This window comes from Chiloscyllium plagiosum, unplaced genomic scaffold (assembly GCF_037043375.1).
Source record: "Chiloscyllium plagiosum isolate Xiang-an unplaced genomic scaffold, Cpla_swu_hap1 HiC_scaffold_41, whole genome shotgun sequence".
In the NCBI taxonomy this organism is placed as follows: Eukaryota; Metazoa; Chordata; class Chondrichthyes; order Orectolobiformes; family Hemiscylliidae; genus Chiloscyllium; species Chiloscyllium plagiosum.
The window spans coordinates 32705963-32778051 of NW_028270179.1; positions in this window are offsets into that span (position 1 = coordinate 32705963).

Below are 72089 nucleotides of genomic sequence, written 5' to 3' on the forward strand. Positions count from 1 at the left end.
TCATTGTTCTTTCTAAAAGTTGTTGTCAAATTTAAGAACCGTCTTCAAACCTCAGAATCCCTTCAGCAATCTTAGAATACATTTCGCTACCTTTTAATTTAACCAACCACAAGGATCCGAAATTAAACGAACATTTCACCTCCATTTTATTTAAATTTCTAGGACACTAATCGGCAGGTGTTTAAATCTGCTGAGATCTTTTCTTTCCCAAATCTGTTCAAATCTCATGTTGGATTTATCAACACCTTCTCTAGCCACGGACCCAAGCCCCCAAAGTGTTGCAACATGGTGATGAAAGATTCTGTTAATTAAACGAAACACCTCGCCTCGTAATCTGGTAATGTTTGAGTGACACAGAACTCCCAAGTTCCGCCATTTAAAGAAAATGTTATCAATTTATTCTTTAACTCTAAAAGTGAACAGGAAAAAAAGAACTACGCACAACTCTAATCATTCCCTCGAACTGCTTATTATTTGCTTCCATCTCTATAACAATATAGTGTTCCAATAAAACACTGATTAATATTACTCAATGACAAAACCATACAGAGACTGTGGTCTTCCCTGTCCTTCTCCCTTTGGCAAAAATGTCTCCCTCGGTCGTCTCCTGTCTTTTGCTTTTAATATGTTTCACATGGAAAGCTACCTTTGATAGTGAGTGTTTCAAATGGCAGTTGCTCTGTCTGACTTTCAAACTGCCTGCCTTTTTTATTCGCCCACACTGGATCGTCTCACTGTTTCGATGTTGGCAAAACAATAAATGCAAACTCAATTGGGTTTTAGTATCCTGGTGCATAATTTAATCTGATTGGTTAAATCCGTATTAATGTCAAAACAGCAACACACTCAGGTGTCTATTTCACAGTCAAATGTTACACATTTTCAATTTTTCGGCACACTCTGGAACCGTTAGTTAACCGTAAGGCATGTGCTTGCAAGCTCTCAGTACAAAACGCCATTCACTCTCTTACAGGGACGGTCCAGCCTTCAACTTCATATTAATACTCAGTGACATGGCCTCCACAGCCTGCTGTGGCAAGGGATTCCATTGACTCAGTACTGTCTGGCTGAAGACGTTTCTCCTTATCTCCGTTTCCATCAGCTCAAACATCCTCCCTGATATCCCATGCTTCAACTCCTTCGACTCCTGCCCATTCCCAGATTTGAACCAGTTCACCATTTGTGGCATGCATTCAGCATCCAGGGACGTCATCTGTAAATATCCCACCATCACACTATCTACCGCCCTATCCTCTTTGAAATCTGCCCGACTCGTGCCACTTCAGGAGAGCATTTGATCTCTGCTTCTAATATCTATTCCAATGCTTCACTATAATAACAATCTTTCAAACATTCCCACGAGAAATTTTTAACACATTATAATTTAATCAACAATTATTCGATTTTTGTTTATCCTTTTTATACACATGTCTCATGTGTCTTGGGTGAAGCACACTGGAAGCAATGTCCGCCCTTCTGCGCTTTCGCTACCTTTGATCGGCCCAATGAGGAGCACAGTGCAGTTCTGTCGTCCCATTCTACCTTGCGCAGACCACACTGGGAGCAGTGTGCACTCCACAGGTCCCAATTTAAAAGTGGACAGACCACACTGGGAGCACGGGGTAATCCACAGGTCCCTAGCTACATTGGACAGATCGTACTGGGAGCACTGGGTAATCGACGGGTCCTAATCAACTTTGGACAGACCACACTGGGAGCACTGGATAATCCACAGGTCCCAATCTACCTTGGACAGACTACACTGGGAGCAATGGGTTTTCCACATGTCCAAATATACACTGAACAGACCATACAGGGAGCACAGGTGTCATCCTTAGGTCCCAGTCTACCTTGTGCAGACCATACTGGGACCAGTGTGCACTTCTCATGTCCCCGTCTACTTTGGGCAGACTATACTGGGAGCAGTGTGCACTCGTGAGATCCCAGTCTACCTTGGGCAGACTACATTGGGAGCAGTGTGCACTCGTGAGATCCCAGTCTACCTTGGGCTGACTACACTGGGAGCAGTGTGCACTCTACAGGTCCCAGTCTACCTTCGGTAGACCATACTGGGAACAGTGTGCACTCTCAGGTCCAGTCTACATTGGACAGACTACACTGGGAGCAGTGTGCACTCCTCAGCTCCCAATCTATCTTAGACAGACCACACTGGGGCAACTGTGTAATACTGAAGTCCCAATGTGCACTGAGCAAACCACTGGGAGCACTGTGCAATCCTCACATGCCAATCTGTATTGAGCAGACTACACTGGGAGAATTGTGTTATCCTCAGGTCCCAATATACATTGGACCGACTACAATGGGAGCACTGGGTAATCCTCAGGTACAAATCCACATTGGACTGACTACACTGGGAGCACTGGGTAATCAATAGGAACAAATCTATATTGAGAAAACCACATTGGGAGCATTGTGTAATTCTGAGGTCCGAACCGACATTGAGCAGGTCACACTGGGAGCAGTGTGTAATCCTGAAGTCCTGCTCTACCTTGGACCAGTCACATCGGGAGCACTGGCGAGACATCAGGCCATAATCAACATCGGGCAGACCAACCTAGGATGACTGTGCACTCCTCACCTCCTACAATCTATTGAGTGGTTGTATTCCTCAGGAAGATGTTTTCCAACGGCGGATGTGTAACCAAATAATTTGCAATGTTGGTTTTCTGACCATTGCTGCACCAAGTAAGGAGAGCCATAGCACAGGACATGCCAAACATCACCCAACCCTCAAATGACGTGGACCCTCTAAACCTCTGCGTTACTCTGATTTTGATGTTTGTCACTCAGACACTTACAAACCGGATGGATCCGCAGGCCCTTGACCCATTGATTTCAGTATAAGGTGAATAAAGCTTACTGTGTTAAATAGTACCTATCGACAGTCCCTACGTTCCGAATCAGATTGAGGTCTTTCTGCATGAATAGGAGAGGGGCAGCAGCAAAATTCTAAGGGCCCCTTTGAAATGCGGTAGCTCCAATAATCCTCAATGCAGAATCATACTTTACACCTGATGCATTGGCCTCGTCCATCACCATCCCTGGGGATGTTCTGTTTTAGTGCAAACTTCCCACTGAACACCGTCTCCCTCACACCCTCAACTGAGGAAGATCCACGTTTTCTTTGTGTCTACTGATTGCAGGACTCAGTGACTGCACTGTCCCTTTACGAGGTCAGAGATGTCACCAGCCCTCTGCGTGTGTGTGTCCTTTTGGCTGTGTGGACGTGCATGTGTCTGTGTGTCTCTACGTGTGTGTATGTGCATGCACGTGTCTGTGTGTGCGCGCATGTGTGTGCGTGTGTCTCTGCGTGTGTGTGTGTGTGTGTGTGTGCATGTGCTTGTGTTAGAGAGAGAAACATTATGAATGACAGAATATGAAAAACTTCTGTATACCAGTGAAAACAAGTCGGACCGAAGAGCTCAACAGAGAGTGAAAAAAGCCCTGTTTTTACTCCTTTGAACCCTGTTGTCCATGCAACTCATTACTGCCGGTGGAGGAATGAGTGCATAAACGATCCTGAATCTTAGCATATCTCTTTATCTACAGGGACTTACAGCGATGAAGAAGTGGAGAACTTACAACACCCCCATATCCTGTGGTGACATTCAGGTAAATTGAGGTTAAATGTGTGTCTCATCGTGACAAACAATCTTTGCTCAGAAACACCTAAACGCAGGCCTCATGCAAGTCACCAATTACTTTGTAAAAAATTACAAAGTGTTTGTTTAATCATCCCGCCGCACTTCAGATCCACCCAGGGGTTTTATGTGCCTGTCGACTATCTGCCGATACTGCTCTTTGAGCAAGTTCACATTTTTCTTGCTTTTTTTTCAAAAGGCTTGTGAAAGGAAGAGGGTGCAATTTGCCTGGTTGATGGTCTTTGCTAATGGCTCTCAGTTACTTTCCGAAGCAACCGTCATGGAGGATGGTTTTAGGTGTTTTCAAACACTTGTCCAATGAAAGGTGAGTGGCAAGTTCTTCAAGTTCATGGCTGTTTCTGCTTTAACTGAGGTTTTAGCTGCAGTGAAAATAATTTCAATGCTGATTCTCTCTCCGACAGCTCTCCTTTCAGGACTTGTGTTTGAATTTAACTTCTTGCCATTTGGGTATGCTATGGGAATGTTGCTGGAATTTGGAACTTTATCATTAACTGTGATAGATTAGGTTGTGATTTCCGATAGGTTAAAATTTCCTATATTCTGTTCTTTTCACTTTGGTGCTTCATTCGGTATTTTGTCAGAAAAATCTGTTTTGTTTAAAAATGTGTGGTTTCACCAGCTGCATCACTCCCTCTTTAAAGACCGCAATTTCCCTCCGACGTGGTTGATGACACCCTCCAACGCATCTCATCCACTGCCTGCAGCTCCGCCCTCAAACACCAACCATCCAATTGCACCAAGGAAACAACCCTCTGTCCTCCCCGCCCTACCCACCAACCTTTGTATCCATCGCATCATCGTCCACCATTTCTGCCACATACACACGGACCCCAACTCCAGATATGCATTTCCAGCCCCACTCCTACCCACTTTCCATGAAGTCTGTTCCCTGCGCGATTCCCTTGCCAATTCTACGCGCCAACCCACCGACCACTCCTGCCACGTTCACCAGCTACCGTAGGAAATGCAAAACCTGCGCCCACACCTCCCCCTCACCTCGTCCAAGGGCCCAAAGAAGCCTTTAGCATCGATCAAAATTCAACCTGCACGTCAATTATGTATCCATTTCTCCCGATGCAGTCTCCTCTACATTGGGAAGACAGGGCACCTACTCGCCGAAAGTTTCAGAGAACATATCCAGGACACTCGCATCAACAAACCCCAATGCCCGATAAAGGAAAGCAGCTAGATGCTGTTGTTTGAGTGGGTTGGACAAGGTCAGAAAAAGATATTAGTGCAACAGGTCTATTTGAAATCACAAGCTTTCTGAGCGCTGCCCCTTCGTTAGGTGAAGCAACGTCAGCTCGTGAATACGTGAACTCATCGAGTGAAGTACAATTGGCTTTATTCAAATAACAAAACAACACACTCAACAAAGCGATGCTGCAGATTTGACTGCATAGCTGAGTGAAGGAATGAGAAAGGTTCAAGACTGACATTTCAATGTTTTTGGTGTTTTTTTTCAAGTGGCAAAATGATCCAAGTTGCAGATATCACGGCCAGTACGTCATGTTGCTCCATTATACCGTGGCTGAAGATGTGAAAGCATGTCGTTGACGAATCATCCGCTCTACCCCCACAAATAAATACCTGATAGGCCTCAACATAGATCAACAGAGACAGATCTGCAAGAGTTGATATTATTCATTCACAGACGCGGCTGTCACGGGCTGGAACCAATATTCATTGCCTGTCTTTTCCTATCCCTTCAGGAGGTCTGTGCTGAGCTGCCTTCTTGAACAGTTGTAGTCCGTATGGTGTCGGGACAATGCCATTAGTGACGCAGTTCCAAGACACTTCCTCCCGGCAGTGAAGGATCACTGATGGATTTCCAAGTTGGAATTGTGAGTTACTTGGATGGGAACTTATGGATAGAGACATTCACATGTATTCGCCATTGTTATCCTCTGAGATCGAAGTGGTCGTGTTTATCGAAGGTACTATGTGAGGATCATTGGTGAATTTCTTGCTGCGACTGAGCTTCGGTTGTGTTGGGAATGGATGCTTGTGAATGCGTTTCCCAAACATTTGATTGTTTTGTCCTGAATTCTGTCAAGCTTCTTGTGTGCTATTGGAGCTGAACTCATTCAGGCAAATGGGGAATATTCTATCATGCTTCTTTGATGGGCAGTGAATTACTGGCTGTAGGATTTTCAATTTCTGGCCTGCTCTTGTAGCCCCTCTCTTCATATTGCGAGTCCAGTTTTTACATGCAGCTGCTGAGCGCAGAGTTGAGGGTAAAGTCAGATGACGGAGCATGCTGATGATCGTGTTCATACGTTCAAATGGATAGCTTCCTCTGGGTATCGGAGGAGATGTTTGAGAGAGATCATTGAGGAAGTATAGATGACCGTCCCCCTCAAAAGAAGGGATGTTACCATTTGCTATGTGGTGGTGGGGTGCATGGAGAGGTAAGGTTGTGAGTGAGAGGATCCGGTGGCAAGGGATACCATTTTGTGATAATAACGTGGCTATAAAATCCGTGTTTTATCGTGGTTTCTATTCAGAAATAGATTGAACCGGAGACGAAGAGCTCTCCGTGGTATTGTAAATCGTTTTTCAGAACTTTATTTTAATAAATAGCTCGAAAAATAAAAGCAGCCTGCATGGGTGTGGCCGGGTCTCACAGATTAGGATTTCTAGATTTTCTTTAGCTCTTATATTCAGCAGAAGCTACAAGAGGTTTGAAGAAGTGGAAGAGATCTTTCCCCCTTTCCCGTTTACACGCAGAAGCTGGTGTCTCTCTGCCTGATGGAGACATTGCATGTGAGGAAATCTGACTTCCAAATGTGCGTTTTTGCCAAGGGGTGTGGTATGGGATGTTACTATATCGGAACAGTTCATCAGTAATATTTGCTGTATCCAGTACTCTGTTAAATTTTCCATTGGATTAAAGTTATTCTCAACTCTTCATTCAATCGTTGTCTTTTTACTCGAGTGTTTGGATAAAATGTGTTTTGCTTAATGTTGAGTTATTTGACTAATAGAGTCGCATCTGGAACATCGCACCTTCCATTCGCCGCAAAATAAGGAAACCATCCTGTTTAGATTGCCATCTTAAACTACTTGGAGATGGTCTGGTATGGTTTTGTCCATAACAATCCCTTTGCGAGAAGACAAGGTGTTACCCTACATTGGCCGGTGCTAGGTCAGAGAAAAATGCACTACTTCAAATCCATTGCCCACCATCATTCCTCCAATTACTGGACAGACCCGGACGCAGTGAAGCATTCTTTTCTGTAATGGAACCCGTTCTCACCACATCAGATCTAACCTCCTAAGCAACAAAAGCGAAATCTGTTTTCAAATTTGTGATAACTTCTATTTGAAAGTTCTGAAGACGAAATTCCTCTTCTTCCTTAAAATAAAAATCGCCACTATCTGTGTAAGTCAGGAAGATGCTCACAAACTGTGGAAGTTGCAGAAACCTTGCATTGAGAATCATGCAAACCGCAAGTGGAAGGCAGCATTGATCTCACAAGTACAATGTCTTCAATGTGGACACATTTAAAAATCACCCAACACCTGAGCTGCCAGAGGAAGTGGTGGAGGCGAGTACAATTCCATCATTTAAAAGGCATCTGGATGGATACATGAATAGGAAGGGTTTGGAGGAATATGGGCCGGGTGCTCCCAGGCGGGACAAGATTGGGCTGGGATAGCTGGTCGGCATGTACGGGTTCGACAAAAAAGTCTATTTCCGTGCTGTACACCTCTGAATCCATGACTGTCTGATCTGGTTATTGTTCAATAGGCTACATGGAAATGAAGACATCTGGTTCTGCTTGCCTTCATTGAAAGGGGCAAAGAATAATCGGAGAGTTAAGCTATGCTGCAACTTCTTAAAACTTTGGTTAGGCCACACTTGAAATATTGCGTACAGTACTTTTCACAATACTATTGGAATACGTTGGCGATGGCACAGAAACGTTTTACGGGGGTTTTACCAAGCATAGGTAATTTTAGCTATGAAGGACGTTTTTTATGTACTGGATTGTTTCAATGGAATGCAGGAGGTTGAGAGACGACCTGATAGAGGTTTATGAAACTGCGAATAGCATAGATTGTGTGAAATTTATGATGTTTGTTCCCAGGGTAGAGGCGTCATTTACTAGGGGACACAGATTCAGGGCGTAGGAGGGGGAATGGGGAGCTGAAGGGTTAGGTTAGGTAGTGGTGGTAGTTTTAAAAGAGATGTACGAGGCAAGTTTTCACACAAAAGTTGTTGAGTGCCTGGAACATGCTGTCAGACGAGGTGGTGAAAGCAGATTCAATAAAAACATTCAAGAAACAAATGGATGAATACATGAAAAGGAAGGGAATGGGGGAATACGCATCATGTAAGTGATGACAGCTTTAGTATGGAAATGAGAAATGTGTCGGCACAGGCTTTGGGGGGGTCGGTGGTGCCTGTTGCTGTGCTGCATTGTTCTTTGTTGATGGAGAAAGGTGGCTAAAGACACACATGTATAAAAGAGGGCGAGACAGAACGGAGAGAGCGCGATGGAGCGATAGAGAGAAAGGAAACTAGTGAGCAATGTTTGAGAGGGAGGCAGGGAAGAAATAGATATACAGATGACCAGAGGAGTAGATGTATAGAGAGAGTGAGGACATTTGGAGACAAGAAGAACTATCGGGAGAGAGTGCACGAGGGAGAGTGTGAAGGAGAAAGAAGGAGGAAGAAAGAATGAAAGAGAGTGAGGAAATGGGAGGGATGTCGCAACAGGAGAGAGAGCGAGAGACAGAAAGAGAGAGGTTTCGAACGTGTGTGGGGAAATGGGTGGGAGGCCATTACGGGGAGAGAGTTGTGTCTTCAGAGGGGAAAGCAAGAGCAGGGCTGTTGGAATGCTGCCTCTCTTTCTGGCCCGATAGTGGGCAGACACATTGGAAAGTGCCAAATAACCTGTGTGGGATGATTGGACAATCAAGTGGTAGCCTTAGAGTTTTAACACAGCAACAGGTTGATTCATTGCTGCAAACGTGGTTTAAAGTTACAGATTTCTGGATTGAGTAATTAAATTAGTGAATTTTGATTGATTAATTTGGAGACATTCAGCACAACCTTGGGCTACTGTCACAGCATACATCGCGGGCTCTGTTGAGCAGCTGAGGAAGTGCATCAAGAAGCCCAGTTCTGGCACAAAGTAATGTTGACACATTAACTGACATTCTGAGTCATACACCCGGTACCATACAGAATTCGCCTTCATGTTGGCCATGTCAGATTAAAATTGTCCGCAATCACAAACTGTAAGATGTTTTTATTCTTGGAATGACATTTCAGTTTTCCTGTGCGTCCTGAATCTCCTTCTTGCTTTTCTGGTCATTAAACTATTTCTCATGTTAAAAAGAAGATGTGACGCATATTCAGGAGAGATGCAGCGTTTCGATTAGAATATGGTGGAGAATCGCAAGTGTGACCCTGATCAGAGACTAATTAACACCGATTGCTCCATCGTGGAACCACAAGATTTGTGAAATCGATTGAATGGACTTTCGAAATCCAGACTTTGACATCTTCAGTCTGACACTCTCCCACTTAAAACTCTCTCAGAACCATTCCTGGCATTTACCCAGTCAGCATTGAAAGACTTTTCAGCAAAACTGCTTTACCACAGCGTGAGCAAATTCGTTTCTGGAACATACTGCACATGCTCCTCTATTTGGTGTTGGACTGGGGTGGACAAAGTTAAAAATCACATAAACTACATTATAGTCGAACAGGTTTATCTTGAAGGACTATCTTTCGGAGTGCTGCCCGTTCATCAGGTAATTGAGGAGAGTAAGATTGTAAGACACAGAATTTATAGCAAAAGTTTACAGTGTGATGTATCTGAAATTACATATTGAAAAAGACATGGATTATTTGTTAAGTCTCTCACCTTTTAGAATGACCATGTTGGTTTCAGTTCTTTCAGATGTAAATCGCAAAACCTTTTTAAAAAGTTACATTGTCAAGTGCACTTTAACAATTGGTGTCATGTCAGACCAGATAAGGTATTGAATGTTTAAACTCCCTGTGAGGCTGTCTGTGCCACAAGGATCAGACTGACTTGCAGTTTCTTACATGCATTCATGCAGTTTTCGAGTAAAGTAATATGTAATTCTGCAAGCAAAAATTCAACACCACAAACTGATATGTGTATGTGTGCATGTGGGTCTGTATGGGGTGGGGTGGGATCGAGTGGTGTGGTTCTGACTGTCTGTGAGAGAGTGCGTTCATGTGTGTGAGTGTGATTGAAAAGGGTTTTAGTTGGTGAGACGGTGTGTGTGGAAGTGTATTTGTATGAGAGTGTGTGTGTGTCTGTGTGTGTGTCTGTGTTTGGATGTAGGTTTGCTCGCTGAGCTGAAAGGTTCATTTCCAGACGTTTCTTTACCTTACTGGGTAAGCAATGATGAAAATTCCTGGTTTCTATTTATATGTTTGGGTTTCTTTGGGTTGGTGATGTCATTTCCTGTGGTGATGTTATTTCCCGTGTCGAAGTAACTTCCTGTTCCTTTTTTCAGGGGGAGGTAGATGGGGCCTAACTCGATGTGTTTGTTGATAGAGTTCAGGTTGGAATGCCATGCTTCTCGGATTTCTTGTGCGTGTCTTTGTTTGGTTTCTCCTAGGATGGATGTATTGGCCAAGTCTCACTAACATCCTCATATACGTATGAGCAAGGACACCACATCGACTGGGATACCGACACACCAATATACACACAGAGACACACAGGCGCACGCGCACGCACAGGCACACGCACACACACACACACAGACATACACCCATACACACACATGCACCTACAGACACATGCATACACACACAGACACACCCATGCACACATACACACAGATACATGCGCACACACAGGCACACGGACACACACAGACACACAGACCCACGCACACACACACAGACACAGGCACACATACAGACACACATTCACACACACGCTGACACATACACACAGAGAGACACAAAGACAGACACACTCTCAATCACAGAGATATGCACACAGTCCCACACACACACATGCGCACACACAGGCACATGCACAAACACACACAAGCACACACAGACACACGTATGCACACATACACACTGACACACACAGGCAGACAGACTGACACAGAAACACGCACGCTCACTCACGCGCACACAGGCATACACCCAGCCAAAAGAAAACACACAGAGGCACATGCACACGCACTCACACACACGTACCCTCTCTCATACACACACAGAGCCACACACAGAGACACAGACAGACACAATAACGCATACACACACCCGCACACACCCTCTCTCATATACTCACACAATTACTTCCACACACAACGTTTGACAGGCTGAAACCCTTTTGCGTTCTCACTCACTTGCATACACAAACCCTCTAACAGACACTCATAACCACACCACTCCACCCCACCCCACATACACCCACATGCACACATACACATATAAGTTTGTGGGGTGAATTTGTACTTGTCGAATTACATTTTACTTTGCCAAAAAACTGCACGAATCCATTTAAGTTTCTGTAAGTCCTTTTTTTTAGATTAGAATCAATCTGACCATTGTGGCACAGACAGCATCACAGTGAGTTAACACCTTCAATAATTTGTCTGTGATGACATGACTCCAGTTGTTAAAGTGCGCCTGAGAAAGTAACTTCTTAAAAAAAGTTTTGCGATTTACATATGAAAGAACGGAAAGCAACAAGGTTACAAATCAGACAGCACCAGGATATAATCCAACAGGTTTAATTGGAAGCACTGGCGTTCGGAGCGCTGCTCCTTCATCAGGTGATTGTGAAGGAGCTGCGTTCTGAAAGCTAGTGCTTTCAATTAAATTTGTTGTACTATAACCTGGTGTTGACTGATTTGTAACTTTGTGCACCCCTGTCCAACACCAACATTTCCAAATCATGGATGCCAACATGGTCATTCTAAAAGATGAGAGACTTAACAAATAATCCAGATATTCTTCAATGTATTATTTCAGTTACATCACACCTTAACTTCTGCTGTAAACTCTGTCTTACAATCTTATTCTCCACAATCACCTGATGAAGGAGCAGAACTCTGAAAGCTAGTGCTTCCAATTAATCCTGTTGGACTGTAAACTGGTGTTTGTGTGAATCTTATCTTTAACTGTCAGCAAACACAACGAATGACAAAACAGAAACTAAAAGGAAACAAATCCTGGTAACTACATGAACCCCGAGAGTGCGAAAAAGAGAGAAATGCTATTCAGACTACACAGGTCTAAACTCTCACTGCGCACCACATGGGGAAAGAGGGGTATTTCCACAGTTAACGTCTGTTTGCAATTGCCGGAGTATTGTTCGCGCCCTTTATTCCGAATAAATTCCCTAAATGATCTTATTGCAGATGAGAGTAACGTGACATTTCTTAGTAACGTGCTACCTGGAGGATGTTTCTTATCTCGGTCTATCCTCACTGACCGTCTTTGTGAACGCAACTGATGTGCTTCTGATCTGCGTTGTGCAGAACCGCTTTCATGACCTGAACAGTAAAGACATGGAACTCATTTTGCATGAGTGTAAGATCAACACAAGGATGAATGATCTCACTGCAACACAGTCGGATCATTCTCTGCGCTACAGAATACGACAGAAATTCCACAGATTTTGCAGCATGTGTGGAGAGATATTAACGATTTATGTACAGTCACCTTTCTTCAACATACTTCTGATGAGGAAATTGGAACTCAATGAGACCAAAGCGGAAAGTCTGGTGCCCGCGGTTGGGGTGTGTGTGGGAGGAGGGCGGAGAAGTGGCAGATAGTGTTCAATCCAGGCAAATGTGAGGTGATGCATTTTGGGAAGTCTAATTCTGGAGCGAATTTTACAATGAACGGAAGAGCCTTGGAAAAGTTTGATGAGCTGATAGATCTGCGAGTTCAGATTGAAGGTTGCTGTACAGGTGGATAGAGTGGCCAAGAAAGCATATGATATGCTTGTCTTCATCTGATGGCGTATTGACTATAAGAGCTGGCAGGTCATGTTAAAATTGTACACGACGTTGGTTTGGCCGCGTTTAGAATACTGTGTACAGTTCTGGACGCCACATTACCAAAATGATGCCGATGCTTTGGAGAGGGTCCAGAGAAGGTTTACGAGGATGTTGCCTGGCATGGAAGGTGCTAGCTATGAAGAGAGGTTGAGTTGGTTTTGTTTGTTTTCATGAGAAAAAAGGATACTGAGGGAACCTGACAGAGGTCTATAAAATCATGAAGGGTATAGATAGGGTGGATAGAGATAAGCTTTTTCCCAGGGTGAAGGATTCCATAACGAGAGGTCACGCTTTCAAAGTGAGAGTTGAAAAGTTTAAGGGGGGTACACGCGGCAAGTACTTCACACAGAGGGTGGTGGGTGCCTGGAACACGTTGCCAGCAGAGGTGGTAGAGGCATGCACGGTAGATTCATTTAAGATACTTTTGGACAGATGCAGGAGTAGGTGGGGAGGAGAGGGATACTTATGCTTAGGAATTGGGCGACAGATTTAGACAGGAGACTTGGATATGCTCAGGCTTGGAGCGCTGAAGGCCCTGTTCCTGAGGTGTAATTTTTCTTTGTTGTTTGTTCTTTGAATTAAGGACCACTGTTGACAAAATACCGTTGGTCTGTCATATCCTTTGTGCAAACGGACTTCATATTTTGTCTGGTCTACATCTGACTCGAGACCCACAGCAGGGTAATTCCCTCTTAACTACTCTCCGACAATTTGGGTAACAAGTTCTCGACCAGACAGAGAAACTAATTTCCTTTAATGATTTCTTCTGAAAATTGGTTGAATTGTTTCAAGGAAGACATTTGCAGACTTCAATTGCCTACTTGTAATCAATGGTTTTATATATCAGTCCGAACCTCTATTCGTTGTCCTTCGTTTCACATCACGTGAGAGATATTTAGTGGTGCATTATTTCGCAGTCTAAATGGCATTGTATCCTAAAGTTGGGCTAAATGTGCTGTTTCTCTGTATCTCTTCAAGAACTTTGTTTAGTTCAGTTGTACATCCATTATTATCCAGTGACTAAGGAGAGAAGAGAATTGATCATTTTTCACTGTTCCAAATCTTCCTACAAATTTCAGGAAGCATGTTAATATTCAACACAGTGTCAAATCCATCGTTGCAGATAGACTCTACACAAAATCTTTAAAAACAATTCTGGGTCGCTCTCTGCCTGGACAGTGAAGTATTGAAGTAATGCGGTTTTCCTATTGAGAATTGGGGTTGTCGTGGCTCCTCATCAACACATAAATTTTATATTTTAGGCAAGTGTTCATTAAATAAACACGGACCTGATTTCTGATTTTCTTGCAGAAAGTCGTTATGGTATTAGGATGGCTGGTTTCTGTGCGTTTGTTGGTCATACTCAGCCTCCAGGTCATTTTCATTGTCACCAATTATCTGTCTACTATCTTCCTGGCAGATAAAGACAAGATGACCGAGGATCACATTGTAAAACTTTCAAAGCTGCATGTCATTTTTTCAGTTATCAATTCAAGCGCCTCAGAGGAAGAAATCGACATTTGTTTTCTCACAGAATGGAAGAGAACACCACTGAAGAAACGTAATTGTCTTCAAAACACCATTTATTTATCTCTCTACCTATTCAACAGGAACTATTTAGTTACTTGAACACTAAATTACTAAAGATAATTAATATCAATTTTATTTTGTCTGAATTGTTTGTGATGTTTCTTTTGAGTTGTAGTTAACTGACATCAAATGGACATTTTAATACCGAGATGCAAAAAGACTCATTTAGTACATTATGATATCATTTATTTCACAACTTACACAGATTAAACGCAATAAATTATTCAAGAATTCTGAACAGGAGTCACTTTTATAAAATGGTGAGGCTGTTTTTTCTCCTCCCTAATGTGCCAGAAGTATTGACTTTCTCCATTATTTTATATTTTCATAATTTTACTGAAGATGCCGATGCACAAATCACAATTTGCGAGAGATTGCAGTTTGATTGAACACGATACTCCAATTGAAAGAAACATCCAAAACCGAAGAAGTGACGTGGAACATCGATGGGCTGTGTGTGGATTGTTTCCTCTACAGAACTTTCGTGGTGTGAAAAAGAATCCTGTCATATTTCCCTTTGGTACGCTCTCTCGCATAATGTCACCATCTCGTGCAATATTCTGGTCTTGTGCCTGAGAGAATTGTCAAGACATGTGGATATACCATATTGTAGTTTCTGATTAAATGGCATCATATAGACGTTGTCGAGTTCAGTGGCTGCAACGGAATCCTCTGTTTTTCATATGGATTATCAAAATCACAAACATCAGATTATCTTAGGTTTCTGAATGCAGGACGTGCTGTCTTTACTGAACGACGTTGTCTTTACTCAATGAGTAATTGGGAAAACAGAAAACAATTTCCACAGCAAGGTTGCTCCGAAAAGGCCAATATATGTGAATGGAGAAAAGAGTCGGGTTTCATTTTTACCAGAAACAAGGATGTTTTCAGGTGGAGAACGAGGTAAAAGTAAAACATTGTTGGCTAAACGATTTTATGACAGAGTTCATTTTATGGACAGATGTCGAGCATATCTCCGAATTAATACCCAGGGAGATTTTGCCGTAGTTTTCAATTCTGTTCTGAATTTGCTATGAGTCGCTGCATAAATACAAGGGTTTAGAAAGCAACTAAAATACTTCAAGATACCTCCCACTTCACTGGCGAAAAATTCTGGGTTCGTGAACTTGCCTCGATAATCAACGGTGCTTGATATTTTGGTAAGACCTAAGCTCACGGCACCTGTCAGCCAGAGCAAGAGAAAACTAACTGATATTGAGAATAATAAAATGATGGACTTCCTGCGGTTCTCCATTTCTGAGTCACTCTGATTCCCAATCTTGGAGCTCTGGAGTTCAGTGCGGCTTCGATTCGCCAGTACAATACGTTGGACAGTTAATGAATTACATAAAGCAATCAGAGCGAAGGGAATGCAAATGACACAGGCGCTGTAAAACCACACATAACCTAAACCATCCGAAGAGGATAAAAATGCTGCCCGTGACCCGCAGTCCCACTGCACGTTGTTAATAATTTTCTCAGGTTCATAAGTAAACAAAACTGGTGTTTCCTTCAGTACGATCACTACCATGATAGTAATTACCAGAATGACTGCAGTTGTTTTTGTGCAATACTTTGATTGAAATGTCTGGCAGCAGATCACGACAAATCGGTCAAACGTGAAAGAAACAATGCACCAAACAGGCAAATCGGGAGTGACAGCGAACATGGACATAATGACTCTGCAAACAGGAGTATGGGACAGGAATGACAAAGGAAAGTGGTAACTGCAGATGTGATGAAGTGTAATATTGTTGATCATGACCAGTAGATCTGTTGTTGCCATGGCTAGCATGTACACAGTGATACACTTGGAAAGACCATAATTTCTTCGTGAAAGAATCCAAATTGTGCCCAAGTTCGCTGTGAGACAGAAAGGAAAACCACCAGTGAATAATACACCGTTGCCTGATTTCTATAAATTCATTATTATGAAAGGTTGGCAGGAAAGAAATTGGTCACTTGACTCATTATATGAATGTATCGCCTTCTCGTGTGCATCAGGAACATTTGCATATGTCTTCATCAAACCTTTTGTGTTTTGTCCATGCCAATAAACTGACAACTCATACTGATACTGGGTGACTCACTGGCACAGATAGTTGCTCACGGCCAAAAGTTTGTAATCAGCCTTAATACGTTAGTAAATGTATTTTGATGTTTTGATTTAATTTATTTTATAATCACAGCCTCCCAGTCTCAGTTATCACTTTGCCTATTCATTGCAGCTTCCCAAACAAAATGCTTAGAATTAGCAGTTGTTCCAGCTGGCTTTACAATACTTTCACAACCTGTGATTTTTCGATGATATCTCTGGTTTCTGAATCTGCACCACCCTTCGTGCAGAGCAGTCTGTTCCACGGAAGGCTTCACGACTGCATTAAGTTAATTCATTGCAAGAGCTGCCCACACTAAATTGGATGCTAGCTCACAGCTTGTCTCGTCGGATAAGTTTCGAGGGAGAATCAAATCGATGGTCATGGGATTTCATTCACAGAAACATGCTACTGTGAGACGTTTCTGTTAATATAGTCACTGTGAAAAGATATATATTATCTCACACAGCAAACACCACCTACCTCATCTATCGCTGAACTGGTTGATTGCACAATTCTTTCCCGAATGGTATGCAATATTTGCTCTCAGTCATGTATTTTATTGCACAAGACAACAAGTTATGTTAATAAAATGTCCATCAACTACAAGAACGAAATGTTTGCGAACTAATCACACATCTTTAAATATTAGCAAGGCACTTAATACTTTCACTTATGAGAAACAATTAAAAAGAGCGTAGTGATTCTGTTTGTTTACCAGTCTTATGCGTCCAACAGCTGTTTCACAGCCGTTCTTCCAATGCTGACATGTTTGCATCTCTTCTGCATCTTCCTGTATGGCTCACCTCCATTATTCGCATGATACAGTGGCTGTCTGCGAATTGTGCGCGTTCACCTGTATAGTCATCAGTGAGTTATGGACTAGGCCAGACGCCCTCAAAACATTTCAAAAATGTAGCCTCGACCCTGTGGATTTTCTACGAGTGATGTCGCTGGCCCAACCGCTGAAGTTAAAACAAGAAAGAACTTATTTGCAAGATTATCAAACGTTCGATAAATAAAAGAGTACAGAATGCAGAATACCTTTAACAATCTGAAAAGGAAACAGATGATCGCAACTAAATGAAGCTGTTCCAAATACCTGAAACAATCCCCATAAACACGCATTTGCAAAACAAAGGAAAACATGAAAGGCAGGTTTTACATGAGTGAAGTTTGAAGAGAGGGAGGATCAACATCTGCCTGCCCCTATCGGTAAAAAAACAAACAAACGACAGGACAGCTGAGCTTGGAGAACTGTCTGCTCCGCTTTCATTGGGCAAATATATTTTATTCAACTTGAATGCCTCTCGTCTGAGGAAGTATGTTCGTTGTAAACAAATTTGCCCTAAACCCTTTGAACAGAGATAGCTTGGAACATGTGTAACAAGTCCCTCTGAGAAAAAAAATGGACAATATAACCTTGTCGATGGAGGAACATCATCGAAAATGTTTTACTGCAATGGATCCTGATGGACCGGGACACCTGTATGCCAATCAATCCTCTCCCTATCCCACAAACTATTTGACCGACTTGCAATCGTCGGCTTGCACCTGGAATACTTCCTCTGTAAATGACCTGTTTGTTGCGATCTGTCCACATCACATTGGTCGCCTCATTTTCTCTGTTCCCACTTTTGCATTCCAGCCTAAATCCCTCTGCACTGGCTGCAGTCTGTGCTCCCAGATCCAACCCTGACTCTGTTATTAAGAATGCCACTAAGGATTGTGCTGCTGTTGTCTGGCCGACTGAACAAACATTACAGCTACTCAGCGCAAGTTTTTGGATAGTTTCTGTCTTCCCCACGGGGACCGTGACTCAACCGTTGATGATCAGAACATAGTTTCCGTAATGGTCACTAACTTTATTTCATCCTGTGATCTCCTGTCCACTGCCTCCACGCTCATCGTCTCCCAACCCTGCAAAAACGGTGTCGGCCTTCTTCCTAAAATACACAAACAGGTACTTTCCGGCACATCTACAGTTTCTGTCTGTCTGTTCCAAAATCGATTCAATGTTAGTCTCTTCTTCGGTTCATTCTGACGTGCATCTGCAATTTCTCTGACGCTTTACTCCAGTTGCCGGTCTCCAGCCAACTGCTCTTTACAACGGGACATGCAATGTATTTACATGTCAAACCCCAGTCTTGGTCATCCTGCTGTGGGAAGGATGTCATTAGACTGGAAATAGTACAGAAAATAATTACAATCATGTTGCCAGGTCTCAAGTGTCTGAGTTATAGGAAGAGATATCGGGACAATCTCAGACTTTTTTTTAAATTTCTTCAGATCTTAGGAGATTGAGAGGGGATCTTATAGAAATGTATAATATCACAAAAGGCACGGACAGAGCAAATGCACCTGTGCTTTTTCCCAGCGTCGGGGAATCGAGGACTAGAGAGCATCAGTTTAAGTTTGCGTAGCAAACAATAAAATGGAACCTGAACTGCAACTTGGTTGCACAAAGGGAGGTACGCATAGGAATGAGCTACCAGCAGCGGTGGTGCAGGCGGGTACAGTACCAACATTTAAAAGGCATTTGGAAAATTACTTGGATAGGACAGGTTTGGAGGGATTTTGGGTCAAGCGCAGATGAAAGGATTTGGCGTTGATGGACATTTTGTCCAGCAAGGACAAGTTTGCCATGAAGCGTCTGTCTCCATGCTGTTGGAATCTATGACTCTTTGAGAGGCAGTACCGTGACCTAATACCAATTCTTAAACAAGATTTATTCAGAGGAACGTATAAGACTTATGCTACACTCACAGCAATAGTTACAGTCCTAGTGAATCAGAGCAGCGGACAAAGGTGAAACTGTTTGATATGCCGAATCTCGTCCGTCGTTCAGCAATATCAGAACTGAGATCAGAGCTCCACTTCCCTGTCTGCAGCCCGTCATTATTGAGTCTTTAACAGAACAGAACTGGATCCATCTCAACTTTGAATGAACTAAAATTCACAGAGATTCCAACACCCCATGAACAAGCAGTTCCCAAACTCGAACAACTTTCAAGGAGAAATGAATGCTCCTAAACGAATTCTTAATAAAATGACTTCCTGGAGTCATCCAACAGAACTAAATTAGACTGTTTACATCAATGTTCGCAATACTGTTGAACTGAATACTTCAATGACCCCAACAGTGAACTGAATGGTTCATAACCAGGATTTTTGAATCACCACTAAGACATGCAATTAGCCATAGTTAATGTGAACGTGGGTGTGTTCGATAGTCTCCACCTTTTCCTTCAGAAGTCCCCGTAGATACAGAGGGATAGTATCACATCCAGTAACGTATCATGCACTCATCCTGTTCCAACAGTGTTTGTCCATCTCACTGTGTCTCTGAGGGACTCCACGGAGGAAGTGGAGAACATTGCTTTTGCTGCGAATCGACCTTGTGCTTGTCCAGCCTATCGAGACATAGATTTTTATTTCTGGTTCGTGCATCTCTGTGAAATCTAACCGCAGGTGAGGGATGTACTGTTTTGCTATTTAATTTTGATTGATTTGCAGAACTTAATTCAGTCAGATTGCAGCTGAACGCACTCCACTCCGTTCGAAGTGGAAAGATGTTACCTCACTTTGGAGTCTTTACGATGAAGTGCTCAATGTAATTTTCGAAGATATCCATTGTTAAATGGCATCGGCCAAGGAGCTGCCCTAAGTTGTCTCATTCAAATGTTGAACAAGGAAAGTTTTTCAAATCTCACTTTGACTCGCCTTTTCAGATCTTTGCAATCTCCACCAACCTCGCTGCGCCCCCAAATAAAACAATGCCGGATACCCATTTCCCTCTATTTGTGATGAATTACGAGAGATAACAGTGCCCTCATTGTTGGGAGTGTCTTCAGCTGCCTGCGTTAAAATCTTCGGAATACCATCTGTGAACAGAGTGAATTCCCTTTTTTTTAGACAGACCTTATAATAATACTTCATGGACGTATCTTTTAATCACTCGTCAAGCTCTTTCCGTTTCTCCACATTAAGATCACCTTTGTGTTCCCAAACTGCATCATGGAATATAGACGTTCAGAATCTGATTTCAGTTGCGTTATCCTGATGTTCACATTTTTTTGTTGCCAAGAAACGGTAGTTCAAGCCCCTTTGGAGGAATGTGTTTGTGTATGAGGAAATTAACTCATAAGAAGGGGAATCGCTCTTCATTCCAAAACCTGTGCTGACCGGGGACCAGATACGATGGATTCCGCTCAATTCAACCCTCCCAAACAGAGGGGAGAGGGCTCAAGGATGCTGCATGAGAGAAAGACGAATGTTTGTTAACCTTAACCATTCACCTGTGTCCCAAAGCACACACAGCTCCAAATGTTTCCGAGTGGTTTTTCGTCCCTATTGTTGATGACCTGTCAAAGCTATGGCTCCTCAACAACAGCCATCATTCACTTATTCAGCAGGGTCTGGACTCTGAGACAAGTTTCCCCTGCGTGTGCAGTTCATCCGGATTTGAAAGATCATTTCCATTCACATCCATTAGCCCAATGTGGCCGTGCATAATCTTTGTGTGTCCTAGCTAATCTCCCTGAATTTTATGACTTTCAAAATTGAATTCAAACCTTCACTCCGTTTTTTTAATTGCTATTGTATGGATGAATGATATACGAAGAGAGTGTGCCATCACATGCCACTTGCAGAGTCTGGCTGTCAAGTTTCGACAAATGAGGCAACCTTCACTGCAGACACTCAAGTTCCATCAACGAGAGTATATGTCGTGCTTTTGACAACTTTCCGTGTTTCTTTCAGATGATGTGCAACATGTAGGCACTGAACGGCATCAGTGGAAGAGATTACTCCACCATGAACATATTGTTGATTGTGGGATTTTACAGTACATCCAACTCTTCTACTGTTCATACAGTATAACAACTCACCAGTAATTCGTTGTTATCCCAAGAAGCAGGGGGGATATTTCCCTTTCAACCTTCGTTTCCCTGGTCACAGTTTTCGGCTTCTTCTGATCACCCCATTCATTCTTCATCATCTGTTTTACCTCTCTTTCTCTCCGTGCCTGTCGCTAACTCTGTCTCTATCTATAATTACAGCACTTTCATTAAACCTCTCTCCCAGTCTTCTTATACCTCCATCCCCACCTTTCCTCTCTTAATTTTCATTATATCTTTCGTTCTGTATTCTGTGCTCTCCTGCAGTTTTACAAGATGATTCATCAGTTCCTTTGTCCCATGGTTGATTGCCCACTGAGAAGGTGAGAGTGAACTGTTTTTTTTTTTAAATCAATCAATAGATCACAAGTGCAGATACAGAGGGAATTCCAGGGTTTTGACCCAGTGACACTGAATGGATGTTCCAATATTTCAAATTCAGGGCAGTAGGTGGCTTGGAAGGGAACTTCCAGGTGGTAGTGTTCCCATGTATCTCCTGTCGTATCCTTGTACATATTCGTCGGAAGAGGCTTTCGAAGCATATTAACAAAATTTCTGGACGGCACCTTTTTTGAGAATAGTAGACAGAAAGCGGTGGATACATGTGAATGCGGACACAAAGCATCCCATCTGTTTTACCTACATAGCTGGTGCCAAAGATATATAGTTTCTTTCTTGCATACCAATTTTAAGTTTGTCTTGGATCAAGAGGCCCGGTTTCAATGAGACTTGTAGTTGTAGTGGCCATCAGGTAATCAATTGTATCTTGAATGGTGTGGAGGTTCTTGAGTTTTAATGTAGCTGCACCCATCCAGGCAATTGACGAGTATTCTGTCGCATTTCTGACTTGTGCACATTTGATGATGGCTCTTGAAGAACTTATGCTCGACACGTCGATTCTCCTGGTCTTCGGATGCTGCGTGACTGGCTGTGCTTTTCCAGCACCAAACTCTCGACTTTGATCTTCAGTATCTTCAGTTTTCACTTTCTCCCAGGTTTTGGAGGAGGTCAGGTATGTCACACACTGCAGAGCTATCAGCCACTGACGCGCCCTTCGAAGCATTGTACGCATTTGGTGAATCCTGTTCAGTTTCTTGTCAATGGCAAATCCTTTGACGTTAGCTGTCAGGGCATTCAATGATGTCAATGCTATTGACCAATGTGTGTGGGGGGGGGGGGGGGGGGGGGGTGGCTAGTTAGATTCTATCCCAATAGCCATTTCCAGAATATTAATGATTAAGGATTTGAGATGATCATTAGCACCAAGATTCTCTCAAAGATAACCTCGAATTTGTTGATACAGAGATAAGAATGTGATTGAATGCCAAGGAGCCAGAGTTAATTCAATATGAATGGTAATAGCCAACATATTGATAGTTGGGTGAGGTGGCGTTCAGTGATAACAACACCATATTATTTCAAAGGGCGGTGGTGGGTGAGTCTTTTACTGGAGATGGTCATTTCCTTGCGTTTCTGTGACACAGAAGGTCCTTGCCAGTTTTTAGCCAAAGTTTCTCATGTAAAGTCATTGCTGGTTTTCCAACATAGCCTCTGAAGTGAAACTCACCTGTTGCCAGTCACCATCCTGTCTGTCACCCTTCAGTGAAATTGCAAAGGATGAGCAGGTGTTGAATATGAGCCAATAGCTCGCTGCTTGTTTACGGAATCAATGCATAAGCTCTCGAGCATTATGTGTCCAATGTCATGAGTTTATTCCATCGCATGTTGTGAAACGTTATGAGTACTAGTGGGGAGAGAAAGCAGACATGCGAACACATACGCTTTCAAAGACGAATATACACTCAGACACGCAGGTGCACGCACAGCAAAAGCATGAGAGGAAAATTGAGATGCAGAGAGAGGATGGAGGGACGTAACTAGTTAAGTCAACGAAGGCAGTTGATAGAGAAAGAGAGATATTGAGGATTGGACGAGAGGAGAGTGGAGGAATTGCAAAAGGGGGGATGCATATGCAGAAAAAACTGAATAAATGCTAAAAAAAACACATAATACCAGTGTTAATATCCAACATAATAATTGGAAACACTAGCTTTCTGTATAAGAGCATAAGACACAAAATTTACAGCAAATGTTTAAAGCGTGATATTCCTGGAACTACATGTAGATTTACGTACTCATGCGATTCAGCCAACGTTACGTCTCTCACACACGTCAGGGGAGAATCTTCTGAGGCATGGTACATTAGAGGTACCGAGCAGAGGCTATGGCAACAGATGAATGGGCACTGCACAACAATCAACAAACACGAGTGTACCCTCCTGGTCGGAGAACATTTCAGTGGTCCAGGACATTCGACCTGACATGTTCGTGTGACCGTCCTCCAAGACGGACTTTAGGACAGGCAACAGTGCAAAATGGCCGAACAGAGGCTGATAGCCAAGTTCTGTACCAATGGGGATGGTCTCAATCGAGACCTTATGTTCATTTCAGACTAACACTAACACACACACACACAACACACACATATTCCTACAGACACACTCACAATCTTACATTCCCATACAGTGATGCAGAGCGTCTCTCCCACAAAGAAATCACACTCAGACACTCACACTTGCACTCCCATGCTCGCACGCACATTCTGATGGACAATTGCACTTACACTTACACAGATACACACAGTCTCCCAAAGACACTATTAACCTCACGTAGCCCTCCACCCCCACCCCCACACACACATGCACAGATGCATGCTTACACATTGTGTGGTGAATTTGTGCTTGCCGAATTATTTATTTTTTGCTCCTCTTGCGTGGTGCTGTTCAGCATTGTGACACTGCGATAATCGATTCAGGACAAGATAATTCAAAAGACCCAAGAGCTGAGTTGATCAGAACCAAACAGGTTCGCAACAAGACCAGTGAGCCCCTTTTCGTTCGGCTGAGCAACTCGAAATGTTGAATCTGTGATCGGTTTCAGAATTTTTCAATGCCAAGTGAGATGGGGTGCTGACATGCAATTACTCGCCTCACGGTACCTGGATAGTGTTAGCTCACCCCTGGCCAAGCAGTGAGGAAGGGCCAATAGTGTATCCTGCCAAAACTTGCGTTGAGGGGAGAGCAGAAAGGGCATCATTGGTGTGAGAAATTTGAGAGTCTCACTTAGTTAATTAACATCTGATACAGTCTGGATATGCTTCATCTTAATAACTCGGCCCTTCAGAGCCTACATCCGAACTTCGCCACCTCCTTCACCGGAACAAACTGCTGATCATGATCTTCATTCCTGCACAGGGCACCAGAAAGATGTCGAGACGATGAATTGGACAATGCACGTGTTCCGAGCTGCGAGTGATCTGGAAATGCGTGTGATGGAAGAGTGAATGTAGGCCGTTCAGCCCATCGACTCTGTTCTGCCATTCAACTAGACTGAGACAGATCTCATCATTCTCAATATAAATTTCCTGCCATTTTGAAATAATTCATCGATTCCCTACGTATTTGAAAATCTGTATATCTCACCGTTGAACATGCTGAATGATTCAACCTCGACAGCCCTGTGAGAAATAATTCCCTGTATTCACTACCCTATGATTGACGCAATTCCTTCTCAACTCTGTCTCAAATGAGCGATCCTGTATTCTGAGATGAGGACCTCTGGTTTTAAACTATCCCACAAGGGCAATCGACCTCACATTAGTTACACTGGAATGTCCTTCAAGAGTGAATGATTCTTCAATAATCTCAACTCTCATTCCTCTAAACTTCAATAAGTACACCCCTAACCTCCTAGAATTCTCCTCCTAAGACAATCCCTCTACAACTGGCAATGTGTATGCTCTGCCACTGGCTTCAATTCCAGTCTATCTTTCCTCAGATGCTCATGACTTCACAAAATCCCTGTTATGCGGACTGGAATTTGTTTTTCCTTAATGAAACGTCTTAAATTTCATACTCCATTGCCTTTGAAATTAAAGTCATTCACAGCCATGCATGTATCAAAAAAACCTGTTGAAATGTTGCAAATCAATCTGCTCAGTGAATGTTATTGCGCAACATTCGAACAAGTAAACTTGAACCCTCCACTGCACTACGACAGCTCACTATCACTGGGTTTTCATAAGTCAATCGTACATGTGAGAGGCCATGGATCATCTTCTTGGCGAGCAATATTTGAATTAAGAAATATTGCAAGCGTACAATTTTCATACCGACTTGGAAACATGATAGGTATCTTGCTATGTGCAACATTATTCCTTTCCAGGATTACAGAAACAGGAGCACACACGATCAACCTGAACGGCAGCAATAGCACAGTGGCCACTGTCCAAACTGTGCTTCTCTTGGTTGCCCACGAGACGTTTTGCAGTTCTCTGCAGGGAAGATTAACTAAGGTACTTACAGATTTTGACTTCCACAGACGCCAAGGTTCCAAGCAGCAAAAGCAGTGTCGCCCACATCATCACAGTCATTGTGAGTGGAAGATTGACAAGACTGATACACAAATCCTCATTGTATGGGTTCAAATATTGTACTGGTGCTTTTCATCACTGACACATTGATGGTCGGCTCCAGTTTGGTTGGCATTAAAAGGTAGATCATTAACCGAGACAGGCAATGACTGGAATGAACGATTAAAACTATCTTTGGAAAGTTTACATTATGTACCGAATGAAGTTACTGGCCTGAGGAATAAGTGAACTGATGAGGAACGAAATAAATTATTGCGATGAATTCACGAACATGGTTTGTCCATTTTGGTACCGAACCTGCTCAGCCACTTGCAAAACCGTGTGTAATCTGTGGGTAATATCATATGCCTGCCTTGAGCCCGTATCCCGTGCCACCCTTGCTTAATAAAAACCTGTCTTTCTCAGATTAAATTTGCCAATTCGATTATGATCAGCCGGAATTTGAGGACGAGAACTCGAACCCTACACTACTATTTGTGTATAGAAGAGTTTTCTGTTATCTTTCCTGAAGGTCTGGCCAGAATTCTATACTATCATGTGGACATCGCTGACTGGTCCCCAAATTAATTGCCTGTTTGTGTTTGACGTCTCGAAAAGGTGTTGGCGAGTTGCCTTCTTGAAAAGTTACAGTCCATTTGCTTTTGGTTTACCAACAATGCTCGAAAGGAGGGAATTCTGAGACGTTCTCCGAGCACATTTTTGACTTTTGCTTTCATCTGTCGAAGTAGTTTATCTTTATCTTGCCTGTCATTGTCTATTGATGTCCCGAAGGTCTTGATTAGACCAAGCATTAAACTTTCAGATTCCAGAGATGAACTCCCGAATGTGTCTCATCACTCCTTGGAGATTAACGCCTAATATTGAAGATTTGTCCTTGTACCCTGGTAATGAACTCCTTCCAGGGCCTAGGTCTCCTTTCTGCCGACGATAGCAGAATGAATGATTTCTCTCTTTGGGTATTCCCAGAGATTTGGAGTTCTGGTGCTATCCCTCATCTTCTGGAATGGCCTCTGTCAATGGGCACTGGATGCAGACCTAGAACAATAGATTCCCTGCAGTGTGGAAGCAGGCTATTCGGTCAATCATGTCCACATCGACATCCTGAAGATCATCTCACGCAGACCAACCTTCATGCCATATTCCTGCAAGCGTGCATTTCCGATGGGGAAATCAAAATAATATGAATATATTTGGACTGTGGAAGGCGGATCCCCTGGAAGAAACGCATGCAAATACTGGGAGATTGTTCGAAAAGTCAGTCAAAATGTGTGGAATCGAGACAATGTCCCTGGCACTGTGAGGTAGCAAAGCTTTCCAATGATCAACCATGCTACCCAATTGCAGAGATCGATTTCAGAAATATTTAGGAAAATAACAAAACAGCCACATACGCAGAACAAAGGTGGAAATGGAAAGTATTAAATATACTTGATTAATGTGTAGTTTGATGAGAGTTAGTCAACATGGCTTTGTGAGGGTCAGGTCATGCTACACAAGCCTTTTGTAATTATTTGTGGAATTGACAAAACATAATGTTTAGTGTCGTGCAGCGGAAGTTGTCTAAAGCTTTCATATCGTTACTGCAATGAGGTGATCGGAACTGAACACAATATTCCAAGTGCGGTCTACAGAGGACTTTACAGAGCTGCAGCACAGCCTCGCGGCACTCACTATCAGTTGCCTGCGGTTGAATGCCCAACACACTGTAAACCATCGTTACAACTATATCAATTTGAGTGGCAACTTTGAGGGATCTACGGATGTGAATCCCAAGATCACTCCATTCCTCCACACTTTAGCCCTATACTCTGCATTAAAATTCGAAATTCCACAATGTGTCGCACGATATTTTTTTCCTGGCTGAATTCAGTCTGCCACCTCTCAGCCCAAAACTGCATCCTGTCAATGACGCATTTCAACCTACAACAGCCATATACATGCCCACAACTCAACAACATTTGTGCCATCGGCAGTCTTACTAACCCACTTTTCCAGTACCTCAAACAACTAATTTAGAAAAATCATAATGTGCAGTCATCTCATAACAGGCCCGTGCAGAACAGCACTGGCTACCGTGCTTCAGACTTAATAATTTCCATTTACCACCACTTCTGTTTTCCAAGTGGCAGCCAATTCTTGATCCAAACAGACAAATTTCCCTGTATTGCACGTCTCGTTAGTTTTTGACCTAGCCTCCCATATCTAAACCCCTAATATTATCAAAAACAATATTTCCTTAGCTCAGGCATAAGTGACACACACATTATCCGGAGAATGTGAGGCCAGTTGTAGCCACTCCATCCAAGGGAAGGAGAATGCCTCTCAATAGCTCCACTCTCACACTGCCTCCTCACGTCAAGCGATTCAAAGAGCAGAAATGGGAAATGAGGGATATGGACAGGCAGTCGGAGATGTGAGAGACTGTAATGTGAATACACACAGACAAAGAGAAACAAATAGACACTCATATTGAAGTAGACATTGAAAAAATAGAATTCTCCATTGGGAAAAAAAAGCGAATAATTCATGGACATCCTTTCACAAGCTCACGGCAGCTGAAGCATCATTCGAGCCAATAAAGTCCATTTGAAAGGTGAAGGTGAGGGTTGTCAGCTTCTGAGAATGTTTGATATAGATGTTGATTCCGCAGTTAATACTGATCATTTCGCCAGCATTATAATATACAAATACATAATTAACCTGTTTTTTCTCCGCTAATGGTTGCAGGCCTACTGAGTTACTCTGTCATTCCCGGATTTGTTTTTGCATTTCCATCATTCAGTGGTCTTTGTTTCGAGGTATCATGAATCATGCTTGGGACAAAAATTGATAATTTCTCACCGACACATTAAATTTCATGCTTTAGCACCGCTGTCACGGGATCATGTTGCAGCCATACAAAGCGCTGGTTAGACAACACATGGAGCATTGTGTTCGTTTCTGGTCGCCTTGTTATAGGAATAATCTGGAAGCTTTAGAGAGGGTGCAGAGGAGATTTATCAGGATGTTGGGCATACTGAATGGCATGTCGAATGAAGAAATGTCTCAGGAGCTCGGGCCTTTCTCATTGATGTGGAAAAGAATTATAGGGGACCTGTTAGAGGTGTTTCAGATGATGAGGGCTATCGATAGAGTGGAAAGCCAGAAACGTTTTCTGAGGTGGAAATTGCTATCACGAGAAAGCATAATTTAAAGGTGATTGGAGGAAGGTTCAGGTAAGATGTCAGAGAATGGTTGATGCGTGGAATGCACCAGCAACTGTGGTAGTATAGACAGAAACATTGGCGGCATTAATCGATTCTTGGATCGGCGCATAAATAATATAAAATAAAGCATATGCAAACAAATTGATCTTAGAGTAGAATTTAATGTCGGCACAAAGTCGAGGTTCGAAAAGCCTGAACTTTGCTGCACTGTTCCATGCTCCATATAAAGGAAAGTAATGCCGGTTTTATAACTGAACAGTACCCATTACTGTCTTTGTTTTTCTGAATGTTATGTTCCCTCCATCAGTCTCTCTCTCTCTCTCTGTCTCTCTCTCTCTCTCTGTCTCTCTCTCTCTCTGTCTCTCTCTCTCTCTCTTTCTCTCTCTCTCTCTCTCTCTCTCTCTCTCTCTCTCTCTCCCTTCATGAGTTAAAAGCAATCAGACTGGGTGAAGCATGTGTTACCTTTCTGCTGCTCTTGTTTAATGAGTTGTCAACTCGATACACAAAAGATGCAGCAATCACTTTTTTGACGTGTAATTATTATTGACAGAATAACTCTTGAAATTATAAAGAGAATGCTGGTAGACTGACTTCAGCCCGGAGATGTGAGACACTCAGTGGAGAATGTGGAAGGCACCAGTAGTAGCACTCGATGTCCTGATGCTCATATGATCCATTGCTTCAGCTGCACATTTAGAAATTCCCGAAATCGAAGGCTATTATATTTTTTCTCCCATTGTATCATTCGTAGGGATATGAGAAGCATTTCAGTTCCACCCACCTCTAAACTTACTAAGAGTCTGTAAACTCGGTAAATTTTCAGGTTTTCTCATTTGTTTTCTTCTCTCCCTTTGAACAGTACTGTGCTGGCTTTCAGATTAGCGGCGTATGGCTCATAGGGCTGTTGCATGTTCCTCCTGTCGAATGTGGCAGGTGAGAGACACTTTCCATGTCTTTGCCGATCACATCTGTGGGAAGTCAACTAACTCCAGCTCCTCGAAAACCGAGTTAGGGAACTGGAGCTTAAGCAGGATGAACTACGGGACATCTGGGAGACTGAGGGAGAAATTGAGAGGATGTACAGGGAGGTGGTCACTCCTCGGACACAGGATAAGGAAAGCTGGGTTACAGCAAAGGGGAGGAAATGGAACCAACAGATAGAGCAGGGATCTCGTGTGGCTCACAAGGGAAGGGGGAAGAAGAGGAAAACGTGAGTGGTAGGGGACTCAATAGTTAGACTGATTGACAGGTAATTTTGTGGTCAGGAATGGGACTCTTAGAAGGTATGTTGCCTCCCCGGTACCATGGTCTGGAATGTCGCCGATCAGATTCTGCAGGTGGAGGGTGAGCAGCCAGAAATCGTAGTACGTAGTGGCATCAATAATATAGCTAGGAAAGGGATTGAGGATCTGCAGCGTGACTACAGCGAGCTCGGTTGGAATCTGAAGAGCAAGACAAGTAGAGTAATGATCTCGGGTTTGTTACCGGTGCCACAAGATAGTGAGTTGAGGGACAGTTAACGAATACAGCTTAACGCGTGGCTCCGAGGCTGGTGCAGAAGGGAGTGCTTCAGATATCTAGTCCATTGGGACACCATCTGGGGAATGTGGGACCTGTACATGAAGGACGGTTTGCAACCGACCTGGAAGGGCACAAATGTGTGGGAGATTTGTTTGACAAGGGGTTCCGAATCACAGCTAGAGATCTCAGGTGGGGATAGTTGCAGATGGGGCAGTGACACAATGTCGTGAATCTATCAGGAAGTTTTCTCACGCGATGAAACGGAGGGATCAGTTAAAGAGTGTCTGCTTTAACGCAATGAGTGTCAGAAATAATAGAGACAGACTTAGAACGTGAATCCGTACTTGGGGCTATTTTGTCCAGGCCATTACGTAGATGTAGGTTTCTCAGGGGCAGGAATGGTTGTTTGATGTTCCAGGGTTTAGAACGTTTAAAAAGAACAGAGGGTGGAAAAAGAGGTAGGGTTGGAGAATTGCTGATCAGAGAGTGCATCACAGATGCAGAAATGAAGGTTGTTGAGGAAGGTTTGTCTTTTGAGTCAGCATGGGTGGAAGATAGGAACAGCAAGGGATCAACCACCTCGATGGAGTTTTTCTACAAACCCCTGAATAGCAGATGAGAGATTGAATATCTCGTTGGCCGGCAGATTTTGGAAAAAAATGCAGATTTGGCAGGGTGATTGTTATGGGTGATCTCAACTTTCCCAATATCGACTGGGACCTCCTTAGTACAGCTAGCTTCGATGGAGCCTTTTTAGCCAGCTGTGTTTAGGAGGGTTTCCTTACTTAGTATGCAGACAGACCGACGAGAGGAGAGGCCATTTTGGATTTCGTGCTCGGCAATGATCCAGGACAGGTGTCAGATCTCGGGATGTGAGAACTCTTTGGTGACAGTGATAACAGCTGTCACACGTTTACCAAACCTTGGCGAGGGAAAGGAGCAGTCACCGAGAGATCAAATTGAATTGGGTAAAATGGAATTATGACTCGATCATGAAAGGAGTTGGGAAGTACAGACTGTGGGTAATTGTTCCACAGAAAGGGCACAGCAGACACGTGGAGACTTTTTAAGGAGCAGTTGTTGCGAGTGATGCACGAACTTGTTCCTCTGAGATAGATAAAAAGGGGTAAGATTAAGGAACCTTGGATGACGAGAACAGAGGAACTTCTCATCAAAAGGAAGAAGGCAGCTTATGTAAGGTGGAGGGAATAAGGATCTTGCACACCTTTAGAGGATTGTAGGCTTGCTAGAAATGAGCTCAGAAATGGACAGATGAGAGCCAGGAGTGGGCACGAGAAAAGGCTTGGCTAGAAAGATTAGGGAGAACCCAAAGGCATTTTACTCATTCTTGAGGAACAAGAGAATGATCAGGAAGAAGGTAGGGCCGATCAGTGATAGCGTCGGGAACTTGTGTGTGGAGTCTGAGCAGATGGGGGAAGCGCTAAATGTTTTTTATTAACTTCAGTTTAAACTTAGGAAAGGGACCTTGTTGGAAATGTTAACTTTGAAGCGCTGTGATACAAGCTTGAACAGATCAAGATTGATGATGGTGATGTGCTGGAAATCTTCTCAAATATTAAGATTGATAAGTTCCCAGATGTCAGACCAGATTTATCCTGGACTGCTCCACGAAGCGAGAAAAGACGTTGCTAAGCCGCTGGTAAGAAAATAATCTTTGTCTCCTCAATCTCAACGGGAGTCGTATCAGAGGATTGGAGAGAGGGGGTTATTGTTCGTTTATTCAAGAAGGAGAGTAGGGAAATCCCTGTCAATTACATACCAGTCAGTCTTACGTCTGTGGTCAGCAATATTCTGGAAAGAATTCTGAGGGCTAGGATTTATGAACATATGGAAAAGCAGAGCGTGATTAAAGACAGTCAACATGGCATTGTGAGGAGCAGGTCATGCCTCACAACGTATTGAGTTATTTGAGGTGACAAGACTGGTCAATGAAGGTCGAGGCGTGCATGTGGTGTATCTGGATTTCATCAAGGAAATTGATAGGTTCCCCATGGTAGGCTCATTCAAAAATTCAGGATGTATGGGATCCAGAAAGATGTGGCTGTCTGAATTCAGAATTGGTCGGTTGACAGAATGCAGAGAATGGTTGTGGATGTAATGTATTCTGCCTGGAGGTCAGATTTGAGTGGGGTCCCGCAGGGCTCTGTTAAGGCGTTTGTGTTTTTCTAAATGACTTGGATGAGGAGAGTGAGGCGTGGGTTGGTAAATTAACCGATTCCACAAAGGTTAGAGGTGCCGTTGATATTATCGAAGGCTATTGCAGGCTGCAGAGGGATCTGCATATGCAAGTACAGAGATCCCTCAAAGTTGCCACGCAATTGATACGGTTGTTTAGAAATCACATACTGTTTTGCATTTCAATAGCAGGGGGATCGAGTTTAAGAGCCACGTGGATTTGCTACGGGTTTGCAATTCCCTGGCGTGACCACACTTGTAATATCGTGACCAGTTCTGGTCACCCTACTATAGGAAAGATACAGAGGCTTTGGAGAGGATGCAAAGAAGGTTTACCAGGAATCTACCTGGACTGGAGGGCTTGCCTTATGAAGAGAGGTTAACTAACCTCGGATTTTTTCTCTGGACAGAAGGAGGAAAAGAGGTGACCTGATCAATGTATACAAGGTAATGAGAAGCATGGATTGAGTCAATAGCCAGAGAGTTTTCCCCAGGTCACGGTTGACTGGCATGAAGTATGATTGTTCTAAGATATTAGGACTAAGGTATCGAGGGGAAGGTTCTTTGTGCAGAGAGTTGTGAATACATGGAATGTGTTGCCAACTGTGGTGGTGGAAGCAGAGTCATTAGGGACATTTAAGCGACTGCTGGACATGCACATGGATAGCAGTGAATTGATGTGTGCGTAGGTTGTGTAATTCTATTTTATATTAGGATTAATCCTCGGCAAAAAATCGTAGGCCAAACGGCCTGTTCTGTGATGTACTTTTGTAGATCTCGATCCATTCCGACATCACAGAACACTGAATCAGCACTAAGTCAAATTTTAAATATATTTCTTTTGTTTTAATATCATTGACTTTCTCCAAATCAAACCAAAACTTTATTGTTCGATAAGAATGATTTTTGCAATTTATTCGTTCACAATCTTCCACTAATGTTCACTTTTGCCAGTCCTCCGCACACTGATCAATGCCTTTTCTTGACCTCATCCATCCCCTCTTCTGTGTGATCATCTGGGCCACCCCTTTACTTTGAGACCAGGCTTTTCAATCTCGTAACTGTTATCCCATGTACCAGAAATCGGAAGAATGAATCCAAAAGATAGTAAATTTCTTTTGTCCAGAATGTGAACATTTAGCTCTTGACCTCATACTGGTTCTAAGTTGATATTACCGGGAAGTTGGGAATAATTAGTTATATAAAATGTATCCTCCAAGGAATTCAATATAAACGAAGGAAGTGTTTCTGCAACCATAGAAAGCATCATCGAGTCTGGCGTTGGAAAATTGTTGAGCGTTTTGATCGCCTTACTTGAGAAGTTATATATAGTTATACGGGAGGCAATTCAGAGGGAGTTCAGTCAATTTATTCTTTGGTGAATATCTGTCTGATGAAGAAAGTTTCAGCTGGTAAGGCCTTGAATGCGAGCGGAGGTCAAATCGAAGTCTGCAAGCTGTATGTACGACTGAGAAAGTAGACATAGAACGGATAATTCATCAGATTTGGCAATGTAGAAGGATAGGTACACGTTTTAGAATAAAGGGCATACATTCAAAGCAGACATAAGGGAGAATTTATTTTCTCAAAGTGTCGTCGATCTGTGGAACTCACTGATCTAGACTGCAGTGGATGTCGTGGCACTAAGTAAATATAAACAGGAGGTGCTTCAGATTTTTACCCGAAAATGGGTTGAAGAGAGGGGACTTGAATGCTGAGTTGGGGTTGAGATAAGTTCAGCCACGATTGGATTAAATGATCTCAGGCTTGAGGGGTTGACTGTCCTTCTCATTTTCCTAGTTCAGCTTCTCTCACACATCATGTTTAACGCTGGCCTTGATTATTGTAATGAGACACCGGCATTTTCCCTCAACACCTCCATCCAGCGACACCATTCTATTGCTTCCACAATGCATAAATGATTCAAGATCTTACCTGCGTACTGTCTCCAATAGGCTCGCCTGTGCCAAACAATAATCACAGATTTGATGATGTCCTTCTGTATTTGTATTCAAGCAATATTTGAACTTCAAAATCATTTGTATTTGAATTACTTGAAGGCAGGCTACATTCATCTTACCCTTCAGCACCATCAGACATCCAAATGTCCCATTTATCTGTTTTCCACAAATTGCAGCAGCTCGGGACTCAGAGTTAGATAAAAAAAAAATCTGAGGGAAACTATTGATGGGAAGTTGTAACAGGGAATTTGGATGATTCGAAAGGCAATTAGGGGAAAAAATCAATTTGGTTTGTTGAAAATCATGGTTTGAGGATGCTGTTTGAATTAATTGACAATGCTCGTTGTCGAGAAAGCAAACACGTTAACATGGTGTAAGTAAATTTCAAAAAGTCTTTATATAAAGTGGTGCACCGGGGAAAAAGAATGTCCGGTGTGCAAGGGTGGTATATAGGCATGGAGAGAAGAATGACTGGTCTGGCAGGGAATACAAAGGAGTTATCAGTAGGACGTGTTCAGCTTTGCAAGTCATGCTACAGAGGGTATGGGCTGGAACCTTAAATGTTTGCTGTTTTTACAAACCTTTCACACAAAGGGACACGAAGTACAATTTCCGAATTTGTGGACGGCAGACAGATAACCCGACAGAAGGAAAAGTAACAGCTCAATAAAGCAGTTCTTAACATCACTTCAGAATTGGATTTATCTTTGATAAGTTGAGGAAACCCAATTTAGAAGGAGGATCAAGGCAGGAGAGTACTCGTGACTTTTGTGTCATGAGGATCCTCTAAGGAATTGAGGTCCCTTCGGGCCTTTGTCCATGTGTTAATGGTATAATTAAGAAGGACCGTTTTCATTAGCATTCAAGGCATATATTATAAAAGCAGGAGGTTGTGCTTGATCTGTAGACAACTTCAGTTTGGGCACAGCTGAATATTACTTGTAGTTCTGGTCACCACACGACAGGAAGGACAGATTTGTACTGGAAGTGGAAAAGAGGAGCTGGCAAGCTCAATTGGGTCTCGAGTTTGCAGTGAAGCAGTTTCTCCACTCTCCGTCTTAATTCATTTTATTCTCAAACTATGTTCCTTCGTTTTAGATAGCCTGATGTGAGGAAACATCAGCTCGACCATAAATTTGTCTTTCTTTTAGACAGTTCATACAGATTGATGGAATCATACAGTTTGGAGAATGTTCCTGTATGAACATGGAAGTGAATACAAATGGAGGTAGTCGTGCTTCAGTTATGCCGTACATTGGAAATATTGCATCTGGAGCACCGAGCAGTCAGCAATTTCAGATGATTCGAAACTTGGCAGACATGTAAACAATGGGGGGGACTGCGCAGAGATCCAAAGGGACACTGGCAAATTGATGGATTGGCCGGTAGGGGGAAGACACTTTTCAATTCCGAGAAATGTGTAGTGATGTATTTCGTTAGAAGAACACTTACAGTCAAAATAATATTGGGAGTGGGTGGTACAGGTAGGAGAAATTAAAGAAGGGGGGTGTTTGCATACGCAAAGGTACATTCCTGTATCTGCACGCAGATAATAGACCTTGGCAGAAGACAGCGAGAGAACTGCAAAGAAAGAATAAATTAGGTGGGACTGTTCTCTCTGGAGAGAAGAACGCTGAGAGGAGTTTTGACGGAGATTTTCAAAATCATGGCAAGCAGGCGGAACTGAACATATAGGAAGAAGGCTTTACCATTTGTAGAAGAACAAGCATCAGAGGGGTGTACATTTAAAGTCGTGTCCAACTGATTCAATAATGAAGTACTTAGCGTTTGGAATACATGGCCTGTAATTGTAGTCAAAGCAGGCTCAATTAAAGCTTTCAATACTGAACTTAGATATTTGTTGGGATGGAAATGAGAGGCAGTGACCTGGGGTGAGAGTCAGAAAATTTGCATCAGTTGACAGAACAGGAGTGTACACAGCGGGTCGAACAGCATCAGTGTGCGCCCTAAATAATCTGGGCGACTCGTTACCTGATAATTCGACTTTCTCCGCCCTGCTTTGACAAAGAATAAAGAACAAAGAACAAAAACAATTGCAGTCCAGGAACAGGGACTTCGGCCGTCCAACCCTGAACCGATCCAAATCCACCGAGCAGATCAGACATATAAAACAGTCCTTGCTTCCTTGCAGATTATGAAAACGATTGTAAAAATGCTGGTAGGATGTGCTCTTTCAATGTATGCCCAGCACTTCAAGTGGAATCTGTCCAGAGGCTGTGCCCATCGGAACAACATCGTTGTAAGAATCGGCGATCTCAGGCACAATTCCGACACGAGAACCATGGGGATGCTGATTTTGGTTGATTCTTGAGTTGAGTGGAAGCTGTGTCAGGTCGTAATCCTAAACTTGTTCTCACTGAGAGTTATAAATTAAAACTCGTGAATTGTTAACCAGTCCTTGAACGTGTCCCATTTTAGCCACATGCACGATGAACGCTGGCAGGACATCTGGCAGTTGCAACGTGGAGAGAGCGAACGAGCGAGAGAGAGAGAGAGACAGAGAGAGAGAGAGAGAGAGAAGCAGAGTTAAAATTTCAAATCTGGTCGGACTTTTCTGCACAGAGAAACCCAACTGTTCTGGCAGCAAATATGGACAGAGAGAAGAGGAAGATGGATAAATAGAAGAAGAAGAAGAGGGCTGAGGGGGTATTGAGAGAGACAGAGACAGAGAGAGCAAAAGAGAGAGAACGCAGAGGGAGAGACATTGTTCAGGAGGTTAAGAAAAAGAAGGAAGCATATGTCATTTATAGACAGACGTGTGTAAAGGAAGTAGGAGGATATTTAAGAGGGAAATCGGGAGGGCAAAAAGGGGACATGAGATAACATTGGCAAATTGAATTAAGGATTTTCCAAAAGGTTTTTACAAATATATTGAGGACAAAAGGGTATCTAGGGAGAGAATAGGCCGCCTCAAAGATCAGCAAGGTGGCCTTTGTGTGAAGCCACAGAAAATGGGGATGATACGAAATGAGTATTTTGCATCAGTATGTACTGTGGAAAAGGATGTGGAAGCTATAGACTGCAGGGAAATAGATGGTGACATTTTTCAAAATGTCCATATTGCACAGGAGGAAGTGCTGGATGTCTTGAAACAGTTAAAGATGGATACATCCCCAGGGCCTGATCGGGTGTACCCGAGAACTCTGTGGGAAGCTAGAGAAGTGATTTCTGGGCCTCTTGCTGAGATATTTGTCTCATTGATAGTCACAGGTGAGGTGCTGGATGACTGGAATTTGGCAAACGTGGTGCCACTGTTTAAGAAGTGCGGTAAAGACAAGCCAGGGAACTGTAGACTGGTGAGCATGACCTCAATGGTGTGCAGATTGTTGGAGGGAATCCTGAGGGACAGGATGTACATGTATTTGGAAAGGCAAGGTCTGATTAGAGATATTCAACATGGCTTTGTGCGTGGGAAATGATGTCTCACAATCTTGATTCTGTTCTTTGAAGAAGTAACATAGAAGATTGATGAGGGTATAGTATTAGATGTGATCTATATGGACTTCAGTAAGGTATTCGATAAAGCTCCCCATGGAAGACGAATTAGCAAGGTTCGATCTCATGAAATACAGGGAGAACTAGCCATTTGGATACAGTACTGGCTCAAAGGTGGAAGACAGAGGGTGGTGGGTTGATTTTCAGACTGGAGGCCTGTGATCAGTGGCGTGTCGCAAGGATCAGTGCTGGGTCCTCTACTTTTTGTCATTTATGTAAATGATTTGGATACGAGCATAAGAGGTACAGTTTGCAAGTTTGCAAGTGACACCAGAATTGGAGGTGGAGTGGACAGCGAAGAGGGTTATCTCAGATTACAACAGGATCTGGACCACTTGGGCCAATGGGCTGAGAAGTGGCAGGTGAAGATTAATTCAGATAAATGCGAGGTGTTGTATTTTGGGAAAGCAAATCTCAGCAGGACTTATACACTTAATGGTAAGGTCCTAGGGAGTGTTCCTGAACAAATAGACCTTGGAGTGCAGATTCATAGCTCATTGAAAGTGGAGTCGCAGGTAGATAGGATAGTGAAGAAGGCGTTTGGTATGCTTTCCTTCATTGGTCAGAGTATTGAGTACATGAATTGGGAGGTCACGTTGCGGCTGTACAGGACATTGGTTCGGCCACTGTTGGAGTATTGCGTACAATTCTGGTCTCCTTCCTATTGTGAAACTTGAAAGGGTTCAGAAACGATTTCCAAGGATGTTGCCAGGGTTGGAGGTTTTGAGCTATAGGGTAAGGCTTAAGAGGCTGGGGTTGTTTTCTCTGGGGAGGCGGAGTCTGAGGGGTGCCCTTATAGAGGTTTACAAAATTATGAAGGGCATGGATAGGTGAAATAGACAAAGTCTTTTCCCTGGGGTCGGGGAGTCGATAACTAGCGGGCATAGGTTTATGGTGGGAGTGAAAAGATATAAAACAGTCGTAAGGGACAACTTTTTCATGCAGAGTGTGGAACGTGTATGGGATTATCTGCCAGAGGATGTGATGGAGGCTGGTAAAATTGCAACAGTTAAGAGGCATTTGGATGGCTATATGAATAGGAAGGTTTTGGTGGGATATGGGCCTGGTGCTGGCAGGTGGGACTAGATTGGATTGAGATATCTGGTCGGCATGGACGTGTTGGACCGAAGGGTCCGTTTCCATGCTGTACATCTCTGTGACTCTATGACTCTATTCGAGGGACAATCATAGAACACGATTTGGAGTCAACACGTTGATTATTTGATTGTTTGGTTTACTCTAATTAAATAGTTTGACATTCAACCAGATCAATACTATGATGGGAGCGTTTGCTCAATATGAAAGGTGCATGCATTATACATATGACTATTTTTCAGCAGTAAAATTCATTCAGTCTATAACATCAGAGCCGATTTATCAAAATGAAGTAGTCCAAAACCTTACAGGTAGAGCGTATTTATTTCCGTTACTTGCAGCTGTTGGTGATTCTTGTAAGGCTATCACGCCAGTGTTTCCTATGTAAGGTAATATTGAACTATATTGTAATGACTTGTATGAAATTTAACATAGTTGCCAGAATTTTTCCATTTCCAAGCAAAACCTTTCTCTCAGTGGCTGATCGGTAAAGTTATTTTTTGACTACGAAACTATGACTACAGATTCGTAAACACTCTGAACATTCTGCAATTCTAAAATATATCACTTGCACGAAATTATTTCCATTGATTAATACTGTGGCAAGTATTGTTTTAAAAAAAAGTCCTTGAATTATTTGATAAATATCCTTGAGGTCGTTTAGGAATTTTCTGCAGGAACGACATTAATGAGATGATAAGATGTCAATGTAAGCCACGATGTGATTATCTTTTCTTGAATATCGTATTTATGTGTCTACTAATTGCGAAACACTAACACACCTTTCAGATCTTGGTGATCCATTGAACCCTTTCTCATTTAGCAAAGTTTTGATTGACTGCAATCTGAGTACACTCAACAACTAAGTTTAGATATTTTTTGTCATATCATCCTGAAATGTGAGACAGAGACAATAAGTTCATAAACATCAGGGCAAGTGATCACATTTTCTCATTTTTCTGGTAAAATTGTGATATGCATTAGTATCTTGGATAAGTATTCGCGCTGCATTATATCCATAGCTTGGTGCAATGTAATACTACAATATGAATGTTTGAATTATCTTCCAATCAGCTGAGAAGGCTGTTCTGTGTTCAGTCTGCGGTTATTTGTGCGTAGTATTCCCATGTTGATCTTGCCTCGTGTCGGTTTTGTGTATTGTAAACTGCGTGGCTTACTCTGTCCAGATACGTTTCGCCCTACGATCTGCATGTCCTTGATAACTATGATCTGCTTGCACTGATCGCAAACGAATCTTTTCACTGCATCTAGTTATTCAGGACAATAAATCAAATCAAGTCGAATCAAATCATAGATTTTCCAAAAGAAAGCGGAATAATACTGTGGTAATAAGATGCAAAATGACGGTACACATTCATGAATAAAAGAAATTTCAAATTCAAGGTACTAGCAATATAATGGAAACAACCGACAACACTTCCACCATCCTACGACCAAACGCGCTGTTCTCCTTTTGCAGTACCTTGGTTTAATTTCACTGCAGAAATGGCTGTAAAGCGATCAAATGTGAAAGCAACTGTGAACCAAACAAAACAGGGAAACGTCAATAGAAACAGGAGAATTCTGAATGTGTACCGACATATGTTGACCAATAATACAACTGGGGAGTGAATAATGTTAATTCTTTCCAGGTGGATAGTGAAAATGACAGGTAATAGATCTGTTTCTGGTATTGCCATCAAATAGGAAGTGACGAATTTGGAGAGTCTTCAGCCTTCAAGGTGCACGATCACAGTTTCAATTACAAGGGGCAAAGATTCAAGGTGAGGGGGGGGAAGTTTAAGAGATGTGTCTGTTGGAATTTTTCCACACAGAGAGTGGTCGGAACCGAATCGCTCTGCCAGAACAGGTGGTGGAAGCACTTCTTGGTTGGCAATATATATGAGTCATGTGGATGTTGATCTGACTGGGGATAGAGTAGAGGGATAGAGAACGAATAAGGGCAGAAGGTATACTTTTATTTTATTGTTGCATTGTGATCAGCACAGGCTTGGACGACCAAAGGGCGTATGTATTTCACTTAAGTTCATTGGTTTTGTTGTTAACACATCAAAGAAGCAGAAACAACACATAAGTGAAAATGACTGTAGTAGATCCGTCATCACTGTATTTCCATGAATTATGAAAAGAATCATTCTCTGATCCTGTGGCAAACTGTTTTTTATAACAAGTATTTATTTTGGCAGGAAAACAAATAGCCTGGTTTTCGAAAGAGATGCACGAATGTTCTTATTAATCAATGTGAGTGCATTATCCCATTTTACTTTCTTCCACTTCAATGGGAAAACTGCAGATTACAATTAAAAATAGAAAAAAACAGAGGTCTTGGTAACTAAAGCTAAGGCTACGTCTCCTGAGATAGCTGGAATTCTGATACGGCCTAAAGATCGTCTTCTGTTAAATTTGATGTGATTATGGTCACTAAAATATTCGCTGATGTAACTTGAGTTAATTTCCACTTACTCTAAATTCAACAGATGATTTGATGATTAATGATTATTTTACTGAGCGTGCCTTATTTATATTCCAGGGAAAAGTTATATGTTTCTTTATGGCATGTGAAATACTCAGGCACATAATATCATACTAAATGATTTTAGAAACTGAAACTTTCTGATCACCCTATGATTGAACATGGGTGACAATTAAGCTGAATGTTCGACTTTTACCACTCTTTGCGTGAAAAAAGAACACTTGCCACGCACATCTCCCTTAAATTGTCCTCCTCTTACCTTGAAGCTGTGCCCCCTTGTAATTGAAACTGATCCCAATTCGAGAAAACTGAAGCCTCACTAACACGTCAATTGTTGCTTGTTGGCAATGCCAGGAACAGATCTAGTTATTGTCATTTACGAGATCCTACTAAACATAAGTAACATTAATCATTCCCCAGTTGATTCTTGGACATCACTACTCTCCATGAATTCAGAATTGCCCTGTTTCCTATGGCCCTGCCCTGTTTTGTTTGATTGACAGTTGTTTTCCCATTTGATTGATTTACAGCCATTGCCAGTCTGAAATTAAGGTGAAGGTACTGCAATAACAGAACAGCGACTGCCGTTGTAGGATGCCACTTGTTCTGTCAGTTGTTTACACTCAATTGCAAGTACCTCGTATATGAGCTTTCCTTTTATTTCTGAAAATGTGCTGGGGTTTTGTATTGCAACACCACACTGTTATTCCTCTTAATTCTGGACAGTCCACGATTTAATTTGACTTGATCTATTATCCTGCATAACTAAATACAGTGAAAAGATTTGTTTGAGAACAGTCGCAACAGATCACAGTCAGATGAGGGGGTGAAAAAGAAATTGAATGGAGTAAGCCATGCAGTTTATGACACACAAAGCATTCACGAGGCAAGATCAACATTAAATAAAAAATGTCGTCAGAGACTCCATTCATAGATCTAATAACGAGAGTGAAGAAGCTGTTCCTGAACTTGTTTTGTGTGTTCAACCTTCTGAATCTACGTTCTGACAGAAACGGTTGTCGCAGAGCGTTGCAGAGTGGGTTGGGTGTTTTATGGTATTGGTAACATTTCCGTGGCAACAGGACTGTTTAAGTAGAGCCCATGAAAAGGAAATTAGCTTCTGTGATGGTGTCAGCTATGTACACGAAAACATCTGTCGATTCTTAAGGTTCTGCACAAAGCTTTTGCCATTCCAGGCTGTTGTGTCCTCGGGCAGTATGTTCGATATGGTGCGCCTGTAAACGTTGGAGAGGATCGTCATGGACATCTCAAATTACTTGAGCTGCCTGAGAAAGATGCACCGCTTTTGCACCTTCTTGACAGTCTAATGTATGTAGGAAGTCTAGGACAGATAGTCGGTTGTCGTCACACCTGTGAACTTGAAGTTCTCACCTCTCTCAAATTCCAACCAGTTGATATAGATAAGGGTGTGTTATCCTTCTTTCTTTCGGAAGTCAATTATCATTTCTTTACTTTTGCCAACATTGAGAGAGAGATTGTTATCACTCCGCCACGTAACAAAACCCTCTGTCTGTCTTCTCCATTCTGACTCCTCATCGTTGTTTGATATCCTTCCGAGCACGGTGGTGTCAGCATAATGGAGATAACGTTTGTTTGGTAACACCGCTGTGGATGTTTTAGACGCTGAAAGATTTAATAAATCAGATTATACAATAAATTCAGTCTATCAATATTTTTACCATTGGCTAGACGATTATCAAATTACAGTCAAAGGAGAATATTTTACTATTGCAGGTTGTGGATATTGCGGCACATTGTGACCCAGCTGTTAGCACTGGTGTTTGTCAGCACCAGGAAAACATATTCAATTCCATTTGCTTGTGCAATTTGCAGAGTCTCCCAGATGTTCTGCTTCCTTCCACAGTCGAAAAAATGCCCAGTTTTGATCATTTGGGGAATGCTTGTTCGGGGTGTGTCTGCGTGGGATAGCCTTCAGAGGTTCGTTCTGGACCTGATGGGCAGAAGGGTGTGCAGTAGTTGCCTAACACCGCATCGTTGGCGGGGGGGTGGGGGGGGGTGGGGGGGTGGATCCAATATTGAGTGTTTTGACGGAGTAGCTGCAGCTGTCTATTTTCACTGATTGACGCCGATGGAACCGCAGGATGCAGTTACAAAGGCTGGGGTCAGTTAACTGTCTCAGAATTTTGCGATTAGTCTGGTTGTGATATTGGGGTTGAACGCGGAGCTGTCGACAGCTTTCAAGTTATGAAAAGAAAACATACCTCACACTTTCTTTGCAACACAGCAATATCGAAACATCCAATGTTCCAATTTTATGTCATAACAGTGGTATTTGCATCAGTCTCTTCCAACTTTCTCTGATTGTTTCTGCATTTCTTCAGATGTCATTGGAGAGAGGACCGATTCGTCAGATAGGAGGGGTGCTGTGGGAGACTCAGTAGGAGAACTCTTTCGTGTATCATTCCTCATTTAAGGAGCCATCACAAAGTGTCTTCAACATTGAAAACTCCCAGAGCCAACCTTTTCCCGGCTGTGTCAAACTGTTTTGCCACTTCTGGTGTGTCGAAACTCCCATTGGGACAGGATACAGCCACGACTGGTGATAAACGGATGGATAATTGTCTCCTTCCGTTATGTTCCCTAATTATTTTCCCTTTCTCTATTTCAGTTTCAGTTTCTCGATTTCATGATTATGCTCGATTTCATGATTCATCTATCTCCAACTTTCCCTCATTCGAACTTTCTCTCTTTCTTTCTCTCTCTCTCTCTGTCTTTCTCTCTCTCTCTCTCTCTCTCTCTGTGCCGTTTGTCACAGGACGTTTAATGTTTCTGATTTTAACCATTTATGGATTAATCAGTATTTCCCTCGAATACTTGTCTCAAGTCACCATTCTGTGTGACATTCCTGAGTAAACATGTAAGAGACGCGTTGTCCTTGAACATGAACAAGTAGCTCACTCACTGTCAATGGACGTCTAACTCGAAATCCATAGTGATTGATTCAATCACCCAACAATGGATTTCAAAGGTTCACAAAGGTGGCTCACCACAACATTACAACATCTGAGTAATCCCTTTCATTAGTACAAAATGAGGGGAGAACAGTGGTGGGACCTGGGGATCTCTATCCATATTTTCGGAAGGTGAATAGGTACAGTTGAAGCATTTGTTAAGAAGCACGAACATCTCTCTGACTAAACAGCTTTCTCCTCATTCCACTTCTCGGTGTCCAGCTGATAACCTTGCAATTATAATTCCACTTACTGACCGACCAATAAGTGGAAACAAAGTATTCTACTTTACCTTGTCAAAGTTGTTCATAATTTCGAACAACTGAATAATTCACCTCATCTCTCTTCCGAGGATAATCCAATTTCTCCTATATTTCCTTCCGTCTAAAATCTCACATCCTCGGTCGATGGTACACGCTGTTGCTACTCAGTATTTGCAGAGGAGGGAGTGGATGGTTGTTGATTTGTTGTCAATCACTTACACGTTTGGACACAGTGAGAAACTCACTGTCTTTGAAAGTGTGAAATTGAAACTCCTTGAAAATAGGTCCCCACCTATGATGGAACAGCCGTGACCCTGTTAGCAGACCTATTCCAGAAATTGCATTCAGTGATCGGCAGAGAGTGGTTATTGGGTTTCACATCAGAAAAGTGCGTTATTTTAAAGATAACTTCCTATTATTATCGTTCATTTGTATCTATGCCCTTCCCATGTAATTGGTGTGCAAAAGCTTCTTTTCAATAGTAGCACCCTTCTGCCAGAATATTCTGCACACCACCAATTGTGCAATGGGCTGTGGATGGGAGATATTGTGGCGAACCAGGGCTAAATTGGACAAGATGGCCGCTTGGGCTTTTGCAGCTTACGCGAATGGCTGAAATGGTCTGACATTTACGTACAGCGGATGGTCATAGTTAAACTTGTTGTCTTTAGCTGGATATACTGATTATATTAAGTTTTCCTCGACAAACTCCAATACATGAATTTAGACAGCAAAGATTATACGCAGAAGGAAACATTAGGCAAGTTAATCAGCTGTCTGTAAATAGACAGTTCTCACTACTTCAGCATTCTCATAGGGACATTTTTGTAAGGCCAAGTTTAGCCACTGCCCCATGTTTGATATATAGTTAAAAAAGCAGGAGGAAAAGTATATTGCTACAGTGTTCTGGATTATAAAGGTAATTGTAGAATTAGAAATGCAAACAAGAAATTACTGTGAAAAGGTTAGTTGCATTCATAAAGGAAAAGTTTATCAGCGAAAAACAGGATCAATGTATTGTTAGAAAAGATAAAGTAATGAATGGTCCAAATACAAATTCTGCAAAAAAAATAAAGAACATTGGCGCAGGAAGGGAACAGAAGAAGCCACGATTGGGGAAACATTGACAATTAAAATTTAAAATCAGATGAAGATATTTCGAACAAATTCTTACAACCAAAGAATTAAGGGAAAATGACAAAGAGAAATTAAAAAGTCGAGAACGACATGTCGTTGTTGGTGAAATCTAAATAAGCTTCTTTTAATAGTTTGGTAAAGTTGTAAAGTGCGTGAATTTCACTCTTTCTGTGTAATACGAATAGATGTTTTATTTATTAAGAAAAGGTAATTAGAAATAGAAAGTACTTAGAGTGGTAACAATAAGATTAATCGAAAGAAGGAACTTTATTTTAAATTCCATTTACAGCTTGTGAGGATTCTGGGTAATCCAAGATGGAGGACGGGAAAAATTAAATGTAACAGCTGCTCCTATTTTGATGTATTTTCGGTGCTGGAGGTGATTTTCTTGAATTCCATGAGTAGCAAGTACTGTTTTATATGCTGTTGCAATTGTTTGGGAACTTTAGAGAAAAACAAAGTCAAACAACGGCACTTTGAAAAGGGGGAAAGACAGACAAAGGCAGCGAACACGTGGCGTGTAAGGAGAGACGAAAGAAACCGACATTGCTGACTGACATAACAGTGAATCTGCGCAGTGACTTCCTTCGCTGTCTGAATTCATGTATTGGAGTGTGTCGAGGAAAACTTAACAAACAGCGAAATTGGCAACTGACCTTGGAGCACCTTGTTTGGGAAAGGTTACAGCATAGAAATAGATAAGTCTATTATTTCAAGTATAGCCTTACTGTAAATATATAATATTGAGTAGAGTGGGTTTTTCTTGATTATATGCTTTTATTGGATGTGTCTGTTGATTACATTTGAAAAATATAAGGCAAAAGTATTAAGTTGACCGAGTGCGAGAAAATAAGATGGTGCTATGCTGTGTGAATAGATTGGAAGTCGCAAAGTGGCCTTTAGTCAGGTGATATCCTGTGCTTGTCAGATGTGGGAGTTTCAGAAGAGTTTACGGTTTACTGAGGATTATAGCTGCAATAAATATCAATTAATGCGAATCCTGTCAGACAGAATGGATTGGTTGGAGCGACAGTTACAGGCAAGGAGGAATTTCTAAGAGCTTGAGGTGTGATGGATGGCAGTTATAAGAAGGGAGAAAAGCCTTCGATGAGTTAACTCCAAGTAAGGGAGGAGGGATAGGCAGGTAGTCTTCTGTGGCTAATCCAATTTCAAACAAGTATGCTGTTTTGGAAAATATAGGGGGTGATGCACTTTCAGGGGAATTTAGCACGAAAAAACAAGTTTCTGCTATCAAGGCAGGCGATAATGTAATGAGGGCTACGTCGGGTTCCAACTGATCGATCGTTTTAGGGGACACTCTAGGCAGAAGGACAGACAGACATATCTGCGTCCAACTGCGAAAAATCAGAATATTGTGTTGCCTCCCTGCTGTCAGGATCAAGGATGTGACAGACAGGATGCAAAATGCTGTCAAAGAGGAGAGGGACCAGCAGAAGGTCATTGCACACATCGGTTAGAACGACTTCGGAAGGGAAAAGAATGACATTCTGAAGGTAGAATTTAGAGAGTTAGGCAAGAATTTCAAAATGAGGTCCTCGAGGGGAGTAATCTCTGTATTCCTCCTGGTGGGATGAGCTAGTGGGGGTCGGACGAGTCGGATAGAGCAGATGAAGCGTGCCTAAGAAGCTAGTTTATGGAAGAAGGATTCATATTTTTGGACCATTGGAATCTGTACAAGAAGGATGGATTGCGACTGAATTGGAAAGGATCTAATATACTGGCAGGGAGATTTCCTAAAATGGCTCGGTAGAATTCAAGCTCGAAAGGGGTGGGGTGGGAACCAGGGAGAGATTGAGGAATGATAACAATCTGAGACTGGTACAATGGAGAAAAGCAGCAAGTCAATCAGCGAAGGCAGACATGAACAAAGCAGAGAACAAGGAAGTACTGATCAATTAAACAGCATTTATTTCAATGCAGGAGGCCTAACAGGGAAGTCAATTGAACTCCGGGCATGGCTACGAACATGGACTGCGATATCACAGCAATTACAGAAACATGGTTCAGTGATGTACATGAATGGCAGCTTAATGTTGTAGGATACAAATGCTATAGTAGGATAGAAAGGGAGGCAAGAGAGGAGGGGGAGTGGCGTTTTTCATAAGGGATAGCATTGTAGTTGTACTTAGGGGGGATGTTCCCAGAAAGACAACCAGCGAAATCATTTGCATGGAACTGAGAAATAAGAAGGGAATGATCACCTTGTTGGGATTGTATTATAGGCCGCATACTAATCAGCGGGAAACTGAGAAACAAATGTGTAACAATATTTCAGTTATCTGCAAGATTAATAGGGTGGTTATTGTAGGGAATTTGAACTGTCCAAACATAGACTGGAATTGCCATCGTGTTCAGAGTTTAGATGGAGACAGGTGAATGACTGTGGAGTTTGCACATTCTCCCCGTGTCTGTGTGGGTTTCCTCCGGGTGCTCCGGATTCATCCCACAGTCCAAAAATGTGCACGTTAGGTGAATTGGCCATGCTACATTACCCATAGTGTTAGGTGAAGGGGTAAATTTAGGGGAATGGGTCTGGGTGGGTTGCGCTTTGGCGGGTCGGTGTGTACTTGTTGGGCCGGAGGGCCTGTTTCCACACTGTAAGTAATCTAATCTATCAAAATGTTCTGATGCAGCATGCGAATGCACCTACCAGAGAAAGTGCAGAACTTGACCTACTCTTGGGAAATAAGGCAGGGCAGGTGACTGAGTTGTCAGTGGGGGTACACTTTGGGATCAGCGACCATAGTTCTGTTGGTTTAAAACAGTAATAGAAAAGGATCAACCAGATCAAACAGTTGGAATTGTATTTTGGAGGAAGGCTAATTTTGTCGGCATTAAGCAAGAACTTAAAAAGCTGATTGGGTCGCAGGTACCGGGATGGCTGGAAAATGGGAAGTCTTCAGAAATGAGAAAACGGATGTCCAAAAACAGTATATTCCTGTTAGGTTGAAAGAAAAGGTCTGTAGGTGTCGGGAATGCTGGGTGACTAGAGACATTGAGGGTTTAGTGAAGAAAAAGAAGGAAGCAGGCATCACGTACAGACAGGAGCGATCGTGTGAATCCATGAAAGAGTACAAAGGCAGCAGGAGTATACTTGAGAGGGAAATCAGAATGGCAAAAAGGGGACATGAGATCGATTTGTCAAATAGAGATTAGGAGAATTCAAAAGTTTTTTATAAATACATTAATGAAGAAAGAGTAACTATGGAGCGAACTGGGCCACACAAAAATCAGCAAGGCAGCCTTAGTGTGGAGCTGAAGGATATTGGAAAGATAGTAAACGATTATTTGCATCCGTGTTTATTGTGGAGAAGGACATGGACGATACAGAATGTGGCCGAATAGATGGCGACATCCTGAAAAATGTCCATATTACAGTGGACGAAATGCTGGATATTTTGAAACGCATAAAGTTGAACAAATCCCCAGGACCTGATTAGGTGTACACCAGAGCTCTGTGGGAAGCTACGGAAGTGATTACTGTGCCCCTTGGTGAGATATTTGTATTATCGATGCGCACAGGTGAGGTGCCAGAAAACTGGCAGCGAGCGAACGTGGCGCCATTTTTGAAAGGTGCGAAGGACAAGCCAGAGAAATACAAACCAGATAGGCTTACGTCGCTGGTGGGCAAATTGTTGGAGGGAACCCTGAGGGACAGGATTTACATATGTTGGAAAGGCAAGGACTTATTTGGGATAATCAACATTGCTTTGTCCTTGGTAAATCATATCTCACAAATATGATTGAGTTTTTTTGAAGACGTAATGAAAAGGATCAATGGACGCGATCTCTCTGGACTTAAATAAGGCATTCGACAAGGTTTCCCACAGGACACTGGTCAGCAAAGTTAAATCTCATAGAATGCAGGGAGAACTAGCCATTTAGTGCAGGACTGGCTGGAAGATAAAGAAAGATGGTGGTGGTGGAGAGTTGTTTTTTGAACTGGAGGCCTGTGATCAGTGGTGTGCCACAAGACCCGCCTGCTGGGTCCACTACATTTCGTCATTGAGGTAAATGATTTCGAAATTGAAACAGGAGCTATAGTGACTAAGTTTGCAGATGACACCAAAAGTGGGAGTGCAGTGGATAGCGAAGAAGGTTACGTCAGATTGCAACGTGATCTTGATCAGATGGGCCAATGGAATGAGGAGTGGCAGATGGAATTAACTTAGAGAAATGTGAGATGCTACATTTTGAGAAAGCAAATCTTAGCAGGACTTCTACACTTAATGGTAAGTTCCCAGGGAGTGTTGCTGAACAAAGAGACCATGAAGTGCAGGTTCAGAGCTCTTTGATTGTAGAGTTGAAAGTAGGAGAGTGAAGATGGCGTTTGGTATGCTTTCCTTTATGGGTCAGGGCACTGAGTACAGGAAGTGAGAGGTCATGTCGCTGCTGGACAGGATGTCGGATGGGCCATTTTTGGTATATTGCGTGCAATTCTGGTCTCCTTCCTATCTGAAGGATCTTGTGAAACTTGTAAGGGTTCAGAAAAGATTTATAGGTCGATTATAAATATATACAAGTGTTGGAGAGTTAGAGCGAGAGGGGGAGGCTGAAAGGTTGGGGCTGGTATCTCTGGAGAATCGAATGCTGAGGGATGTCCTCATAGAGCCTTATAAAATCATGAGGGTCATGGATAGGATAAGCAGACAAATTAATTTCCCTGTGTTGGGAGAAGTCCAGAACTAGATGGCATCGTTCTAGGTTGAGAGGGTAAAGATATAAAAGGGACCGAAGGGGTAACATTTTTCACAGAGGGGGTGGTGCGTGTATGTAAAGAGCTGATAGAGGAAGTGGTGGAGGCACGTATAATTGCCACATTTAAAAGACATCTGGATGGGTATGTGAATAGGGATCTGGGCCAAGTGCTGGCAAACGGAATTAGGTTAGGTTGAGATATCTGATCGGCATGGACGAGATGGTCCGAAGTGTCAATTTCCGTGCTGTACATCTCTATGACTATCAAAAATATAAGGTCATATCTGAACGTTTCAAACATGATTTGAAACGCTTTCTTACAGGTAAATAAGGAGAAATAAGGATTTGATTGGAATGGCATCTCCAAAGTAAACATGTGTAAAATCTCCAAGCTCTTGTCAAGATTTACCCCACCATATACGGGCAGATCACAGACATTGAGAAGAAAACAATTGGTGTATGAATTCATAAATTAACATGACATAAATAAAAATATCAACAAATCAAGTCATATGGAACGTGTCACTTCCATTGATCTTATAAATTGAGAGAACTTCTCATTCCATACGAGATGCATTCCGTGATGTGGGGAAAGTTTATTACTGATGATTTATGTATCCGTGGACAAGATTTCCTTCTGATGACTATTTCACTCAATTCTCCCCTTTGTAAGAAATCAGATCGGACTTGTACATGGGTTGTTCTCACATTGACTACTGTATTCAGTGTGTTTCATGTTAGACAGTTCACAGTGTACTAATACCCCCTACAAGATATTCAGGAAACGCCATTTCCTCGTTATGTCTTATCAGTCCCCTAATCTTGCAGAAAGGACTGTTCATACAGTAAAATTCATGTGTTGTCAAACGTAAAGAAACATTCCAAGACTTTCAGATAGGTATGTTGATGTAAGTGTTGCTGCTGTAAGCAATGTTTTACCTCACTTGCAAAATCTAATGTATGATTCAGTGATGCACTGAAGGAAGAAAATGGTACAAGGTCACGATCAACATGTATGTGGACAATTAGCACAATGTAAACTAGGATCATGGGTAAAAGTTTAAGATTTTCAAACAAGTATGTGTTTGTGAAAAATATCCTATGTTATTGTGTGCAGTCACGGTCATGTCATATTTTAATCAGCTACAGTCAATTCCTGAAAAGAAATAAGCAATATATTCAATCTACTTGTCATCCACCACCTGTCACAAGGATAATCATTTGGATACTGAAGTTTCCATGCCAAAAGTTGAACAGAAATTTACAACAAATGTAACACTTTTCAATTAGTACAGAGCAAACAGCACAGAACAGGGTGAAGCTACAGAGACAAGTTGTGATAAAAACAGAAGGGCTAGATCTGGTCTTGTTACGTACCCAACAATCTATAATCTAATTGTGGAGATAAATTATTTCAGTGAACTATTGCACATGTTATCAGAAAAAAGGTTTCCATTCTTTAAAGGAAAAAAAAAAGTAGGACTTTGCGATATTGAACAGACTCCATAGCAATCCCAAGAAGAGCAGCTCAGGTCGAATGGCCATGCAAAATTGTCAATAGTTTTCAGGGATGCACAGGTTTAGGTTCATTAATCAGAGGTAAATATTGGATAAGATTGCAGGGGAATGGGACTCGGTGCGATACTCTTCGGAGGGCTGATGTGGACTGGTTGGGCCCAATGACCTGCTTCCACACAAAAAGAATTCTATGACTCTATGACTGTATGTTGCAGAGGTCGTAAACTACAGTTGCGTTTGAGAGTGGTTGTTGTTTGATCTCAGCCTGAAGACACACAGAGAGAGGGGCTCTTCTCAATTCAACCGGAACTTTATATTAAGGTTTATTTGAAAAAAAAAACTTGATAACAATTGATTGAAATTAATATACTTCCCAATTAGCCATTCTCAAATTTGTACAAAAGCTGGAAGAGTTCTTTGTGAGAAACGGCAAATTAATTTATTGGTCAATAATGCAATGCAGCTGGAGAGTGTTAAGGCTGTCAGAAGCTTTGTAGGCCCCAAGCGCTGGTGGGGAGTTATCTGGCAGGTATAATTTCAATTTGGTTGCGCCTGGAGCTGTTTATAGAGATTTCCATTGTTGACTGCATTTGTTTTTGGTATGAATGTTCACATTAGGGAAATTTGTCTAACAATGGGTACCAATGTTGCAGCAACTACTGTAACGCGGATGGAAATAAAATGTTGTATTTCACTGGGGACCCCAGAGCATTATTGACTATACTGGCCCCCAAGTAAGAGGAAAACCGCACCCCAATACAACAGCTTTGGGATAGTTTCTGGCCTCTAACATACGTGGTAATAGAATACCAAAGGAGTGAAGGAAAACGGGGCTAACGACTCCTCTTGACATTTCTGCCTACAACAGATGCTCCTTGGTTTTGGTTTTGAGCTTCTCATGTGTTACTGAAGATGCACTCATCCAGGCAAATGAATACCTTGGATTAAGAGGCCAGACATCAGGCAGTTAGCTGGTGAATTAAGTGCTATAGAATGCATGAACCGCTTAACAACACGTGAAAACCAAAAGTTGATATTAGTAATTCAGTATAACGTTGGATCAGTGAAAACGCCTGGAGTTTCTGGACAGCATGGAAGTGCAACTGAGTTTCGTGGAGAAAGGACTGGATTCTCTCTTTGAAAATTATAGATCTGATTTACACAGGAGATGTGTCCATTCATAAAATCAGTGAGACTCAGTCCATTTTTATCGGCCTTTTACAGCTCATCTCCTTATCGAACCTGTTTTATGAGAATAGTGAAGGGATATTTCAGCATATTTTTCAACTGATTTCGAAAAATAGACTGTGTCACAGCATAAATAAGAGTGTTAGTGCAGCAGCTCAAGACCTTTAGCATGGAAACTATTTTATTTACAAGGCGAGGTATCCCAAATGATACATCACTGACTAAATGCAATCACTTCCACAATGAATACATCATTAAAGTTGACAAGAAAAATATAAAATTAGTCGAGAGCACAAATAGTTAAATGATAGATTTTCTTCGACACACCATTTCTGGATCTGTGTTACTCTCCCCACTTCTGTGGACCTGGAGTCTCCTGCGGGCTCAACTGGCTGTTAAAATGTGTCTGAGGGTGGAAGTGTTCAGAGCAGAATCAAGACAAATGGAACGCATGGGGTCAGAATGTAATGCAGAAAATCGATTATTGTTCAGAACAATGACTGGACAGTGGCAGCTTCCGTATCACAAAACCAGCGATCAGTCTGAAGAGTTTACGTGCTTTTATACATGAAGTACCAACCAATGATCTTCAAGCAGCTCGGGGCAGTCAGCATTCACAAAACCAAATATGCTGCGATTTTGCTACAGTGGTAGCGTGGCCGCGTGGTCTAAGACGCTGGGTTTAAGTTCAAGTCTCTTCAGAAACGTGGTTTCGAATCCCACTGCTACCAGCGTGATTCTTCTGCACAGTATGATACCCTTCAGAAATTTGGTGTGCATGTGATGGGTTGAATGACTTGTTTTTAGCAATCGGATTCTATGAGACTCCGGAGTCACTTTAGAATAAAAACAATACTTTAAATACTCAGTGTGCATCTACAAATATTTGCCATACCCTTATGTAGATATTCCTCAGCTCTGGAAATTCTAACATATTGGCTTCACAGTGCACTTACTCTGTAAAGACACAGAGAGCTCAAGAATGAGTAAAAGAGAGGTAAATTATATTTCCGCATACCTTGCTGAATTTTGTTGTGAAGATTCTATGTTAATCACAACGTTCCCTGATGTCTATTTTTATGAAAATTGAGAGAAAGGGGTGCTGTTGAATAGACATTTTAGTGAAATAACGACACTGACTCTGAGCAACAGGCTCTCAAATGGGAAATAGCGCCGAAAACAGTTCGGGATTCAAAAGGAAATATCATATGTAGTGAAGATAAATGTGCTTAACAAATGGTTTAACTCACCTCAGCGCCTCTGGGAGAATTGACAGGTATAGATCCCAGTTTCCGTCACCTGACCCACATCAACAAACTAAGCGAACGCTAATTGATGGTCTATATCTCAGATAAACCAGCTTTCTATTGCACAGTTTAAATTTCACGAATCCTTGCAGTTGATTCTCAGATAACTTCAATGGGTGCATTTCCGAAGGGAACACCCCTCCAGATCAGATTCTCACAGACGAATTTAAAGTTCATCAAATGCCTGGCAGCTAACTGACAATCTGGCTCGATGCATGTATTGTCAACAGGAAGACCCTTATTGTCAGATTCACAAGAGCTGGGGCGAGAGCTGGGTTAGATAATTTCACCCCCAGTTATGGATTAAATGTGGGGAAATATATGACCAAATGGCATAATGGGCCTAGTGCTGAAGGAGCCAATCCAAGTGCAGGACTTATTGAGAAGCTCAGTTCAGGGAAATTAACACTCAGGTTTCATTTTCACTTGCTTCATCAATCAGCTGGGTCTTTGACTGAGGCCTCGGCACTGTCTAATTGGCATGGGGGGGCACGACTGTTCCACGGGTGAGTGCAGCCTCCCCATCCCTGAGAACCATCATCCTTCCCTCCCAGCGAGTGAATCAGCAGGAGTCGCCGACGGCACTTCAGGGTCCCCAGATGCCCAACTCCAGCTACCTGCACGCCCAGCCCTGACAACGGCTTGGATGTTTGGGAGCCTGCTCTCCACCTGTGTCAACATCGTGCCCCATACCATCACCTGGCTGCCCTCCTGCACCGTATCCTGAGTGAGTGGGGAGCTGAACAAAGCCAGGCAAAACCTCCACCAGTAGCTGCAGTGAACCATTACAGGCCTCCAGGGCCCGGATGACAAACTGTGCTGCATCGTGACCTCACTGCGCATGGCCTCCAGCACGCTGCTAAGCGTCAATCAGCCCCAGGAACATTCCATCCCACCCTCGGGCATGATACACTGGGAGGCCAAGTCAACTACTACATCATCACACATTGGATGGGCTGAGGTGTCAAGGATCTGGAGTGACTGAAGCCTGAAGCCGAGCTCCTCGTCATCAGCTGGAGTGATCACAAGGGATAAAGTTGGCCAAAATGCCTGGGCCTAGCTCTTTGTAATTAATAAGAAGAAATTGCATTCATGAAAAGCCTAGAACCTCGCACTTATGGCGAGTAGGCCGAATTGGCAAGGGAGTCTTAAAGTTGAGATTTGAACTGGCCCAGAAAATCTCTTGTGGACTCAGACATGTAAAGTCTCTCTCTAAGATCGTCCCAGAGATCTCACTCTTTGGAAGTCTGGAATAAATCGCTCTCACAGGCAGTTTAGTTTAATTTTAGAGATCACCTTCATTTACCAATGGCATCGCTGTGACAACATATCACTGACACCAAGAGGCTAAGCTAATTAGTTTCGAAAGGGTGCAGAGGAGATTTACTGGGATATTGCCTGGTATAGGGGGAAGATCCTACGAAGAAAGGCTGAGGGACTTCAGGCTGTTTTCGTATCAGAGAAAAAGGTTCAGAGATGACTTAATAGAGACGTATACGATAATAAGAGGGTTAGATAGGGAGGACAGAGAGAGCCTTTTTCCAAGTATAGTGACTGCGAGCACGAGGGGACAATTGAGAGGTGACAGATATCGGACAGATGTCAGAGGTAGTTTCTTTACTCAGAGAGTAGTAAGGGTATGGAACGCTTTGCCTGCAATTTAGTAAATTTGCCAACTTTAAGTACATTAAAGTCGTCATTGGACAAGCATATGGTTGTACATGGAATAGTGTAGGTTAGATGGGCTTCAGATTGGTGTGACAGGTCGACGCTGTAATGTTCTATGGTCTTTGTTCTGTACCAACATTCTCCCCACGACCCTTCCTGTAAATAAGGACACACTTCCCGAAACACACCTGTAAATTGTTAATATGGGCATGCTTCACGAGACCCTGTCCCGTAAATACTAGCAATTTCCCTGCCACAACTCTGTAAACACTGATACATACCTCGGCATCAACCGTTAATTACGAACACACTGCCCAGGAAAAAACAATTATTACTGACACAGTCCCTGGTCACTTCATCCCCGTAAGTACCGACATATTCCTCGTGACCTCCAACCCCACCGTAGGAACTGACTCCTTCCTCGGGAATACTCCTGTAAATTGTTGTGGTTCTGTTCGCCGAGCTGGAAGTTTTTGTTGCAAACGTTTCGTCCCCTGGCTCGGCGACATCTTCAGTGCTTGGGAGCCTTCTGCGAAGCGCTTCTTTGACGTTTCCTCCGGTGTTTATAGTGGTCTGTCCCTGCCGCTTCCGGTTGTCAGTTTCAGCTGTCTGCTGTAGTGGTTGGTATATTGGGTCCAGGTCGATGTGTTTGTTGATGGAGTTTGTGGAAGAATGCCATGCCTCTAGGAATTCCCTGGCTGTTCTCTTTCTGGCTTGCCCTATGATAGTAGTATTGTCCCAGTCGAATTCATGTTGCTTGTTGTCTGCGCGTGTGGCTACTATGGATAGCTGGTCGTGTCGTTTCTTGGCTAGTTGATGTTCATGTATGCGGATTGTTAGCTGTCTTCCTGTTTGTCCTATATAGTGTTTTCACTACAAGGGTGTACAGGAAAGCCACACACACAGACCAAGTCCTAAACTATGAAAGTAACCACCCCAAAACACACGAACGAAGCTGCATCAGGACACTATTCAAAAGGGCCACAACACATTGCAGTACACCAGAACTGCAAAAAGAAGAAGAGGAACACCTATACAAGGTATTCGGCAAAAACGGATACCCGCGCAACTTCATCAACAGATGCCGAAGAGAAAGACCACGGAACGAGGACACACACAACCAATAGGACTAGCCACACTACCATACATCAGGAGAATCTCGGAACTGACAGCCAGACTACTGCGACCCCTAGGACTCATAACGGCGCACAAACCAACAGCCACGTTCAGACAACAACTCACCAGAACGAAGGACCCGATACCCAACATGAGCAAAACTAATGTAGTGTACAAAATACCATGCAAGGACTGCACAAAACACTATATAGGACAAACAGGAAGACAGCTAACAATGCGCAAACATGAACATCAATTAGCCACGAAACGACACGACCAGCTATCCTTAGTAGCCACACACGCAGACACATTCCTTTAAACGCCGACACACACTCTGGGCCTTCAATTTAAATTCTGCCACTTATGCGTGACACACGTGTAAATGCTGATGCATACCGCAGAACCACCTGCAAGTACTGCCATATTGGCTGGGACGCACATTCACAACGCCACCGCATAAAGTCTAAGTTACTCCGCGGGACATCTCAGTATATGCTGGCAATCTCCACGGGACCACGCTTGTGAATACTGGCACGATACCTGGGATCACCCTGTAAGTACTAACTCACTCACCAGGACGCCCTGTAAATACCGACACACTGCCTGGGGAGACCCTGTAAATACTGACAAAATGGAGAAAGTGAGGACTACAGATGCTGGAGATCAGAGTTTAAAACTGTGTTGCTGGAAAAGCGCAGCAGGTCAGGCAGCATCAAAGGAGCAGGAGAATCGACGTTTCTGGCCTTCTTCAGGATTCCTGAAGAAGGGCATATGCCTGAAATGTTGATTCTCCTTTTCCTTTGATGCTGCCTGACCTGCTGCGCTTTTCCAGGAACACATTTTTAAATACTGACAGAATGCCCAACACTTCCCTGTAAAAACTGACACGTTTCCCTGCACTCGCCTATTAATACCAAAACACTCCCTTGGACTACCCTTTAAATACTAACACGATCCCTGGCACTCACCCCTGGAATAACTACATACTCCCAGGTACAGTCTGGCAACACCGACACAGTCCTTGTGACCCACCCTGTAATTACTGACTCACTCCCCACAATTCACCTGTAAATACTGAAACACACCAAGGGAGCCCCATATTAACACTGACATGCTCCCCGGGATCCCACTGCAAAAACTGGCACAATCCACAAGACCACCCAGTAAATACTGACACTTTCCACCGGGACACCCTTGTAAATCCTTGCAATCTCCATGTGCCCTCCCCTATAAATACCAACTGTCTCTCCGGTAACCCACTGGAAATGCTGACACACAGCCCAGGACCACATTAAATGCTGACACATTCCCTAGTACACCTCTTTTAATGCTGTCACACTGCTCAAGAACTCCACTGAAAATACTCACATATCCCCTGTTCCCCGAATAACTGCAGAACACTGCACGGGAATTCACGTCTGAATACTAACACATCCTGGGAGACTCCTCCATCCCCCCCCCCGTAAATACTGAAAATGCGCCGGGGTACATTCCTGTAAATGCTGACACATGCCCCGGTGAACCCCTCCAAATACTGTCACACTGCCCAGGAACATGGATACATTCCCTGGAAAACCCAAAAATACGGACTGCTGCCTGACAATTTCCCACTGAACACTGACACACAGCGCAGGACAGCACGCCCTGTGAAAACCCGAAAAACCCGGGGAACCCTCCTGTAACTCCTGACACACTCCTCGGCGCACACCTTTTAATGCCAACACAGTGCCCTCGAAACCCTCTGTAAATATTGGCACACACCCCGAAAGACGACCCAGTCCATAATGACACACTTCCCGGAAACTGCCTGTAAATAACTACACACTCCCCTGTATACCCCCTGTAAATACTCAAGTACTGCCCAGAACCCCCGTAAATACTGACCCCACTCCCGCTACAAACCGAATTTCTCCGTCGGACTCCCCTGTCAATACTGACATACATCATGAGACACACCAATAAACATTGACACACAACCCGGATCCCTCCTGTAAATACTGACACTTCCCCCACACACCCCTGTAAATACTGACACAATATCTGGAAATCATTCTGTTAATACTGACACAGTCCCCAAGACCCCAATCCGGAAGTGCAGCAGCCTCGTCAAGAACATCTGACACACTCAACATGACCACCCTGACACTTTCCACCGGGACACCACTGTACATACTGCCATTTATCCCAGTAACTCTCTGCAAATACATACACACTCCCTCTGACCACCTCTGTAATTCTTGAAACACTCCATGGCATCCCCTATAAAAATGAAATCTCTCCCCCCAGGAGCCCTGTAAATGCTGACACATTCTTCAGCACACCCTTGTAAATGTTGTCACACTGTCCTGTTACCTCCCCCCCCCACCACCACCAAAGACTGACACATTTCCCGTAAATAATGACACATTCCCGGGGATCGCCACTGCAAGCAGCGGCATCCTCCCCTGCACACCCCCTTGTAAATATTGACCTACGCCCTGGAACTCAGACTAAATACTGAAACACTCCACACGACCCAACTGTAAATATCAATACACTCTACGCGACCCCCGTAAACACTGGCACATTCCCCAGGACCACCTGAAAATACCGACACTTTCCCCGCCACATCCCAATAGATACTGACACATACCCCTTTAACACCCTGCAAATACTGATACACTCCCTGGGACCAACCCCCAGGAAGTAACGGCACCCTCCCTGGGACCACGTCTGTAAATACAGACACTGTCCCTCGAACCCCTCTATAAAGATTAGATTCCCCTACAGTGTGGAAACAGACCCTTCTGCCCATCAACTCCGCACTCAGCATCAAGATCCATTTCCCTCTGACTAATGCGCCTAAAACTGCAGGCAATTTAACTTGGCCAATCCACCAATCCTACACATGTTTGTACGGTGGGAGGGAACTGGAGCACCCGGAGGAAACCTACTCAGGCACGGAGAGAATGTAGAAACTACACAGACAGTCAGGATTCGAACCTGTGTCACTGGCCCTGTGAGGTGGCAGTGGCTGATCACTGAGCCATCTTGCCGCCCTAAATATTGCCATATTCCACAAGAACCCCTATTAATTCCGATACTCTCCTCTGAATCCTCTGCAAATACTGACACACTCACCGAGAAGATACCAGTAAGTTGTAACACACTTCCTGTTACGATCCTATGAATACTGACACACTCACCTGGGACACCCCCTGTAAATACAGACGATCTCGCTATGACCCCACCTGTAACTACTGGCACACGCCACGGACTCACCCTTGTATATGCCAACAAAATCCACAGGGACACCCCCGTAAATACTGATGCACTCGTGGGGACATCCTTATAAGTTCTGATACTCTATTCAGGAACCCACTGTAAATATTAACACACAGCACAAGTGTCCACTGTGAATACCGACTTACTCCCCGGCATCACCCTGTATAGACTGACACACTCCTGGGGGTCCCCTGTAAATAATGATACATTCCCGTGGAGGGCCCTGTAAATACTGAAATACTCCCCGGGAGACCTCCTGTAAATACCGGCACAGTCCATGGGAGCACGGTGTAAATATTGACATACTCCGCAGGACACCCCTGTAAACACTGACACGCTCCACAGGACCACACTGTAAATGGTGACACCCCCCCCCCCCCCCCCATTGCCCCTTTAAATACCAACGCACTCCCTGGAGCCAAGCCCTGTAGATACTGACACGCTCCACGGGACCCTCCCATAATTACCAATACTCACCTTGGGAAATACCTGTCAATACAGACATACTCCCTGGTATCCCCCTGCAAATCACAGCACACCACCCGGGATGCTGTATGTAAATACAGACACTCTCTCTGCGATGCCCCATGTAAATGTCAACGCACATGCAAATAAGGACATCCTCACTGGGAACCCCTGTAAATACTGACACAGTCCCTAGGTTTTGTCCTGTATATACTGACACACTTCCCAGGAAACCACCTGTAAATACTGACACACTTCCGAGGAGCCTCCTGTGAATCCTGGCAAACTCCCCAAGATCCCCCTGGAATTAACAATACACTGCCTGGGACCCCTCCCCGCCCAATAAATGCAGGCACTCTCCCCGGGACCCCTCTGTAAATAGCAACACTATCTCAGGACGTAACCCCTGTAAATACTGACTCAACCCCAGGGACACCTCTTCTAAATACCGACACACTTGCCGGGACAAATCAGTGAATCCTGGCACATCCCCCGGACGCCCCTGCAAATAATGACAAACTGCCTGAGAGCCCCTCTGTAAATACAGACACTCTACCCGGGGATCCTTTTTAAATATCGACACTCCCAGGACACAACCGCTGTAAATGCCGACTCAGCCCCAGGGTCACCCCCCTGTAAATATCAACACAGTCCCCAGAACCAACCTGTCAATACTGACACGCTTCCCGGGGCCCCCATGTTAACACCGACACACTTCCCAGGACCCACTTGAAATACTGGCACACCTTCCGGAACCCCGCTATAAATGCCGACTATGTCCTCAGGACCCCACGATAAATGCAAACACACTGCATGGAACCGCCCTTGAAATGCTGACTCATTCCCAAGCACCTCCTGGTAAATACCAATACACTCCCTAGGATACCCTGTGTTTCCCAACACTCTCCCTGGGACCTCCCTGTAAATATTGACACACTCCCTGGTATCCTCCTGTTAATAATGACACACTCTCTGGGACGCTCGCTGATAATGTAGACACTCTCCCTGGGACATCCCTGCAAATACCCACACACTCCACAGCACTCCCCTGTAAACATGAGATTAGATTCTCCACAGTGTGGAAACAGGTCTTTCAGCTCAACAGGTCCACACCGCTCCTCCAATTAGAAACCCACCAAACCCATTCCCCTACCCGATATTCACCCCTGACTAACGCATCTAACTCTGTGGGCACTTCAGACTGGCCAATTCACCTGAGCTGCACATCTTTGCATTGTGGGATGAAACCGGAGCACCCGGAGGACACACACGCAGACACAGGGAGAATGTGCAAACTCCACACAGACAGGCAGGAATCAAAAGAAAGGATCCTGTTGCTATGAGGCAGCAGTGCTAACCACTGAGCCACCGTGCCGCCCAATATTGACACACACTGGGATCCCCTCTAAATACTGACATGCTCCCCCGACACAACTGTAAATACCGTCACATTGCACGGGAACTCCACTGTAAATACTTCACACTTACCAGGGCCCCCCTGTAAATGCTCAAAACATCGCAGGAAATTCCGTGTGCACAATGACCACCATGGAACTACCGACAATCTCCCTGGGAACACACTGAAAATACCGCTACACTCCCCTGGACCACCCACATACATTTCGATGGTGTCCCCCTCAGTCCCACTGTAAATACTTATATTCCACACAGGATCCACCTATAAATACCGACAGTCTCCTCGGAAACCCCTGTAAGTAATAACGCACTGCCTGCCAGTCCCTTGCTAATGCTGATACTCTACCAGGCCATAGCCCCCCACCCCGTAAAAGCTGAAACACTCGCGATAAGACACACTCCCTGGGAACCCCTGCACATGCTTATATTCTTCTCAGAAACGCCCTGTAAATACCAGCACACTCCCTGGGAGGCAGCGCTTACATGCCATTGCGCTCCCCGGACACCCCGTAATCACTGACACTCTCCAGGATTCCCCTGTTAGTACCAAAGCGCTCACCCGAAGACCCTGCTCACGCTCGTCAGAACACACCTATGAATATTGGCACACTTCCAAGAACCCTTCTGTAAATATTGATAGGCACCCCAGGAATCCCCGTTAAAATGTGATACACTCTTGTCCCACTCTGCCTCATTCCTGAAGAAGGGCCTGTGCCCGAAACGTCGAATCTCCTGTTCCCTGGATGCTGCCTGACCTGCTGTGCTGTTCCAGCAATAAAGTTTCCACTCTGTCTCATCCTCTCTTTCTAATACACCTCTCTCTGTCTCTCTCTTGTACCCTCCCCATCCCTATTTTACTCTTTACCTCCCCACTTTCTGTATCTCTAACCCACTCACATACTCTCTCTCTACGACCTCCCACTCTCTCTCCCTCCACCATCCCAATCTCTTCCTACGCTCTCTCTACCCCACTCTCTTTACCCTTCCTTCTCTCGCTGCAATTATCTCCCACTCTCCTCTTCTCTCTTGCTGTACCCGTCCCACTACCTCTGCCCTCCTGCCAATCTACCTCTGCCCTCCCTCTGTTTCTCTCCCCACTCCCTCTCTCTCATTGTTTCCCCACTCCAACTCTCACTCTGTATACTTCACTCTCTCTCCCCACTTCCACCCTCTTTCTACACGCACCCACCCTCTCTCTTCCCTACCAATCTCTCTCTACCCCCTCTCACTCTCAATCGCTGTACCCCCACCCACTCTCTTTGCCACCTCCTACTCTCGCTCTCTAAAACTTCCCTCTCTCTATCCCCTCTCAGAGTCTATATCCTCTCTCTCCCTTTTCCCCCGACTCTCTCGCCACTGAAATATTTCCCATTCTCACTATCTCTCTTTCTCTACCCCGTCCCATTCTCTCTTCCCTCCTCCAATTCTCTCGCTACCCTTCCCAATATCTGCCTCTCTCTACCCCCAGTCTCTCCACACCTCCTAATCTCTCTCTCTCCACCTTTCCACTCTCTCTAAATCCCTCCTACATTCTCTCTACGCCCCTCCAACTCTACCTAAGTAACCTATTGCCTCTCTACCCCTCCCTACCCCTCTTCCTGCATCCCAGTCTTTCTATCTGCCTCCCTCCCACACTCTCTCTCCTCCCTCCTCGCACTCTGTCTCGATCTACGCCTTCCCATCTCTCTACCACACCAACACTCACTCTTTCTCTCTCTATCCCACTCCCTCTATGTCTCCCTACTCCCTTACTCTGTCGTTTTCTCAATCTTCCCTGCTCCCATTCTCTCTGTCTACCCCTTCTCTCTACCGCCTTCTCCCTCTCTCACTTCACCCATTCCCACTATGTCACTCCACCGCCTCCAATTCTCTCAGCCCTCTGCATCTCTCTCTCTCTCTCTCTCTCTCTCTCTCTCTCTAATCCGCTCCCTTTCTCTCTTTCTCCTACTCTCTGTCTCCATCCCTTTCCATCTGACAGAATCTCGCTTCCTCCCTCTCTATCTAACACACACTCTCTCGCTGGTCCTTCCCTCTCCCTCTGCACCAGAGAGGGGGGAGGAGTGGGTCCGGCGGTGTTGGGTGGTGGTACAGAGGTTAGAGGGATATGGGGTTTGGGAGGAGGGAGAAAATGGAGGAGAATTGGAAAGGCGGGATGTAGACAGAGGTTGCAGGAGAGTGAGAGAGAAATAGAGGGAGGGTGAGAAGAGTTTAGGTAGTTGGAGCGACGAGGTAAGAGACAGAGTGAGTTGGGGCAAGAGATACCGAAAAGGAGAACAGCAGAGGAAGAGAGGGATTGAGGAGAAAGAGCGAGAGAGAAATGAGGAGGCGAAAGTTGGGAAGAGGAAATGGGGAAAGCGTTCAAGAGAAGGGATGAGGGGGAGGAGTGAGAGTGAGCGTTTGAAGTGAGTGAGAAAGAGAAGGATGCGATTGAATGGAGGTGGAGGAAACGCAGTCGAGAAATGAAATTTGCCGAAGGCCAGGTAGGAATGGGGGCAACCTCGAGGTGAAAGCAAGGACAGAGGGAGTTACACCCAACTCCTGAGCTCATGTTTCAGTTCTCTCTGCTTCCCTGAGAACCAGGACTTGGAGCTGAGTCTGTCTCTCTCCAGCTCAGCTTCTTCAACACAAAGACAAACAAGAACATTATTGACTGTGCTGCTCGTCACATTTAATGAACATTTTTATTGTTTCCAAAACTGAAGTAATTGATACAGTCAGTGCGATGGTGCCTTTTCCCACTGGCCACTGAGTTGTGAGAAACATTGAAGTAAGTCCCCGTGTCCCTTCAACCACACTCATCACCCACCCCCACCCGTGGGATAAGGATGCAGAAACCAACGCTACCCTCAGTCTGTTACAATAAGAGTAGGCTGCTCCATTGCTGAAAATCCCGGATGGATTGATTAATGAGTGAATTTACTTGATTGGTTAATTTCGGTGAAGGGATATTTCAGCACATTCTTCAGCTGCTGTCTGAACTTAGTCTGGGTCACGACATAAATTGCGGTGTTTGTGCAGCAACTGAGGAGCTGCAGCATGAAGCCCAATTCCTGAACGAAAGGATGGGGAATCACAGGCGTATCCAAAATCCAATATATTCGGTTCCATATAGAATACATCATTAACGTTGACCAGAACAGGATGAAATTGGCCGAGATCACAAACAGTAAAATGATGGAAATCTTTCGGTTTTTCATTTCAGTGTCAGACTGGGCGTCCCCATTGGTTTGAGCCCGGAGTCTCCTGCGGGCTCTGCTGGTGAATAAAATGTGGCGGACCGTAAACACATTGAGCAGCAGAATCAGGAGAAATGGGAGAGCCGGAGTTAGAATTTGGTGGAGGAACTGAGTTGTGACCCAGAAACGGGAGGAATAAGCGCCATCTGTTGCAACACACCCAGCCGATACCGAGCGGTGAGCAAAAAATACCAGAAAATGTTCTTTGAGTAGCTCAGCACAGCCACTGCTCCCAGAATCACAGCCGCCGTTTTCTCACGGGAATATTTACTTTTCAGCTTTTGCAGCAAATGGCCACAAACCGATCAAAGGTGAAAGTGACGGTGAACCAGACAGAACAGTCAGTGGCTGCATAAAGCAAGACGGCGTGGACATTACACACAGGGATGTAGTACAGGAAATAAAACTTTGTCCGATAAGCAATGGGAATGTGTCTCAATGTCAAGTCGAGGATAATAACCAGTAGATCCGCCGCTGCCATAGACCCCAAGTAACGTCTGACACATGGAGACAATCCACAATCTTTATATAACAAGACATAGATCGTCACTATGTTAACTGTGAGGAAGGAAAAGAAATATATTATCCATCTGCCTGGAGGCAAAGTCACCAGTTTGATTGAAGAGTCAGTGAGATTTTTCAAATGTGTCACTGCATTCAGTGATTAACTAAAATAATTGGAGCTGAAATAACAAATGGGAAGGTTTGTATTATGGACAAAAATTTGTCATAGAACACATGAAACCCTCCCTCCCCAAACACACAGAGGCACATCCATAAGAACAGGTGGTTTCCAGAACATTCCGATACACTCGATCACTCCAAAGCAAACCCAAGTCACTAGTTCGAGATGTCAATACAGAGGTTGAAAAATGGTGCTGTCGTCAAGGATTCTCTCTCAGTTCCTTGAAGACAAACGGAGGTTGGAAATTTCTGTCTTTCAGTCGAAACTGTATTTGAACCAAGTGAAAAAATGGAAATGCAATGAAAATGTATTCACATCTTTAACTGTCTGAGATGACTTTGGAACAGAGTCTCCTTCTCTCTGGAACGGGATCTCTTCCCTTTGGGTCTTATCTTTTGTTCAATTCACTGACGTTTGGCTGTTCACAAATGATGTCAGAGATGGAATGGTCCAGAGAATGTTGGTTATAGAATGTACGGGGAGAAAGTGAGGACTGCAGATTCTGGAGACCAGAGTTGAAAAGTATGGTGCTGGAAAAGTGCAACAGGACAGGCAGCATCCGAGGAGCAGGAGAATCGACATTTCGGGCCCTTCTTTAGACTTATGCCCGAAACGTCGATTCTCCTGCTCCTCGGATGCTGCCTGGCCTGCTGCGCTTTTCCAGCACCACACTTTTCTACTATAGAATATACGGTACAGAATGATCTGGGGATGTGTATTATAAAATGTTGGGTACAGTATGTTCAAGAGCATTTCAGTTATGGATGGTCGGTTCGAGAATGTTATGGGTCATGTAAGGTATGGAATGTTGGATACAGAATGTTCCTGGGAATATCGGTTATAGAATGTGGGGTACAGAATTTTCCAGCAATGTCATTTATAAATGTTGGGGAGAGAACATTCCATGAAATTTTCAGTGGCCATACCGTCACGATTACTCACCTTTTCCTCTGCTGCAACAATGACTAAATCGGTGCCACCTCATGATCCCAAGAGGAGGATGAACAGTTCTTCAACTTCGTAAACACATTCCACCCTGACCTTAAGGTCACTTGGATCATCTCACTCACCTCACTCCCCTTCATGGACGTCTCCATCTTCATCTCTGGTGACTGACTAACCATGGACATCTACTGCAATCCCACCGATTCCCAAAGCTACCTATACTACTTCTCCTTCCATACTGTCTCCTGTAAAAACGCCATTCCTTATTCCCAAGTACCCTGCCTCCTCCTCACATGCTTCCAGGTTGACTAATTCCACGTTATATAATCTCAAATTGACTCATTCTTCTTTGACCACAAATACTTTTCCCATGTGGTCGACGATGCCATCCAGCGCGTCTCCTCCATTTCTCATACCTCCCCACTTGAACACCGCCGCTCCCAACGAAATAAGGTCGGAGACCCGCAGTCTACACCTTCCAACTAACCAACCAGCAGATACTTCACCTCATACTCAGCGACTTCCGCCACCTACAAACCCCACTGCCAGAGATATATTTTCTCCGTGCAGCTATCAGTGTTCCCTGGACAACATTCCCTCCATGGCTCTCTTGTCAGATCCACGCCAATCCACCAGCCCACACTCCATTCCCGACACCTTCCCCTGCCAATGCAGGAAGTGCAAATCCTGCGCCATCACCTCTCCCCTCACCTCTTTCCAAGGCCACAATGGAGCCTTCCACATCAGACAGAAATTTACCTGAACTTCAGCAAATCGCATTCACTGCGTAAGTTGCACCCAAAGTGGTTTCCTGAACATCCGGGCGACAGGATGCCATCTTCTGGAACCTTCCAGAGAAAATCTCTTGGACACCCGCACTAACTAACTCCTTCGCCCCGTGGCTGAACACTTTAAGTCTCCCTCCCACTCCATCAATTACATTGAGGTCCTGGGCCTCCTCAAATCACCAATCCCTAACCACCCGAGGCCTGGAGGAATAACTGCCTTGGGACCCTGCAACCACATGCGTTCAATGTGGATTTCAACAGATTCCTCATTTCACCTCCCCTGGATTTATCCTAGATCCAACCCTCCAAATCAGCACCGCCTTCCTAACTTGTCGATCACTTTTCCCATCAATCTGCACCATCCTCCTCTCCGACCTATCACCAAATCTCCCACATTCATCGTCTATCGTATTCACATCTACCTTCTCCTCAACGCCACTCCCTCCCATTTATACAGTAACACCACGACCCGCAAGCACTAATCCTGATTAAGGGTTTATGCCAGAAACGTCAATTCTGCTGCTCCTCGGATGCCGCCTGACCTGTTTTGCTGTTCCATCGTCATCCACACAGAATGAGACCTGATGGATAATATTTCATGAAGCCCCATTACCACCCCGGGTATACCTCGACACACAGTCACCGTGGAATACATTTAGGAAAGGAGTTACCCTGGAATTACACAACATTGATTTTAGAATCCGGAAAATCTCATGGTAACAGGTCCAAGTTGGTCAAGAAAATCGCCTGATGATGTACATCTACTTCCCTCCTCACCACGCCGCGTTGATAACTCAGTTCCCCATGACGTAGGCAACAATCAGATGAAGCACTGAGACAACAAGGACACAAAACGTACTCTGAGTGTGGGACTAAAAGGTCCAGCATCAAGAGTGTCTCTGCAGGTCCACCAAAGACTGAGCAAGGCGAGGCGAGAAATATACAGTAGCCCGACTTTGTGAAGTGATGCGGAAATCAAAAATAAGGAATCATTCTCACAAACTGCTTGTCACAAATGGATGTGTCCCTAACGGAATCTGTAGGATCGGGAAGCACACAGTCCTGAAGCGGGGACGTCTCAGTCTCATATTGAAGATACCGTCCACTGTATTATGTGGCACTACCTCCTGTGAAGTAGGACATACCTCGAATATATCGAGAAAATGTAATTTGAGCATCCTTGAGGCACTGTGGGCTGTCGACAGCTACATCATCAACGGCCTTCCGTCCATGATAAAGTCAGAAATGGGCTGTTCACTGATGGTTCCAAAATATTCAGCACCATTCACAACTATACCTATACTGAAGCAAGTTATTCAGCACATCAAGAGTATTAAGCTGGGATAGAATAAGGCCATTCAGCAATTCGAGGCAGTTTCTCAGCAACGTGAGCAGATCTTTTAATCTCTCATGACTGTTACACAGGAAATGGAAGGTAACATTCATCCATTCAAAACAGCCACAAACAACTACGTAGTGGACTGATTAGTAAGGGAGGTGCAGAGTTAAATTTGGTTTAAATCAGTCTTTATCAGGTAACACAAATTAACAACTACAGTGACACATTGATCCGTGCTGGGGCCTCACCAATTTGCAAACGATATCATGGTTTCAGTAAATGCAACAAACGTGCTCGAACTAAATTTGTAATGACACTAAGTGAGACGGGAACTGAAGTTATCAAGAGGAGGGAGAGAATCTCTATTTGAATAAGCAATTTGAGAGCTGGAATATTACGTGGGTAACCATGAATCTCTGAATGTTTCAGGCAAAATGAAACGTTGTATACTACATAAACAGGGAGAGATTACAGGAGTCAATGATACAGTGTGTACCAGAAAGTTCATTCTGACACTTTCAGACATCGGAAGTGTTGCTTCATCTCCATGATGGTCTGCTCACCGATGTTCCCGGGGCCCCATTGCTCTCAGTATACACGTGGTAGTTTGATGTGCTTGGTTGACGACTGGGACTCAACTTTATTTCCTCTTGGAAAATAAGACGGTGTATGTGATTGAGCGGTTACACTCATATCATTTTGGAACGAGTGATTGTCATTCCCTTAGTTTGACAATAGTTCCGGAAAAGGCTAAACCTTGTCCACAAATTAACTTTATAATTATGGGCAATGTTGATGGCATTACGCAGGAAAATACAAAAGATAATCACAGAAAAACTGTTTGAGTTTGAAGGACGTCTGGAAGTAGGCATCTTTCAAAAGCGAGATAATTAAAGTCCAGGGACAACGTGTTCCTGTTAGTGTGAAAAGGAATGTTGGCAGGAATAGGGAATACCACATGACAGGAGATATTGTGCTTTGGTCAATGAAAAAGAAGGAGACATATGTCCGTTGTAGGAAGCGAGGATCAAAGGAATCCCTTGAGCGTCCAGGGTGTTAGAGTACATTTACGGCGGAAATCAGAAGGGCAAACAGGGAACATGTGATCGCTTTGGCTGATAAGGTTAAAGGGAATGGGGAAAAAAATCCTGCAAGTATATTAAGCGCAAAAGACAAACTAAGGAGGGAATAGGGCTGCTTAAAAATCAAACTGCAATCTATGTGTGTTTCCACAGGAGATGAATTAGGTTTATTACGTTTATTGTCACATGTACTCAGATGAGAACAGTGAAGAGTTTACAAGTCACGACATGTGACACAATCTTACATAAAGAGGTAAACCCCTCCAGCTACAGAATCTTAGTGAAAAGTGGAAAAATAAAAACACCAGAGTTAAAATGCAAAACATTGCAGCCCTTCATTTAACAGTGGAAATATAGAAAGACAGTGACCAGTTCAACAACACAGTCCATAAACGCTTGGCCATGCTGGGTACTCACACCTCATAAGGACTGAAACTCCCAGACTCCTCTGCCTTACAGCCTGCTCCTGTTCTATGAGTGAGATCATACACAAACATATCCCGCATCAATATTTACTGTGGAGAAAAAGCTAGAAGTGAGGCAACTCAGGTAAATAAATCCATGCAGTGATGTTTTGAAGCGAGACCAAATTACAGAAGAGGAAGTGGTGAAGTTTTTCAAATACATAACCGTACATTAATACCCAGGACCTGTTGAAGCATATCCCAAGTCATTGTGGGAAGCTGGGGAAGACATTGTGGAGCCCCTAGCGGAGATATTCGTATTATCCTCAGAGTTGTGATGAAGGGTCCCTGGCCCCGAAACATTATCTCTGTATTCTCTGCACAGATGTTGCCAGACCAGTTGAAATTTACCAGATAGTTTTTGTCTTATTTCCGATGAAGCATTTGCAGTTAGTTCAAATTTTATTTGTATCATTGAGAACCACGGGTGACGTGATGAAGGGCTCGAAGACAGATAATGCTGTAATATTAATTTGAAAACGGTAGTAAGGAAAAGGCAGGGAATTACAGCGCGGTGAGTTTGATGGCAAGGGCGCGTAATTATATGGAACAGATTCTCAGAAGCAGGATTTACATGCAATTGTAATGGCAAGTACTAATTTTGGAGTTATCACGGCTTTGTGTATGATAAAATGTGTCTCACAAACTTGTTTGAAACTTTTCAAGACGTGACCAAGAACATCGATAAAGGGAAAGCAGCATACGTTGTCAACGTGGACGTTAGTGAGGCCAAGACGGTTCTGCATGGTAGTCTGGTTAATAAGGTGAGATCACAGGGGATCAG